The sequence below is a fragment of the Lepidochelys olivacea genome, assembly GCF_965140295.1.
Source record: "Lepidochelys olivacea isolate rLepOli2 genome assembly, chromosome: 20".
Classification (NCBI taxonomy): domain Eukaryota; kingdom Metazoa; phylum Chordata; order Testudines; family Cheloniidae; genus Lepidochelys; species Lepidochelys olivacea.
The window spans coordinates 2,222,849-2,276,502 of NC_140430.1; the positions used below are offsets into that span (position 1 = coordinate 2,222,849).

A 53,654-nucleotide genomic window follows, 5' to 3' on the forward strand; every position below is an offset into this window, starting at 1 on the left:
TTGGCCTGAGTTGGGGTGCATGGTTGGGGCATGCATTGTTTGTGGACAATGATCAGACACACAGATAAACACCATTTGCTGGGGAAGAGTCAACATGGCTTTTGTGAAGGGAAATCATGCCTCACTAATCTATTAGAATTCTTCCAGGGGGCCAACAAACGTGGACAAAAGTGATCCAGTGGATCTAGTGAACTTGGGCTTTCAGAAGGCCTTTACCAAGGTCCCTCACCAAAGACTCTCAAGCAAAGTGAGCAGTCATGGGATAAGAGGGAAGGTCCTCTCACAGGTCAGTAACAGGGTAAAAGATAGGAAACTAAGGGTAGGAATAAATGGTCAGTTTTCACAGTGAAGAGTAGATAGCAGGGTCCCCCAAGGATTAGTTCCGGGGCCAGTGCTGTTAGACACATTCATGTATGATCTGGAAAAAGAAATAAAGAGTGAGGTGGCAAAGTTAGCAAAGGATACAAGATAGTTAGGTCCAAAGCAGACTGTGAAGAGTTACGAAGGGATCTCACAGAACCGGGTGACTGGGCAACACAATGACAGATGAAATTCAGCATTGATCAGTGCAAAGTAATACACCTTGGAAAACAGAATTCCCACTCTACATATACGCTCATGGGGTCTAAATTAGCTGTTACCACTCAGAACAAAGAGATCTTGGAGTCATCGTGGATCGTTCTCTGAAAACATCCACTCAATGGGCAGCAGCCGTCAAAAAAGCAAACAGAATGTTAGGAACCATTAGGACAGGGATAGATAATAAGACAGGAAACATCATAATGTTGCTATATAAATCCAAAGTACACTTTAATATTACATGCAGTTCTGGTCGCCCCATCTCAAAGAAGATATTTTAGAAGAATTGGAAAAAGTACAGAGAAGGGCAACGAAAATGATGAGGGGTCTGGAACAGCTTCTGTCTGAGGTGAGATTAACAGGCCGGGGACTGTTCATCTTAGAAAAGCAATGACCGTGGAGGGATCTGACAGAGGGCTATAAAGGCATGACTGGTGTGGAGAAAGGAAATAAGGACGTGTTATTTACCCCTTCGCATAACACAAGAACCAAGGTCACCCAATGAAATTAACAGGCAGCAGGTTTAAAACAAGCAAAAGGAAGTATTTCTTCACACAACACACAGTTAACCTGTGGAACTCCTTGCCGGGGGATGTTGTAAAGGCCAAAATTATAATGGGGTTCAAAAAAGATTGAGATCAGTTCACGGAGGATGGGTCCATCACTGGCTATTAGCCAAGATGGTCAGGGATGCAACCGTGGGTGTCCCTAAGCCTCTGATTGCCAGAAGCTGGGACTCGATGACAGGGGATGGATCACTGGATAATTGCCCCATTCTGTTTATTCCCTCTGAAGCACTTGGCACCGGCTGCTGTCAAAGAGAGGAAACTGGGCTAGATGGACCATTGGGCTGACCCAGTCTGGCTGTTCTTATGTTTGACAAATGGCGGAGCTTTTAACAATACGTAGCTTCTAGTGGCCTGGTTCATGTCTATGTTCAACACTGCCCTCTACTGGATGGCAATTGTGTACCATAGCACCCGACTGCTTTCAGCTATTGGGGATTCTCCTTTAAGGGGTAGCAGCAAGCAGACCTGGGTTCTAGCCTTGCGGTCGCGGTGAAGTCGTGAGTGTGAGTCATGGTGTGTGTATACACACATACACCCCGTTCACGGTATATCCCAACCCTCACCTCTTCTCCAAACTGAGGCTGTCATGCACTACACAGCGTGGCTAGGAACCCCCTGGGCACCCCTATTTTTCAGATCCCCCCAACCTGAATCATTCCCCTCCCCCATTCCCGTTGGGGTCCACAGTATGGTAAATATGCTCCTCCCCCACCCTGGCTGTCGTTTGAAAGCCTGACGAACCGGCTGCCTTCCAAGAATTCATCAGCCGGAGCAGGGTCGGCCCATGGCAGCCCATGGCAGCCCTTGTCCCCGCCGCAGCTGTGTGATTCATCCGAGCTGGGATTTAGACTCGACAGCCCTATCAGCAGCACAGTCCTCTGAGTGAACGCCGGGCTGGGGACGCTGCCCGCTTCATTCTGAGAGCCAGGGCCACAGCACAGTGCCATTCCCCCGCCCGCCGCCATGGGGGCCTAAGCCCCAGCCTGGAGGGACCCCTCCTGCCCCACGAGCTCCATCACCGTGGCTCCTTGGATCCTGGGCCTTCCCACTGACCGAGGGGCCCGTTCAGCCAGCTGGGGCAGCCACGGGGACACGGTCTCCAGGCACAGGGCAGCCCACGCAGGCTGCCAGGCAGCAACGGCTTTCCCAGGTGGCTTCTGCACTGGGTGTCCCAGGAGCGAAATCCCCCCTCGCCACATGCTCGGTCGTGGGGCCTTCCCTCCATCCTCCCGACGTGACCCGTGTGTACAGGCCTGGGCACACGTGCTCACACGCACAGCCATTGACTTCGTTCCCTCCAAGGCCCGGGACGTGGGACGCTGTCTGCCGCTCCGCTGCGCCCCACGCTCGCCACCCTGTGGGGGGAGGATTCCGGGGGCTGGCTGCAGCACCGGTCTGCATGGTCCTAGGGGCGAGCCGGAGCGCTGGGGGCTGCTTGAGCTGCTCCCGGCGTGAGCAGCTGGTTGGGTGCGGCTGCTGGAGGCTCTCCCAGGCTCTGTAGTAAAAGGGGGGGATGTATGACTAGAGAGGGGGGCAGAGCACACTGCTCCAGAGTCCGGCCCCCCGGCTCCAGGCTGGTGTGCTGCATTGAGGGCAGTGTGCAATCCGTGGAGGGAAGCACCGCCCGGGTCTCCATGCAGTGGGCCAGGAACTGCCAAGCAACTCTGCCACTAACTCACTGCGGGGCCTTGAGCAAGTCCCTTCTCCTCTCTCGGCCCCGCTGTCCCCAGCTGCAAAGCCAGGCCGCGGAGCAGGCCCCGGGCGGATTCGCGAAGGAGGGTAGCAGGGGAACGTGAGATGGAAACAGGTGCAGAGGCGGCATCAACTCCCCGCAGCACTCGCACCTCCCGCCCACACACCCGCTCAGCCGGCAGAGAAATGCTCGGCAGCCCGCGAAGGGGAAATTCCAGCTGACGGGTTTGTGCCTCGCCGTGGGGTTCTGGGGCCTTCCGCCCTCCAGACTGGGCTCCTCTGTCTGCAGACAGCCCCAGCAGGGGTGCCAGGAGTCGAGTGTCCCAGGCCCGTTCAGTCCTTGGCCTCTTCTCCGAGCCTGGCTGGGAGGGGGTCCGTTGGTGCCGTCACATGGCCGCATCTTTTGACCACTGAACTGGTAGCCCAGGGGGCAAGGCTCTGGGCACCTGAGCCAACTGCTCCGGGCAGCACCGCTCACCTGACCAGACTGCAAGGGCTTTCTGGTGTAGTGAGTTTGCTGGGTCTCAGTCCAGTTCTCAGGTGGGACCCTTAAGCCCCCGGCACCAAGGCCAAGGGCTGGCTGGGGCCAGACTGAACTTGGGGGGGGTACCTTTGCAGCACGCGTGTGCACACAGATCACGCCTGGGGGAGAAGGATGAGGGCGTAGAAAGGGCCGAACGGCTCAGAGGTGACTGGGGGAGGAGTTCCCCTCCTGCTGCCCACTGTTCCTAGCGAACGTCTCCAGACCAGTGCTGCCCCCTCGCACCTGGCAGCCTGGCCTCAGTCCCAGAGAGCACCCGGCACCCACACGCCCGGAGATCGCGGGCCTGGGCAGGCTCATGTGCGCAGAGCTGCCCGGGCAGGCTCCGGCGCACCCACAGATCGGCGCTGAGGGATGAGCAAGCAACGCGTACACACAGGGGCACCCGCCCGCAGAGATCCACGCTGAGTCCCCCTCCGCTGACGCCCAGGTGTGCACCTTGGCACCCCTTTGACACGCACTGAGATGGATTCCTCGCACGCGGGCTCACCCAGGAACCCCCCCACCAGCGCACAGACGGGGCCGGGCCCAGGACTCAGCTGCCCCCACGGCCCCCTCGAGTCAGGCCTGCCCACAGCCAGAGACCACCGCGTGCTGCCAGGCAGCCTGTGGGCGTGTGAGCACGAGCACACCCGGCGTGACTTGTGTGCACAAATCGAGACCCCCCCTCCCCCGCACACACACTCAGGGGCACAAGCAGGCCTGGCCAAGTCGGCAGCCGGGCTCACACCCCTGAATAACCTGCCCAGGGCGGGGGTGAAATCTCCGTCCCTGGAGGTTTTTAAGGGCAGGTTGGACAAACACCTGCCAGGGACAGTCTGGATAATCCTTCATCCATGAGCACCGGGGCTGGACTCAGCCCCTCGGGGGCCGTCCAGGCCCACGACCTGGGGACTCTGATGTGACCTCGCGCCCACCCAAAGGTGGCCGGGGCAGCGCTGAAGTCAGAGCTGCTTGCACCACCCCTGAATTTGGCCCCTAAGCCCCCCCCTGCGGTTCAAGGCCAAGGCGATCCCTTCCCAGAGGGTGGCTCCCAGAAAAGCCCTGCTGGCAGCTGGCCAGCCCCAGCCCCCCAGCGCAGGGGCCGGATTCTTGCTTTAATTAACCCCTGGCAGGAAATGGGGGGGGCTCTGGGGGCCCAGGTGACTCTCCGGGGTTTGTTCTCACTGCAGATTGGTGCAGCCCGCCGCTGTCCCTTTAAGTGTGTCCCCCCCCCCCCCGGGGCTCGCTCAAATTGGCGGGGGCAGGAGGCTGCGGGCGGGGGGCAACTGGGTTCTGCGGAGGCTCTGGGCAGGGGCGTCGCAAACCGGCTGCAGCGCGGGGCCGGGAGCACGGCACGGCACGGCACCCTGCGGGGTCTGTGCGCCCCGGAGCCCGTCGGGGCGCCCCGCTTCGCTGCCGGCGCCGGGAGGGGAGCGGCCGCAGGAGGAAGGTGCGGGGGCCCGGGAGGGGAGGCGCCGGGGCGGGCTGTGATGTCAGCGGGGCTGGGCTCGGGCGGGCGGCGCCCCAGGCTCGCCCCGCGCTGCCGAGCTCCGGACAAGGTAGGGCGCGCCCCGGGGGAAGGAGCTGCCGGGCGCCCGGGACCCCCGCGACCCCCGCCCGGCTCCGCGGCCCCCGGCGCTGGGGAGGGGCAAAGAAACTGCGGCGTCCCGGGGGATCCCGGCGCTTCCGCGGCTTCCTCGTCCCGCAGCGCCGGGGGAGGAGGAGCCGGGGTCTGGCCGCGTCCCGGGCCGCTTTGCCCCGGGTCCGGCCGCTCCCCGCCCGGGCGATTGACCTGGGTGCCCGGGGGGTCTCTGGGGCGTGACCCCGCGCCCTGCAGTGCCAGGCGCTGGGCACAGGAACAGGAGCTGCCCCGGGGGCCGGGCGCTGGGCAGGGGAAGGGGCTTCTCTGGGCCCCTGGTTGGCCCCAATGTGACCCTCTGGGCTGAGCTGCTTCAAGCCATCCTGGCCCCGGTGGGGCTGCCGGGATGGGGAGGGCCGCGTGTCTGGGCTTTTGCACCCATTCAGAGAGTGTGTGGCCAGTAGGGATCCTGCACTCGGGCTCTGGCCTGGCCAGGGCCAGAGGGTTCCCCCATTCCCCCTGGACTGTAGGTTTATAACCCGCGGGATGGCCCCTGCCCCAAGGAATCTGCAATCCCGAGCCCCCGCCTGGCGGGCAGCGCCATGCCCAGGTTTGCAGAGTGCTCGCCACATCTGCCATGGCTTCTCCTGCCCGGTAGAAAGGGGCCAGGGCCGTGCCAGCTTTCCCCACCCACCCCCCTAAGCCGCCACGAAGGAGCCATTGCCATGCAGGGGGGGCTGCAGGGACAGGAAGGGGCCGAGCAGGAGGAGGCTTTGGGGTGTTTGGCTGAGGGCGGCACAGTGGGCCAGGCAGGGGGCAGTGTAGCGAGGGGCAGAGGTTTGACCAGGGGGAACAGCGAGGCAGGGCAGAGGGGGAGACCCCTGCCTGAGCTGATGGGCCAGACTTTCCAGCCAGCAAAGCACCCCCAACCCAAATCCGGTGCCTACTGGCTGCTCCGCTCTGGCTCCAGGCGCAGCTGGTGAATCTGACCCCCAAGGGCTAATCCAGCTGGGATCAAACCTCCATCCTGGGCCCTCTGGCTCTGCTAAATCAAGAAGCCAAGCCAGCTGATTGGCCCTTGCAGGGGGAGCCAGCGGGACTGGGCCTGGTGCTCGGTGGCATGGGGGAGCACTGAAGGTGGGGGAACACTAATGGATCGGCTCCCTGTGGCCTGGATTTTTTTAGGGGTTCAGCCTCCCATGGGATTTCGGAGGCAGGTTTCTGTGTGTGATGCACTGGCCCAGGCGAAAACCACCCCCCAGGCCTCAAGTAACAAAGGCAATGCCAGCTTGTTTAACTTTTATATATGTAAAAAAAACCCAACCCTTCCTGGGCCAGGCTGGGGCTTCGTCCGGTCCGGCTCCCTCGCCGCCAGGGCAGAAATCATCCCGAGTGCGTCATGACTGGACCGCCAGTGTGGGCGCCTTCCTTCAGTGCTGGGAAGGCTGAGTCAGTCCATGGGAAATGGAACCCAGGAGTCCTGGCGCCCAGTCCTACCCGCCCCTCGGTTGGCTGACCCTCGGGGCGAGTTTCATGTTCTCTTTGGATTTGACGCTGTCTTTCCTGGAGCCTGGAACAATCCACTGGGAGAAACCAGCACTGCAGGTGTGCGGGCTGGCTGGGCCCGGTTTGTCCTGCCCCCAGCAATTCTCCTTAGACGGGAGAGGCCCCGTGCAGCTGTGCTCACCCAGCTCCAGCCATGTGCCAAAGGACACGTTTGCCCAAGAGCTCGAGCGGGCACTCCTGGTAAATAATGCGCGGCGGGGGGTTACAATCTGCCGCCAGAGTGATTGTTAATTAAGGAGAACAAACTAACTTCCTGCCAAGGTCTGAGCGGTGGCCAAACAATAACGTGCGATTTCCTAGCGCCTTTCCTCCCCCAGCACTGGCTATAGACAGGTTGTCTTCTGCCATGGAGATGCAGCCACCTCTGGGGTGGGGCGCAGCAGCTGTTTGGACAGTGCCCAGCAGAGAGGTGGTTTGCGGTCTGAGGGCAACGCCAGCACCATGCAGAGGGAAGAGTGCCCCCATTGGGCCGCCAGCCCCACTTCCGGCAGCTCCTGGCTGTTTCTTGGCCCTCCCTCGTCCAAGCACTGACCCAGCTCGGGAGGCCAAACGGGGGGGGGACCCAAGGCTGGGTGGAAACTCCCCCCCCGCCCCCACATGCTCATCCCTTCTATGGGTCAGGTGGGGGGACAGGGCAGCAGGGGGTCAGGCTTGTTGGATCCCTCTGACTGTGGCGAGGCAGGCGGGAGGGGGTGCAGGGTCCAGCTGACTTAACCCCTTCATGGGGGTTGCAGCCTAGAGTGGCCCATTGCTCTGGGGGTGGGGGAGGCCGATCAGGCTTCGCTGTGAAGTGAGGCGGGAGGCACGTTTGCAGAGGGACCAGGATGAAACAAGAGCCTACCTTAGTCAAGGGGCCTTGGCGGCGCCCTGCCGGGTGTCATGAGTTTGGTGGGGGCTTGGGCCAGGGAGCCACGTCCCCTGCACTGGCAGCCTGAGGAGAGAGGCCGAGGGCCGAGTGGGCCGCGGAGACCCTGGACTAGCCTCCCTGTGAGGCTGGTCCCGGGGTGGGGGAGAGCCATATTCACCGCTGGCAGTGGGGGCGTCTTGGTGGCGCTCAGCTTGTGGCTGCGTGAAAGGGCCTCCCCACACCCTTCCCCAGCCAGCGTGGAGCTGGGATCAGGGCTCTTGACCCCACCCTGGAAACTCTGCGAGTCACTTAGAGCTGCCTTGGGGCTGCTGTAACCCCTGCGGGAGGCAGGCCAGGCCCTAGGCTTTGGGGAGTGCAGTGAGTGAGGGCTTTGCCCTGCCCCTGCCTAGGAACAAGGTCCCCCAGAGTCAGACACCAGGGTGATGGGCCCAGCACCAGCAGAAGCTCCGAAGGCTCTGGCCCCGGGTGCTGGCCCTGCAGGTGCCAGGGCAGGAGCATTTCCTTCATTCAAGCCTGCTGGTTCTACAGGCCTGAACTCCATGGGAACGCAGGGTGTTGGCCTGACAAGGGCAGGGAGTAACCGGCTCCTGGTTCCTTTGCTCTGCGGCGTTTGGATCTGGCTGGGGCTGCGTCCGAGCCGATGGCTGGGCTGGTGGAGAAGCCGGGGAGATCAGACCCTCTTTCGCTTGGCTCAGCTGTTCCAGGAGGGGTTGGGGCAGCTGCCTTGTGTCCAGTGAGAGTGAGTTAAGATGGAGAGTTCCTGCCCTGGAGTCCTGGCACCGAGCCCCCTCCCCAGGCATTGGCCCCCACTCACCTCCCAGAGCTGGGGATAGGACCCAGGAGCCCTGGCTCCCAGCCGCCCTCGAGCTCAACCGCCTTCTCTGAAGCTTCTCCTTGTGCTGTCCCTTTAAGACTAGCCTGAGGGGGGACAACCTGACCTGACCCCCACCCCTCCCATCAGTCAGGTGGGGGCTGGCAGCTCAGCTGGAGCATGGGTGGGACCAGCCAACCCTCAGGCTCCTGGCAGTGGGGCCAGGCTGCCCCTGCCTGCCTGGGAAGTCCCATGCCTGTCTGGGACAAGTAGGGCTAAGCAGAGTGGGGGAGACAGCTGGATGTGAGGGGGGTTGTTCTGTGGGCCTGGGGCTAGTCCCAGAGCAGGACACTGAGCCATTCTCTTGAAATTCCCACCCCTTCTGCACGGTTGGTCGGCCCCCTGCTGAGTCCTGGACCATCCCCCCAGCCCAGTGCAGGCTTCACCCCCCCAGCATTCCCCCCCCAGCTCGGCTTCCCCAGCGCACCAATAGTCAGTAAGTCAGGGAGGTTGGATCCCATTAGGGGTTTAGCCATGAATCCCAGAGGGGGTGGGCGGGGAGCCTGCCAGCCTGGGCCAGCACCCCAGCGTTCCCACCCCCTGCCTCTGGCCAGCACTGGCTGGCAGGGAGCGCGGGCTGCTCCATGTGTTGGCACTGAACCAGGGAGCGTGGGCTCAGCTGGGCCAGGGGTGGGGGTTGGGGGGCAGGATGTGATGCTTTGAAGAGGGGCAGGCCCAGAGTGGGAGTCGAGACATCTGGGTTCTGTTCCGGGTGCTTATAGGCAAGTCCCTGCCCCTCTCTGCCTCAGTTTCCCCATCTGGAAAGCAGGGACGATTCTGGGGAGGCTGTGAGGCTAAACTAACGACTCATGTTTACCAAGCACTTTGGGACCAGGACTAGGGGGCACCAACAGAGCTGACGGGGAAAGCCCAGGGCTGGCCTAGTAGGGGGCTGCCAGTCAGGGTTGCTAAGAAAGGTCATTTCTCCCCCCGAACACCCTTGGCCGTGCACTCGCTTGCCTTGTGCAGCTCCCAGGTGCCGTGGCGCTTGCTGGGGGTGGGCAGCTAGAAGCACGTGGCAAGGGTGAGATGTGGTAGCGGGGGGAGCTGCCCCCTCCCAGGTTGGGGAGCTGCCGCCCCATGCGAAGGGGGGACGGGGGGGGCTGTTGGCACGCCAGCCACCTTGCCAGAAATCGGCTGGTTGGTGTCTGTCGGCAACACGAGTGTGAAATCTCCTCCATCCCGCTGGGATAAACTGTGCCCCCCCATGAGGAGTGATGGGGCTGGGCCTGGCATGGGCTGGCGAGGGGGGGGCCCCTGGTGTCCCAGGGAAGGAAGCAGCTATTTGAGCCCCCCCCCCTCCCCAGCCGCTGCCCCACCCATGACAAAGGATCGTGGGGAGGGGCTTTTCCCGGGATCGCCTGGTCCCCGGCTTGTGGCTAGGGTGCCGAGGGGTGTCTGCCACCCGGGGTCGCTGGGAGCCAAGGGCTGAGGGGGACTGGCTGGACCATTAGTTGGGGGGCTGCTGGCGCAGCAGCGTGGGTCCCTGGTGTCCCCTCTCTTCTCCCTGGCCTGAGCCCGCGCGTGTGGCCAATTGCTGTCCCAGGAGTGGAGTCAGTCCTGCCGGGGGCCAGGCAGAGCCAGGCTGGGTCAGAGCCGAGGATTCTCCGCGTCGTGTGCTGGGCACGGCCAGATGATGGGGGCAGCAGGGCCAGGGCCCCTGCTCGGCCGTCCCCTGGGGATCACGGTGTTAAGCTTTGGCCTCCAACCCCGAACGGCGTCTCCTGGCATCTGGTTTCCATTTGCCGTGCTCGGCTGGTGGAGCCAGGGGCAGGCGGGGCTGAGCTAAATTTAGCGCTGCTGATGGAGTTAGCAGGACTCAGTAACCTCAGGATCACTGGGATGTGTCCAGGGCGGAGTCGGTGCCCTTCCCCCTGGCCTGGGGTGCCAGCCCTCCTCCGAACGGCTCAGGGAGAGCAGCGGGGATGGGAGCCAAGACTCCCAGGTCCTGTTCCTAGTTCTGGGATGGGAGTGGGGTCTAGTGGTTAGAGCAGGGGAGCTGGGAGCCAGGACTCCTGGGTTCTTTTCTCAGTAGTGCTGCTGGCTCACAGTGTGTTGTGACCACTATGTGCCTCAGTTTCCCTTCTATAAAGGGCAGGGGAGCAGGATCCTATCAGGGGCTGTAAGCACATCTGACAGGTGCTAGAGAAGGTTCATGGCGCCATTAACAACAGGGTTTTATTAGCTTTGCCGCTAAGTTTGTTCAATCAGATGCAGCGCCCGGCCCCTCCCCGGCACTGGGTGCACCCCTCAGCCTGGCTGTGGCTGCATCTGCCTTCCCTGCTCTGATTGATGCTGGGCTCAAAGCCCACAGTTTCCTCCCCACCCCTGTGTGATTACCCTGTGGAAGTCACTGCTGCAGGATCTTCTGGGAGCAAAGGGGGAAGTGAGTTGACAGAAAGGCCAGGCCCACTGTAGGAGCGAGGCTGGAATTCTCCCAGGGAGCTAGCAATCCTCATGCTCCAGGGCCCAGCCTGGTCCCCAGCTGGGGTCAGGCAGGAATTTCCCTCTGGTCACAAGTGGCTGCATTGCACAGCTCAGCTGCACCATCCCTTGACTGGGCTCCGTCTTTGAGGCCTGATCGGGCTGGGGGGTGTCAGCTGCTGCCAGTCAGAGGTGAGGGTGAAGCTGAGGACCCGCTAAACTCACCCCCTGGGGGTGGCATCGACAGCAACCTCCTTGAGAGGCATAGGGAAGCCCCATCATATCCCATAGCCCCCACCCCTCGGTGTGCAGCGGGGCCAACTCAGTGCCCCACTTCCCTGCAGGGCTGGGAGCTGCCAGGGGGTCGGTCCCGTGGGGTGGGGTGGAACGGCCCCCGAGCCAGAGCAGGGATGCAGGGGGCTGGCAGGGATGCAGGGAGCTGTTAAATTGATCCCCCGGGGGTTGTGGGGAGCGGGCTCCCAGCAAGACTCCCATTCAGCCGGGGGTGGGCGGGTAGCTAGCCAGGCCCCTGGGATCTCTGCAGCCATGTCGCGGGTGCCAGGAGCCGTTTGCCTGAACCACATTTCATGCCAGCACTCTCTGTTTCTTGCCTCCCCCTTTCCTTCCTGCCCCCCCCCTCACCGGGGGGGTGTCCCTGGGGGCGGGCGCTGAGCAAAGCTGTGTTCGAATCCCAACCCCCTGCATGAAAGTGGGGGGTGCTGAGCAGCTGCCTGCTCCCCATGGCTGGGCATGTACCTAGGCGGTGGGGGGCTGTGTGCAGGGCATGTGCATGGCTGGGCAGACCACGGGGGGGGTGAGGTTTGTGTAGGGTGAGGGTGGTGTGCATGGGTGTCGGGGCGGGGGGTATGTTGGGGGATGTGGCACCAGTGCCCTGCCCCCACCCCTGGAGCCCCGGCTCGCCCTGTCCCAGCGATTTGTTCCTCGCCCCGGGACAGCCCCATGTTTACCCTGAGAGGGAGTCATTTCTTGATGGGGGGATCCCTGTGGGCACCCCCCCTGCCCGCAATGCTCTAAAAATGGATCCACCGAAAGCAGAAGTCGTTCGTTAAGGGGCTTGGACTGGCTTTGTCATCTCCTCCGGCACTGGCCGCACCCGGAGCCAGCACAACAGGGTGGGAGGAGGGGGGCTCCTGGCCCTGCTGCCAGGCAGGGGCTGAACTGGGGGTTGGTTGGTCACATGTCTGGGATGAAAGGGGGCGGCTGGGAATTAGGCAAAATCAGAGCCCCCTCCCCGCCCCCCGATTCAGGGCCTTGTTGCTAACAGAACAGGGGTGGTGCCAGTCGGGGTACAAGAAGGTTGGCAGAGCTAACCACTGGCCCCCACTCCCCTCCCAGAGCTGGGGATAGAACCCAGGAGTCCTGCCCCTCGCCCTCCTTCATTTTCATTGTTCTGCGCGTTAGCCCCTCTGCTCATATTAGCTCAGCCTGGGGTCCCCCTCTCCCTAGCCAGTGCCCCCAGTTTTGCACCTTTCTCCAGCAGCTCGGCCGGTGCCCCTCACTCCCGACTCACAGCCCCTTGCTAGCCCGGCCCTGGGCTCCCCTCCAGCCATGCTAGTAGCCCCCGGCCCAACCTGGCTAAGGGGGTGAGTTACCGCCCCAGCTTCTCCTTGTGATGTCTTCACAAATGGTTGTATTGAGGGACTGATTTACTCTTGTTCTATAGCCCCTGTCATCCTGAAGGGCCACTTTTGGGGCAGGCCAGGGCTGGGAGAGCAGGGGCTGTGGGTCAGGATTGAGGGACACCGACAGAGCTTGGGGGGACCCAGGGCTGGGAGAGCAGGGGCTGCGGGTTGGGATTGAGGGGCACCATCCAAGCCGCTCTCTGGTCTCAGACTTGCTGTCCGGGCTGCGAGGGGGCTGGCGTCCAGGGGGGCCGTGCTTGGTATTAGCCCCATTAGAGTTAATGGGAGCAGCACGTCCTGTCCTCTCCCTGCCCCACAGAGACCTTGGAGCACTTCGTGCAGCCCGGCAGCTCCCAGGTGTGCGCCGAGATCTGGATTAATGTGAATAAATCATCGTAGTAATGGAGTGAGCCGAGGGCTTTGGCGGGCAGCGGATACTGGGAAAATACTGCTGCCGGGGAAGGAAACAGGGAGGCAGACATGCGATTCCAGCCCGGGAGCAGGGGGCCCCTGGCGTGAACAACCCCTCGCTCCCACTGGGCGGGCGGATCTCAAAGCACTCAGTGCTTTATTATCCCCTGGTGGGGAAACTGAGGCACAGAGTGGGGAAGTCAGTGGAGAGTCTACGACATGGCTAGGAATGGGACCCAGGCATCCTGCACTAACCATTAGACCGCACGTCCCAGAGCTGGATGCAGTGGGGGCACAATACTAGTCAAGATCTGGGGGGTGGGGCTGGCGCAGCGGCCCCTCCCCCATGCTGCTCCCCCCCCCCCCCCCGGCATTGCTGTTGCTCTTGGACCCCAGCCGGTCCATACGCAGTTTGCAGCCCGCTCTGCCTAGCGCCCCAAGCCCCAGCCTATGCTGAGAGGAGCTTTGCCTGTTGCCAAGACCCACCTCTTTCCTGCCCCCCCCAGTTCATGTCTCTGAATCAGCCGATCTCCCCCCCATCCCCAATTCACAGCGGCAATTGGAGAAACAGGAACCTCCCCCTCCCCGCCCTCCAGCCATGACTTGGCACCATTAAATATTTAGCAGTGCCGGCAAAGTGGCCGCCTGCGGAGAGGTATAAAGCACTGGAACCAGCTGCCCATCGCTACCAGCTCCGTGCCAGGCTGCTGGGGCACGGGCCAGCCCATGCGCCTCCCAAGTGTCCCGCTCTAGACCCCCGCAGCGCTGGCAGGGGTGTCTGCACTGGCAATGGGGCTGTTCTGGGGCAAATGGTGCCCCTGTCTGTTGGCCGGCGGCCAGCCCACCCCAGTCGGTAATTGGGTAATATCCCTTTAAGAGCCCCTGCCGCTGGGGGTCTCAGCGGTGGGTCCAGAAGAGGCACATAAGGACATCGAGTGGTGGTGGCCCCACTCCCACCCCCGACTGCCGTGGGTGCCAGCCCGGCCTCCTCCGCTGGGCTCCAGCCGCCCCAGAGCAGGGCCCCCCCGGGTTGGGATACCAGGGGAGGTTTGGGGGGCGCCGGGGGCTTGGCTGGCATTGCCTGGGGGCAGCGGTTGGTGCTTGGCTCCGCCGGGGAATGTGCTGGCTCAGCTAATCCGGGAGGGGCGCTGCCCGGGGACACCCCCCCTCGGTCGCTCTCGCCGGCACCTCGCCCGGGTCCGTCGCGCTCTGCATCCTCACTCCCCTGTTGGCTCCTTTTGTCTCTTCCCCCCCCCAGTCACCCCCCGGGAGTCTGTTTCTAACTGCCCCCCCCCGGCAGCCGCGGCCCAGAGGCCCCAGAACATCATGTCGGAGAGCAAGGATTGGGCCACCCTGAGCCCCGAGGAGTTCGCCCACCTGCAGAAGTACATTGACTGTGAGTGACCAGCTCCCCCCCCAGCCCTGCCCCCCCCCAGCCCCACTGGGGCAGGTGCCCAGCGCCGTGGGGACAACCCTGCCCTCAGAATGGTCCCACTGCCCCGGGGGTGGGGGGCTGCGGTAGGGAATCCCTGTGGGAACAGCCTGTGGCCCCCAGGGCATCGGGGCCCCAAGGAAAAGGGCCCCCCTGCCCCGTAACCAGTGAGCGCCACCCCCACAGACCGGGCTCCGCCTAGGGTGCGGGGCCGGTGGGGAGAGTTGCCACGGCTCTGGCAGGAGCAGGATCGGGCCCCAGGCGGGGGGGATGCAGCTGAGCTGGGCAGCTCCCTTCACCCAGCCATGCCAGCGTTAACCCCACCCACACCCCGCTGCGCGCTGGGGGGTTGGCCCCACTGGGACCCCCCGTCAGGTTCCGCAGTGGGGGGTGGGGTCCCCTCTTTTGGGGATTTGCCCTGATACCAACGCTCCAGGCCTGCAGGGGGGGCCCATTTTCTGCCGGGGGGGAGGGCTGACCTGGCCCCCCGTCACAGCCTCACAGGTCGTGCCCCATAAGGCTAGGAAGCTTGGGGTGGCGGGGAGGGCGGTAGAGTGGCTGGATCTGCCCCCAGAGCAGGGCGGGGGCCACGGTGGCAGAACTGCAGCTCTCGCCCCCCCAGCAGGGGAGGGGGAGGGCTTGGCCCCGGGTCTGGGCAGTGTCTGCCCCAGGCCAGGGCTGCTCCCCACTCCCGGCTGGGGGGGACCCTGGGATCGTGACTCTCCCCATCTCCCCCCCCCCCCCCCAGACAGCAGCAAGAAGGTCCAGGACGTTCTCCAGGAGTTCTACGGAGATGGCACCTTGGTGCAGCACCTGCAGGGAGACGTGAGTCCGCCCTGATGCCCCCCGTGCCCCACGGGGGTGGCCCAGTCTGTCCCTGGAGCCCCTCTGCTCTGAGCCGGGCCGGCCCCCTCCCTCCAGCTTGGAAGCGCCGAGCAGAAGCCCCCCCAGGCCCAGGATGCCCCCTAACTGCCCCCCCCTCTGCTGCCTCCCCCCAGTCCATCGACTTCGAAGGTTTCAAGCTGTTCATGAGGAGCTACCTGGAGGCCGAGGAGATCTCGGACGCGCTCTGCCAACACCTCTTCCTGTCCTTCCAGACCTCGCCTGGGAGGGCCCCGGGGGAGCAGCCGGGCCTCGGGGAGCAGCCAGGTAAGGGCACGCACCGGCCCCGCCTGCTCCGTCAGCCTGGCAGAGCCGGAGGACAGTCCCCATCAGATGCCGACTGTACGGGGTATATGACACACAGCGGAGCAGTTCTGATCCCAGGCAGTGGGGGGCAGTCACTAGCTAGCTTGCTGCAGTGGCCAGAGCTGGACTGATGGGGGGGGGGCAACATGGGGCACAGGCTGCCTGGGGCTAGGGGACTGCAGCTCATACTGGGCGGGGGGCTGCAGAGGGTCCCCCATTTCCCGTTGCTGCTTACCACTTCCCGCCCCCTCCCACCCCTGCTGGCAGCTGAAGCCGAGGAGTGAATGGGCCTTGGGGCCTGATCTCCTGGGTCCCTGCTGTGTGGGGCAGGGGGGCTGCAGGATCCAGTGCGGGCTCTGTCTCTTTGCAGCCAGCGGCCTGGTCTGTGTCAACGACGTCTCCTGCTACTTCTCGCTGCTGGAGGGGGGGCGCCCTGAGGACAAGCTGGAGTGTGAGTCTGGGGGTGGGAACGCTGCGGGGGGGGCTGTCCCACCCACCCCAGCCCCATGGAGAGGTGACAAGGACAGGGCAGCTCTCGGGCTCAGACCTGAGTTGGGTTCCTAATGGGGCAAGGGCTGGGGGGGGAGCCACAGCGGGGGGTGTCAGGGTCCCCGGGCGATGCTCTGGGACTGCTCCCCAGGAAGCCAGGCAGGACTCTGGGGGGTCTCCTCTCGGGGAGTAGCCTGTCTGCAGGACACACAGCTCCCCCGGCTCCACCTTCCTGGGTCTGACCTCGGAGCATTCAGCCTCCTCTGCCCCTCCGTGTGCTTCCCCCAGCCAGTCCGCCCAGGCGGGGTCCTGGGGGGAGCAGAGGGTCCTGCCCCCCAACTCCGCAGTCAGACGTGACTCTCAGCCAGCCAGGAAAACAGAAGGTTTATTAGACGACAGGAACATGGTCTAACACAGAGCTTGCAGGAGCAGAGAACAGGACCCCTCAGCTGGGTCCATTTTGGGGGGCCGTGAGCCAGACAACCACGTCTGCCCTTCACTCCTCGTCCCCGCCAGCCCCAAACCTGAAACTCCCTCCAGCCCCTCCTCCTCTGGGCTTTGTCCCTGTCCCGGGCCAGGAGGTCACCAGATTCCTTTGTTCTCCAACCCTTTAGCTCTCACCTGGCAGGGGGGAAGGGCCCAGGCCATCAGTTGCCAGGAAACAGGGTGTCGGCCATTCTCTGTGTCCAGACCCCTGCACACACCTGCCCTCTAGGGCTCTGCAGTGATCATACACCCTTATCCCACCCGCTAGAGACTTAAGAACTGCCTAGGGGAAACTGAGGCACCCCCACACCATTCAGAGGAAACATTAAGAACAGTCCCACTTCGTCACAGGAGGCTCGTGGGAGACCTTTGGGGTTAGAGGTCTTTCCCCAGAGGGGTGGAGGCTGACAGGCTGTGCTAGGATGTGGGTTGGATGGGGGCTGGCATAGGGTGGGGGTGGGGGGGCCATGGAGGTCTGGGCCTGGCTGGGGTCCCCCCACTGACTCCGCTTTCTCCCCCCCCCCAGTCACCTTTAAGCTCTATGATAAGGATGGGAACGGCCTGCTGGACAGCTCGGTGAGTGCCGTGGGGGGACCACAGCCCCCCATTACTGTCCCCTTCACCCTAATGCCCCCCACTGCCCGCTCTGAGCACCTGGGTCCTGCAGAACCCGCCACACTGTGCCTGGCAGAGGCTGGGAGCAGCCCCCCCCATCTCTATGCCCCCGCTGGGTCCGGCCCTGCAACAAAGGGAGGCCTTTGTGCCCCCCCCCCAGGGATCCACAGGTGCTTCCAGCCTCAGGGCTGAGCAAGGGGTCCATCCCTGGGGGGCTGTCTCCCTCCCTCCCATGGGCCAGTACTGACCCACTCTGCCCCCCCCCGGGCCGATTACTGACCCGTTCTGCCAGCCCTGCCACCCCCCATGGGCCGGTACTGACCCACTCTGCCCCCCCCCCGGGCCGATTACTGACCCGTTCTGCCAGCCCTGCCACCCCCCATGGGCCGGTACTGACCCACTGTGCCCCCTCCGGGCTGGTTACTGACCCATTCTGCCAGCCCTGCCCCCCCCCATGGGCCGGTACTGACCCGCTCTCTTCTCCCCGCTCCGGGCCCCCCAGGAGGTGGATCGGATCATCACCCAGATGATGCGAGTGGCCGAGTACCTGGACTGGGACGTCACGGAGCTCAAACCTGTGAGTACCGTGCTGGGGCCGTGGGGTGCGTGGGGCTGCCCTGGCCCTGCCCCCTCTTGCCTGGAGGGGCACCAGCCCACGGGCACTGCAGGGGACAGTGTGTGCTGGGGGGGCTGCCCTGAGCCCGTGGGGAGGGAGGGGGTGCAGGGCTGGGGGTGAAGTGGCTGCAGATGGGGAGTCCCGTGCCCCTGCCGTGGAGAGTGGGGGGGAGATGGGGCCCTTGGAGGGGGTGCTGTTGGGTGGGGGCTCACCCAGCCCCTCTGGAGCCCCTGAGCCATGTCCCTGCCCCCCCCCCCCCAGATCCTGCAGGAGATGATGAGGGAGATCGACTACGATGACAGCGGGACGGTGTCGCTGGCCGAGTGGCTGCGTGGGGGGGTCACCACCATCCCCCTCCTGGTGCTGCTGGGCCTGGAAGTGGTGAGTCCCGGGGGGCGGGGGGGGACACAGAGAGGGGCGACCCCAGGGGGGTCCCAGGGGGGCGAGGGGGGCAATCCCTGGGGGTGGCAGAAATGCTCTGAGCCGTGTGGGAATTCGACCCCCTCCAACGATGGGGATCCCCGTTGGGCAAGGTGGAAAGCAGCCAGGGGCATGACGGGCGGGGCCGGGGCGGGAAGCTCCCTACCCCCACCCCGATCCTTCCTGTGGGCCTGGGACCCCCCACGAGCCCTGATTTCCCCCCCCGCCCCCTGGCCCAACCAGTGGTAACCGCGAGTGGGTAACGGCCCACAGGTGAGCCCCACGCCCCTCGGGGAGAAGCTCTGTGTAGCCCAGCCCCACCCCGCCCCGCCGACTCCCGCCCCAGCCCCCCCAGGGACCCCCCCGGACTCTCTCTCGTCTCTCCCCGCAGAACATGAAGGACGACGGGCAGCACATGTGGTGTCTGAAGCACTTTAACCGGCCCGTCTACTGCACCGTCTGCGAGACCCTGCTGCTCGGCCTGCGCAAGCAGGGCCTGGCCTGCACCTGTGAGTGCCCCGGCCCCCCCCCCGCCGGCCCCCTCCCTCTGCCCCCCCCGACACGGGCCCGGGCCCCCCCCCGCCGGCCCCCTCCCTCTGCCCCCCCCGACACGGGCCCGGGCCCCCCCCCGCCGGCCCCCTCCCTCTGCCCCCCCCCCGACACGGGCACGGGCCTGCCCCCCCCCGCCGGCCCCCTCCCTCTGCCCCCCCCCCGACACGGGCACGGGCCTGCCCCCCCCCCCGCCGGCCCCCTCCCTCTGCCCCCCCCGACACGGGCACGGGCCTGCCCCCCCCCGCCGGCCCCCTCCCTCTGCCCCCCCCCCCGACACGGGCACGGGCCTGCCCCCCCCCCGCCGGCCCCCTCCCTCTGCCCCCCCCGACACGGGCACGGGCCTGCCCCCCCCCCGCCGGCCCCCTCCCTCTGCCCCCCCCGACACGGGCACGGGCCTGCCCCCCCCCGCCGGCCCCCTCCCTCTGCCCCCCCCCCGACACGGGCACGGGCCCTCCCCCCGCCGGCCCCCTCCCTCTGCCGCCCCCCCCCCCCGACACGGGCACGGGCCTGCCCCCCCCGCCGGCCCCCTCCCTCTGCCCCCCCCCCGACACGGGCACACACCCCCCCCGACACGGGCCCGGGCCCCCCCCCGACATGGGCATGGCCCCACCTCTGTGCCCCTCCCCCAACACGGGCCTGGCTAGGGGAGGGGGATCCCCCCCACCTCCGCCCCCCTGGAGAAATGGGCACCAGCCAGGGAAGGGCACCCAGGGGGCGCTGTGAGTTGTGTGGGGCTGGTGGGGCCCAGCCTGGGGTGACCCCACCCACCTCTCATTCAGCCAATGACACACCAGCAAATCAGCATTGTGTCATCAGCTCAAACTGCCATTGGCTGGCCTAACCCCCGCCCTTTTCCCTCCGTTCAGATGTGATTGGCTGGCCCACTCGAAGCCCCGCCAATCATTGAGGGGGGATTGGGGCGGGGCTAGAGGAGGAGCTAAGCCCCGCCCCTGCCCAGCTTGTGCCCCGCCTCCCTGGTCACTAACCTGCTGGCGTGTCTTTTCTCCCTCCAGTCTGCAAGTTCACGGCCCACGAGCGCTGTGCCCGCCGGGCGCCCCTCAGCTGCATCAGCACCTACGCCAAGTCCCGCAAGGACACCAGCGTGAGTGGGGGGCAGGGGACCCCCCGTGTCTGTCTGGCCACGTCCCAGCGCGACGGCCCCCGGTCCCCAGAACCATCCTCCCCCCCCAAGTACCTCCCACGTGCTCGCTAGCCCCATTGTACAGACGGGGAAACTGAGGCACAGAGTGCGGCAGGGACTTGCCGCTGATGGGCTGACAGACTCTGGGATTAGAACCCAGGAGTCCTGACTCACAGCCCTCCCCTCACCACCCTCCCAGCGCTGAGGAGAGAACCCAGGCATCCTGGCTCCCAGCCCCCCATAGCCCCTGGCTCTAACTCACTCAACCCCACTCCCCTCCCAGAGCCGGGAGAGAACCCAGGCATCCTGGCTCCCAGCCCCTGCTGGGCGATGGGAGCGCTCACTGCCCCCCCCGCCCCCCCGCAGGCGCAGAGCCACGTGTGGGTGAAGGGCGGCTGCGAGGCCAGCAAGTGCGACAAGTGTCAGAAGAAGATCAAGAGTTTCCAGAGCCTGACGGGGCTGCATTGCGTCTGGTGCCACCTCAAGGTGGGTGCAGGCCCCCCCCTCCCGCCCCCCCCCGGTGCTCCTGCCAGGCACTGGAGGCTGGGGGGCAGCTTCAGGGGAGGTGGGGCCAGGAGCGTGTGCTGGGCTAACCCCCCGTCCCCCCCAGATCCACGAGGAGTGCCAGCCCAGCGTGCCCCCGACCTGCGACTGTGGGGCCCTGCGGGACCACATCCTGCCCCCTTCGGCCATCTACCCCGTTGTGCTGGTGAGTGAGCCTGTCACGGGGTCCCCGGGCGATGCTCTGGAACTGCTCCCCATGAAGCCGGTCAGGACTCGGGGCAGTCGCCTTCCTGGGAGCAGCCTGTCTGCAGGACACACAGCTCACCCGGCTTCCACCTCCCTGGGTCTGACCTCGGAGCATTCAGCCTCCTCTGCCCCTCCGTGCGCTTCCCCCAGCGAGTCCGCCCAGGCAGGGTCCTGGGGGGGCCAGAGGGTCCTGCCCCCCAACTCCGCAGTCAGACGGGACTCTCAGCCAGCCAGTAAAACAGAAGGTTTATTAGACGACAGGAACATGGTCTAACACAGAGCTTGTAGGTGCAGAGAACAGGACCCCTCAGTCAGGTCCATTTTGGGGGGGCAGTGAGCCAGACAACCACGTCTGCACTTCACTCCTCGTCCCCAGCCAGCCCCAAACTGAAACTCCCTCCAGCCCCTCCTCCCCTGGGCTTTGTTCCTGTCCCGGGCCAGGAGATCACCGGATTCCTTTGTTCTCCAACCCTTCAGCTCTCACCTTGGGGGGGGGGGGGAAGGGCCCAGGCCATCAGTTGCCAGGAAACAGGGTGTCGGCCATTCTCTGTGTCCAGACTCCTGCACACACCTGCCCTCTAGGGCTCTGCAATGATCATACACGCTTATCGCACCCCCTAGATACTTAAGAACTTCATAGGGGAAACTGAGGCACCCCCACACTACTCAGAGGAAACATTAAGAACAGTCCCACTTCGTCACAGAGCCCCCGCCGGGCTTATGGACCAGCCCGGATCCCCTGGCTAGGGCTTTATGGACCAGTCCAGGTGCCTTTGGGAGGCCTGCCAGGCTGGGGAGTTCCCTGGCCCCACACTGGGGAGAGACCAGAGGCCACCAGCAAGGGGCTCTGTGCCCCATTGGGCTTTGAACCCAAAGGAGCAGCTCCGCCCCTTGAGCCCCACGGAGCCCTGGGGGCTGTTGGTTCCTCTCCCAGGGCTCTGGGCCCCTGCCCCCAGGTGACGCCCTGGCTCTGGGTTCCAGGAGAGGCAGAACAGCCAGAAGAGCGACGGCGGGACCCCGGTGGAGGAGACGCCGCAGCCCTGCACCACGCCCGAGGGCCAGGCGCTGCGGGTGAGTGGGGGGCGACGCCCCAACGGCGCTGCTCTTCGACTGGCACCTGCGGGACGCGGCCACTGGGGGGCAACGAGAGCCCAGTGACCCGAGCAGCCAGGTCGCTTGGCCCAGTAGGGGGCAGCAGCATGTCGGGGGGGCTGGGAGGGTGGGAGCTGGCTGGGGGCCCTTGGGACGCTGCGGGGGGAGGCCGTGCCCCAGCCCGGAATAGACCCTGCCTAACGGGGCGAGGCCCCCCAGCAGGGCCCCGGGCGGGGGTGGGGCCGGGATTTTGAAAAATGAGGGCGTTTATCCCTGCCCAGAATGAGGTAACAACCCCCCCCCTCTCCCCAGGGCTCCCCCCCCCTTCACCCTGGTCCATACACACAGAGGGCTCTCGCTATTGGCTCATACAGGGCCAGTGGCTCCCTCTGGTGGCAGACGGTGACCATGCAACTTGGCCACAGCAGCCGCCTCCCCTGAGCAGGTGCTGCTGGACAGAGGGTTTGGTGAACCGTCTGCAGGTGCAGACGCCAAGACGTGCACTTCTTCCCACGCCCGCTGTGGCCCCAGCAGGCCCAGGCTTTGCCTTGCCCAGCCCCTCGGCACGAGCCGCGGAGCCGCGCTCCGGCCCTGCAGCGGCCGCCGTGGGCGGTCATTTCCTGGAACCCGTCTGCGGTTTGCTGCGCCCGTGACTCTCCCGTGTCTCACCCTCTCGTTTCCCCTTTCCCGTGCTCTGTAGATCGTCCCCATCCCCGACACCCACCCCCTGCTGGTCTTCGTCAACCCCAAGAGCGGCGGGAAACAGGGGGAGAGGTAAGGGGGGGGGTCAAGCCGAGCGGGCTCTTGGGAGCCAGAACTCCTGGGTTCTATTTCTGGCAGGGCGAGATGTGTGGGGTCTAATGGTTAGACATGGGGCGGGGCCGGGGGAGGCAGGGCTCCTGGGTTCTGTTCCTGACTCTGGAAGGGGAGTAGGGTCTACTGGGTCTGTGCAGAGAACAGGGAGCCAGGACTCCTGGGTTCTCTTCCCAGTTCTCTGTGTGACCTTGGGCAAGTCTCTGTCTGTGCCTCAGTTTCCCCACCTAATATGACGGGTGGAGGGGTTTGGGAGGGTTGTTCCAAGGTTGCCAGGCAACAGTCTCATTATCGTGATGTCATTGCTCCACCCTGGTCTAAGGGATATGCCCCTGGACAGCCCCCCCCCACCTCCCTCCCCATGATCTAGACTGTGTCGGGGGGGGGGGGTGTCCATGGCGATGCCTGGTGTGGGTTCTCGCTCCTGACGCCCCCCCCTCGTCTCCACGACCAGGGTGCTCCGGAAGCTCCAGTATCTCCTCAACCCGCGGCAGGTTTACAACCTGATGAAGGGAGGCCCGGCCCCCGGGTGAGTGAGAATTCAGGGGCCCCGGGGCCCTTCACTGGGGGTCTCGGCCCTGCCCCCTAGTGGACTCTTGCCCACATTGCAACACCACGGGGCAGCTCCACGGCATGAATGGGAGGGGGGTCAAAGGGCATCGGCCGAGGGAGGGGAGTCGGGGAGCCCAGGGCTGGGGTAACAGGGGGCTGCGGGTCGGGAGTGAGGGGCACCGGCAGGGCTGTCGGGGAGCCCAGGGCTGGGGTACCAGGGGGCTGTGGGTCGGGAGTGAGGGGCACCGGCAGGGAGCCCAGGGCAGGTCAGGGGGTAACTAACCCTTGGGGAGGATCTGGCAGGGAATGGGGTGCGGGAATCTGGGCCCCGGCGCTGACCCAGCTCCGTGTCTCTGTTCGCAGGCTGAACTTTTTCCGGGACGTGCCGGATTTCCGGATCCTGGTGTGCGGCGGGGACGGCACCGTGGGGTGGATCCTGGACGCCATCGGTAGGTGGAAGCTGGAGGGGGGGAGGGGCAGGAAACGGGGCCCGATTCTTGGCCCGGGCTGGGGCAGGAGCCACTTGGACCCTGCCCTTGGAGGGCCAAGGAGCCCGCCCCCCCGCCGACCGTCCCTCTGTCCTTGCAGATAAAGCCAACCTGCCCGGGCGCCCCGCGGTGGCCGTGCTCCCGCTGGGCACCGGCAACGACCTGGCACGATGCCTGCGCTGGGGAGGAGGTGAGTGACGCCCGGGGGAGAGCTGGGCCCGGGGGTCTCCCTAGCCTGGCACCCGCCCCCCAGGAGACTAACGGGCGCGGCCTGCCTAGCTACCCCCCACCCCCCGCTCAGGCCTATGGCCCCATCCAGCCAGGTGCCCCCCTGCCCATCTCTGCCCCCAGCCCCGCTTAGGGAGAGGCGGGGGGGGTGCCTGGCACTGTCCCCTCCCGCTGAGGCCGTGCCCCTGCCCCCAGGCTACGACGGGGAGAACCTGCGAAAGATCCTGAAGGACATCGAGAGCAGCAGCATCCTGCCCATGGACCGGTGGCTGGTGCAGGTGACCCCCGAGAACCCCGTGGAGAAGGGGGACCCCGTCCCCTACGAGATCATCAACAACTACTTCTCCATCGGCGTGGTACGGCCGGGGGTGGCTGTGGGGTCTGAGCCCTGGCACTGAGGGGGGGGAGGAGGGTGGCTAGAGCCCAGTATGGGGGGTGTGGTTGTGGGGGGCAGGATGGAGCCCCCAGGATGCGATGGGACTTCTCCCTGTCCCATGCTCCACATGCAGGAGCCTGGCTCGGTGTCACTCCCGTCTGGCCAGCATAGGAACCGCGGGGGGGGGGGGGGGCTGCTACCCCCCCCCCCGTTATCCGCGCTGGGCTCTGACTGCGTCTGTCTCGTCTCCAGGATGCCTCCATCGCTCACCGCTTCCACCTCATGAGGGAGAAGTACCCTGAGAAATTCAACAGCAGGTGTGTGGGGCCGGGGGGGAGACGACGAGGGCAGGCTGGCGGGTAGGGGGTGGGCGAGGCAGGTGGGCATGGCAGGGGCTGGGCTGCCAGCCACGCTGTGACCTCGGGGGTTCCCGGAGGCACGGGGGCCCTGGCCTCCCGTGTGGATCCCGGCTGGGGCGCAGGGAAGCTCGGAGCGGCTGATCCAGCCCTTGGGGAGCCCGTGGGAGGCGGCGACTCTGGGTCCATGGCCTGGGCCTCGCCCATCGCACTGGTGACTCCCTGAGACGCCCCCACCACCCAGCGGAGATGGGCCGGGAGCCAAAGCCAGCACCCTGCCCCCATGGCACCCCCTGCTGGGACGGCAACAGCCGGGCGCTCCCCCTGCCCCCCCCGCCAGTGCCCTGCCTGCCCCCACGACACCCCCTTCTGGGACGGCAACAGCCGGGCGCTCCCCCCCGCCAGTGCCCTGCCCGCCCCCCTCCCGGTGCCCCCTGGTGTGGTGTGGTTTGTTCAGTTTTCCACCCGTGGGTTGTGGGGCTGTTTCCTCTCCAGGATGAAGAACAAACTCTGGTATTTAGAATTCGCCACGTCCGAGACCATCTTCGCCACCTGCAAAAAGCTCAAGGAATATCTGACCATTGAGGTGAGGGACGGAGCCCAGCGCTGCCCCCCGCCCCCTGCCCCACGCATGCCCAGGGCCCCCAGCCATCGCCCCCTGCTGGCAGAGCCCAGGGCTGGAGCATGAATTCTCTGCCTGGCCTGCAGGGCGAGCACCGGGTGGCCTCTCTGGGGTGGGAGCTGGTTTACGCAGGTCTCCAGTTGGTAACGAGGGCTCTGCCCCCCCAGTGCTGCGGGCAACCCCTGGACCTGAGTGGAGCCCTCTCGGGGGTCGCTGTCCTCAACATTCCCAGCATGCACGGCGGCTCCAACCTCTGGGGCGAGACCAAGAAGCCGCTGGGCGAGGCCCGGAACAGGGCCACGGGGAGCCAGCCCGAGGCCGTCACCGACCCGGAGACGCTCAAGACCTGCGTGCAAGGTGTGGCGCTGGGGGGGCGGGGCCTGCATGCAATGGGCGGGGCCAGGAGTGCCGTGGGGGGCAGGTAGTCATCCCGTGGGTGGAATTGGGGGCGGGGCCTCGGGTGGAGCAGAGGTGGGGCCTTTTCTGCCTTGGCCCCTCCCACTAAGTGGAGCTATTAGAGCCCCGCCTCCTTAAAGGCACAGCACCCTATTGGGGGGCTGGGTCCATGAGGCGCTCCCCAGAGCAGGGGCCCACCTGCCACCCCCTGGCCCACGGAGCTGGTTGGGAGGGGGGGAGCCGGGTGTGGGGGCTGGGCTCACTCATCCCCTGGCCCTGGCCCCCCGGCAGCATGGGGGGGCCAGCACTGACGGCCCCTCCCTCCCCCCAGACCTGAGCGACAAGCGGCTGGAAGTGGTGGGGCTGGAGGGCGTGATCGAGATGGGGCAGATCTACACCGGCCTGAAGAGCGCAGGCAAGCGGCTGGCCAAGTGCTCGGAGATCACGCTGCGGTGAGAGCCGGGGGGGCACCGGGGGCAGAGGGGGTGAGGTTCCCTGGGGGCAGTCAGCCCCCATGATCTTACGGGAGGCAGGCTTGGCCCTGGGACCCGCCACGCGGTGGGGAAGGTCCCAGCCCCCTGCGGTGGGCAGGCTTGGCCCTGGGACCCGCCGCGCGGTGGGGAAGGTCCCAGCCCCCTGCGGTGGGCAGGCTTGGCCCTGGGACCCGCCGCGCGGTGGGCAGGCTTGGCCCTGGGACCCGCCGCGCGGTGGGCAGGCTTGGCGGGGGGGGGGGGGCTCTGTGGGGCTGTCTCACACCGGGGTCTCCGCAGGACCCTGAAGTGCCTGCCCATGCAGATCGACGGGGAGCCCTGGATGCAGCCGCCCTGCACGGTAAGGAGCCGTATGGGGGTCCCCCCCCCCGCACTCCCCTGAGCCAGCAGTGGAGATCCAAGCCCCCTGCAGCTTTCCCAGCCCCCGCGAGAGGCCTCAATAGACCCCCCCCCGCCCCCCCCTGCCCATCCGTCTTGGGGCGCGGAGGAAGCCGGGGCCGCCTGGTGTTGGGAGGGGGGCTGGGGGCCAGGGCAGTCGGCTCCGCTACCTACCCCGGGCAGAAAGGGGCCCATTTGGAGTGGGGGCGGCACCCGGGTGCCCCTCGCCTGCTGGTCGCATGGGGCCAGGGCTAGCAGGTGTTGGGGCGGTTCGGAGCCATGGGGCTGGGGTGCTGGCAGCCACGCGCCCCCCCCCATAGGCAGGAGGTGCCGTGGAGGGGTAGGTGCATTACTAGGGAACCTGCAGGGTGGGGGTTGTGTGGCTGGAGCTGGGGGAGGGGACGCTTCCCTGCCCACACCAGAAACCCCCCCCCTCCCCCCCACGTGTCCTTCCTCCCCCCAGCGTGTCCTTCCTCCCCCCACTCTCTCTCTCTCTTTTAGATCAGGATCACGCACAAGAACCAGGCGCCCATGCTCTTGGGCCCGCCCCCCCGCTCCTCCAGCTTCTTCGGCATCAAGAAGGGACCCCATGAGTCCTAGGGGGCATAGCTGGGGGCCAAGGATGCCCCCCCCGGCCCGGCCACCTTGGCTCTGAGCGGGGAACAGCCCAACTCCAGGGGCGCTGGTGGGTTTGGTTCCTGCCCCGCCCCCCCCGGTGCAGCCTGGATGTCCCGTGTAGACCATCGCGTCATTTGGGGGGTGGGTGTCACGCCTGTGGGCCCCTTCCCTGCCCAGGCCCCCCTGCCTGCTGGCCGCCGTAGCGAGCGGGGGGCGGGCGGGAGGCCTTGGTCTAATCCCCCCCACCCCCGCTGCTGAGAGTCCTGGCCCCCACTGCCCACCCCCTCTTGGGTGTTTCTGCCCCATGGTGGGGAGGAAGGGGGCATCTGTATCTGCCCCTCCTGTGCATCTCTGGCCCCGGCGGGTGGGGTGGGAAGCAGCGTGCTGGGCCCCTGCGTACCCTACATTCCAGCCCCCCTATTTATTGCCCCCACAGTCCAAACTCCCACCCCCCCTTGAGATTTCAAGTGCCTCGTCTTACTAATAAAGGTTGGAGGCTTTTGTTCTCCCCCCCGCCCCATCGTGGTTGCTGTTCTGGGCACAGACACCCGGCCCGGGCCTCAGGCGATGGGCCATGGTTTGGACCCACCCGTCCTGCTGCCCATCCCCTGGGGTCAGAGGCAGCGCCATTCAGGGGCAGGGCGAAGGGGGAGGGGGCTGGGCTCTAGGGCTCAGAGCACAGTGTCACAGGACACCTGGGTTCCTACTCCCAGTTCTGGGGGGAGGCGAGGTCTGCACAAGGTTCCAGGACGCCTGGGTTCTATTCTAGTGATTAGGCACATCCCTGCCCCCTGCTGGAGGTGAGTGCGGAGCTAGACCTATAAGGCGGGGTGGGGGGGAGCTGACTCCTGACTGTCCCATGCCCCCTCCCCCCCCCCCTGCACAGCCAGCCCTGCCCCCCCAGGATTCACCCAGCACCTTCCCTGGCAGGGACAGAACCAAGCAGACGCGGGCAGGAGTCTGAGTGTTTAATAGCTGATAAGGACGAGGGCACCTGAACCCCCCCCCCCCCGCAGGGTGCCAGCTGGAGCAAGGAGGGCTCCCTCCTTCCCCCCGTGCTGGGGGGGGCAGGGAGCACTGCAGCTCTGGGGCTGGGTGGGTCGGGCATCCCCAGCCCCCACCCCGAATGGCAGGAGCGGGGGCAGGGTCCTTTCGGGGGGGCGTCACTGGCTCTAGACCACGTTGCCTCTGAGCAGGGGGCTGCTTTCGCCGGTGGGCACGGTGCTGAAGGCCTGGCGCAGGAAGAGACGCAGGGCGGCACGGTCAGGTAGCCAGGCCCGGGGCAGAGGGCTGCGGGCGGGGCCTGCGGGCAGGGGTCTGTACTTCACACGCCTGCCAAGGGGCAAAAAGAGAGGGGGGGTGTCATACCTGGCCAGCTGGGGCCCAGGGCTGCCCCCCCTCCCCAAAAAAAACCCACCAGCTGGGGCCTGGCTCCCCAGAGGGCAGCCCACAAAGCAGGAAACTGGGTTAGCCCCAATTCTGCCACTGATGCACTGTGCCTCAGTTTCCCCCCCATAACTGGGAGCTCATAACTCTCCCTTTGAGCAGCGGGGAAGCTCTTTGGGGCTGCGCCTGGTGCAATGGGGCCCTGATCTCGGCCCGGGGATGCTGGGCAGCCCGGGGATGCTGGCCTGTAAAGCTGGGCTGGGCTCTGGGGTGGCTCCGTTTGGCACCCCGGCTCTGGGAGCAGTGGGGCCTGGCGCAGCCCCGGCGTCTGAAGCGGGTGGGGGCTGGTCTCACCTGTAGGCGTAGGACACGGTGCCCAGGGCCACGGCCACCAGCATGAGCCCCACGATGAGTGTGATCCTGGGCGCGGCGGGCTCGGCACCTGCAGGGCACAGACACGGGCAGCGGTGAGGTGGGGCTGGGGCCGCACCCAGCAGGACGGGGCCAGCCAGCCTCTCCGTTACCCCTCTCCGGGCTGGGGTGTCTTGGAGACGGCTGGGCCCCAAACTCCCCAGAGCTCGGGGGGGCTGGCTCAGGCCCCGCGAACAGCTCCGTGTGCAGCCGTGAGGGGGTTGCCCCGCCCTGCACAGCCCCCCAGCCCTGCAAACCCAGCCCCTACCTCGGATGCTGACTTGGGTGCTGGCGACGGCCAGGCTGGCGGGGTTGGCCAGCGAGATGTTGAGGCAGTAGAGGCCGCTCTGGTTGAAGGCCTGGCGCAGCACCAGCTGGCAGGCGGGCGCCGGGGGCACGGGGGTGCAGACGCTCTGCTGGGGCGTGAGGCACGTGGGGTCCAAGACGGTGGTGCAGACCTCTTCTGGCAGGCTGGGGGGTGGGGGGAGAGGGCAGGTAAAGCGTGGCCACGGGGGCAGGTGGGTGGGGGGCACCCGCAGGAGGTGGGATGGGCCAAGTGCCCCTGGGAGCCAGGCTCGGCAGGCGTGGGGGACGGGACGATGCTGGGGGTGGCTTGGCCCAGGGGATCTCCCCCAGCACGTGGCGGAGCAGAGCCCGGCTCCGAGGTTCTGCTGCAGGCCCCGGGGTGGGGGTGGGGGGATTGGGGCATGAAGCCACCCCGCCAGCAGGAGCCATGCCCGTCCCGATGCCGCCCCCCGGTGCCCCCTACCTCCCCTGGCAGGTCACGGTGAGCTCCACGGCGCTCTCGCCCACCGCCGGGGCCACCTGGACGATCTCCATGCTCTCGATCCCCTCTGCAACGGGCAGGCGTTAGGGGGGCATGCGCAGCCGGGCCCTGCCCCGAGACTGTCCCCCACCCAGCCATGGCCACCCCGGGAACCAGCCTGCCCCCTCCAACCTGCTCCCATGGAAATGGCCAGCAGAGGGGCCGGGGGCTGGCCCAGAGCCTAGTGTCCATCGCTCTGGTCCAGATACAGGGGCTGGAATGGGAACGGCTGGGGGGCTCCCTGCACTGTGCCCCATTCCCAACCACATGGGGGGGCAGGGCAGCCCCCCCAGTCAGGGTGAATCTCAGGCCAGGCCTTAGTGCAGACTAACCCCCAGGGACCAGGGAGCCCCCGGATTTCACCAGCCGGCCCCTGCCCCGAGCCCAGCCAGGCTGGGATGGCCCCTCCCAGGCCCGGAGCTTTGCAGCTTGACACTGCCCTGCGGCTGGACTGAGCCGGCTGCGGTGGAGGAAGCCCCCCATTGCTCGGGGCCAGGGGCTCGCTGGGACCCCGGGCTGGGGGCAGCCCCCCGCGCGCAGGCCGCGCCACGCCCCCAACTCACGGACGATCTCCAGCTCTGTCGAGAAGGTGCCGTATCGGTACAGGACGCAGCCGGCGGGCGCCTGCCGCTTGGCCAGGACAAGAACCTCGGGGGTGGCAGGATCCGCGGTGCCGACAGCCACGTCTGCAGGGAGATAAGGGGCTGAGAGAAGGGAGACCCCCCCGGGACCGGCCCTGCCCACCCGGTGCGACCCCTGGGTCACGGCCACCCCGCCCGGGGGACGCCCAACGTTGTCCAGCTCTCGCCCACGTTGACATGTTGGCAGCTGGGCCTGGGACCACGCTGCCCCCCCAGGCCAGGCACAGCCGCGACCTGCTGCCTTCCACCCCCTGGGCCCCTGTGGTGCTTGGAACCACAGCCAGGGCCCCATATCAGGCTGAGCCGAGCCTCCCTGGTCTGGGCCGGGCGCTGACCAGTGTCAATCCCCAGGCAGCCCGGGCAAGGACCCTGCCCCCCGCAAACTGAAATCGGGCCCAAGCTGGACCCCTGAAATCATTGGGGGGCAGGGGGGTCTTTTGGGTCAGCCCCGTGGGACCCCACCTATACAAGGCGAGCACCCACCTGCTGCTTCCAAGCTAGTGTTGGCCACGATTCCTGCCACGCTGGCCAGCGGGTTGGCCACGGAGGACGCAGTCGTAGGTGGCGAGGTGCCCGGCGGGTTGGCCACGGAGGACGCAGTCGTAGGTGGCGAGGTGCCCGGCGGGTTGGCCACGGAGGACGCAGATGCTGGTGGCGAGGTGCCCGGCGGGTCTCCAGCGGCAGAGACGGAGGCAGGGAGTGGCGGATCCGCAGAAGCCACAGCCAGGTCTGAGCCGGCGGCGCCAACAGTGACCACGGACCCAGGTGCCACGGCGGGCACGGTGCTGGTTTCCAAGGCGGGGGTGGGAGCCGGGGTACCGCCAGCAGCCGAGGTCACAGCACCGGGCAGGGTGGCACCCGTGCCGGGCACCACGGGGCTGGGAGGGATGGAGGCTGTGCCTGCCGTGGGCGTCACTGGCTCGGCCGTGGCGGTGGGCACTGTGGGCAGAGAGCACGAGAGCTGCAGCCGGTTCCGGACTGGCACCCGCAGCCCAGCCCAGCCCAGGGACACGTCCACCACTTACCGACGCTCAGCGGCTGGCCCGGTGTCTGCGTGGGGCTCCCGCTGGGCGCCAGGCTGGCTGGAGCCGAGGTGGAGGTGGGCTGCCCTGGGGGGACCGTGGTGGGGTCCACGACCGGTGCCAGTGAGGTGATGCTGCAGGCCACGGGGATGGCAGCCTGGAGCACCACGCGGGGCTGGAAGGTGCCAGGCTCCAGGTAGGTGTGGGTGACGGTGCGGACGCGGGAGAGGAGGGTGCCGCTCTGGTCCCCGAAGTCCCAGGAGTAGGAGACGTCGGCGGCCTGCAGGTAGTGGCTGGGGTCGTGCAGCCGGACGCTGAAGGCCACGGCCCGGTTCCGCACGAAGCGCCGGTCGCCCCCGTCCACGTCCAGCACCTGGGCGATGTCCACCGCGAAGGGCACCTGGTCTGGGGAGTGGGGGTCAGGGAGGCTCCAGGCCTTTATGGAAGGGCCCCCCTGCCCCTGCAGACCCGGGGGGCCCCTGCTCCCTGGAGCCCCACAGACCTGGTGCCTCCCTGCCCCCAAGGACCCTGGGGTCCCCCTGCCCCCACAGACCCTGCCCCCTGGAGCCCCACAGATCCCAGGGCCCACTGCCCCCACAGACCTGGAGCTCCACAGACCTGGTGCCTCGCTGCCCCCACCGGCCCAGGGCCCCCTGCCCTGGTTCAGGTGCACACAGGGCTCCTAGGACCTGCTCCGTGCCCCAGTAACGCCCCCCCGACCTGCCCGGGGAGCTGCTCTGGGGCAGGGGTGAGCAGAGCCAGCGGAGCGAGGCCGTGGCCACGGGATGGGGCAGGGAGGCGGAGGAGGAAGGGGGCCAAATGGAGCCTGCGGTGCCCAAGCCGCCTGGTGACGCATGTGAAACCCGTCCAGGCCCCCCGCCCCGCAGCCCCCGGCCGGTCGGTCGCCCCCCAGCCCTGCCTGGGCCTCACCCGTGATGCTGAACTGGGACGTGGCCCTGCCCATGGGGATGAACTTGCGGCGCCCCCGGTAGTGATAGACCTGGACGTCCATGGCGTAGGAGCCCAGGGCCACGCCGGCCGTCTCCACCGTCAGGAGCGAGGAGGGGCCGTCTACCACCTGCCAGTACTGCCCTGTGGGGGGCAGGGGGAAGGTCAGGGTGCAGCCCAGGGAGGGAGCAGGGGGTGCAGAGACTCCAGTTCTTACTGGAGAGGGTCCCGCAGCATGGCCAGGTCGGGGGGGCTAGTTGTTAGAGCAGGGGGCTGGGAGCCAGGACTCCTCGGTTGTATTCCCAGCTCTGCCAGTGAGTGTGACTGGGTCTCGCTCTGTGCCTCAGTTTCCCCACTGAGAGGAAATGCTGCGGGAAGTCATTGGATAACGTTTGTTTGGCGCTTTGAAGAGCGGAAGATGCCGAGGGCTATTGGGGGGCCTGGGGCCAAGCCTCAGGCTAGCGCTCCCCATGGGGCGCCGGGGGCCAGCTGTTCGTGTGGGACGGAGGCTTCTGCCATGGCCCTGCCTGTGCCAGGCGCTCTGAGGGGTGTGCAGGGGGTCCGGGGGGGTGGGTGGCAGGCGCAGGGGGCTGGCTCTCACCCCAGGTCTGCCAGACGTAGACGAACTTGCTGCGCTTGCCCCGGGCGCTGGGAGGGAAGAGCTGCCCGTCGGGGAAGACGCCACCAGGGCCCTCGCCTGGCTCCTCTGGGAAGACGGCGTCCCCCCGTCTCACCTGGGTACCTGCAGGAGCGAAGGGGGCAGTTAGTGCTATCCTGGCTTGGGGAGGGAAAGGGGGAGGGGTCTAGTGATTAGAAGGGGGGAGCTGGGAGCCAGGACTCCTGGGTTCTATCCTGGCTTGGGGAGGGAAAGGGGGAGGGGTCTAGTGATTAGAAGGGGGGAGCTGGGAGCCAGGACTCCTGGGTTCTATCCTGGCTTGGGGAGGGAAAGGGGGAGGGGTCTAGTGATTAGAAGGGGGGAGCTGGGAGCCAGGACTCCTGAGTTTTAGCCCTGGTTTTATCGGGGGGGCTGGGATCCCAGACTCCTGGGTTCTATCCTGACTCTGGGAGGGGGTGTCTCTGCTTCGCTCCCCCCCCCCTTTCTGGGGATGGACAACCAATCAAAGGTGCAGCCTGCAGGGCTCTCTCCCTTCCCCCACCCTTCAGCTACCAAAGCCCTTTACACAGGAGGGGAGGGGGCTGGTCTGATGAGGGGTGGGATGGGGTGCAGCTTGATCTGGAGATTGGGGGCAGAGCTAATTGCCAGATCGGGCTGACGTGGGGCATGAACTCCTGCAGCAGGGCCCAGAATCCCCTGCCCCCAGACGCCTGGCAGCGCCATGTGCCCCCCCACACATGCTGGGCATGGCCCAGGGGCCGCCCACCCACTGCCCGGCCTGGGAGCAGGCTGGAAAGGGGGCAGATCACTGCTGGGCAGGCAGATCCTAGGGGGCTGAGGGCAGCTGCCGTTGGGCGGATGGAGCAGGGAAATGGGGGGCATCAGCACATCGGGGAACCTCCTGGCACCGGCAGCACCTGGGGGTGGGTGTCCAGCCCCACAAGAGGGTCCTTTCAAATCCAGGGGACGAATGCGGGCGGCTTTCAAGGCTGCTCCCTATGGAAATACCAGATTCCACCCCCCCACCCTATAGAAATCCTAGACCCACTGCCACCCCCATATAGAAATATTGTGCGTACAGCTCCCCCATGGAAATATAAGGTATCCCCCCAAGCAACAGTCTCTGCCCCACGTCCTGCTGAAATACACCATACTCCCCTGCCCGCCCTCAGAAATACCGGGGGGCTGGGGGGGGTTAGAGCCACGGCCCCTCCCCAGCTCCGGACGGGCTCGTTGCTCTGGGTGCGAGTCGCCATCGGGGAACACGGCCCCCAGACGGGCGCTGTGCTGGGGGGGGGCCGTCGCGGGGGGGCTCACCGTCCACGGTGCAGTCCTGGCTCCACACGACCCGGCCGTCGGGCAGCACCGTCTGGTTGCCGGGAAAGCGCAGGGCGATGGCGAAGGTGGCCCGGGCGCCCGTCATGGTGGGGGCGTCGTTGCTGATGTCAAAGGTCACGGGGCCGCCTGGGAGGGACAGGGGAAGGCAGCCAGCTGGTGGGGTGCAGATTGGGGGAGGGGTGCAGCCCCCCCCCCGGTGTTTCCAGCTTCTCACAGGGTGAATCCTTCATCCCTAAACCCGCATCTCTGCCGGTGCCCCTCACTCCCGACCCGCAGCCCCTGCTAGTCCAGCCCTGGGCGCCCCCCCTTCCCCAGCTTTGCCGGTGCCCCTCACTCCCGACCCGCAGCCCCTGCTAGCCCAGCCCTGGGCGCCCCCCAACCCAGCTCTGCCGGTGCCCCTCACTCCCGACCCGCAGCCCCTGCTAGCCCAGCCCTGGGCGCCCCCCCTTCCCCAGCTCTGCCGGTGCCCCTCACTCCCGACCCGCAGCCCCTGCTAGCCCAGCCCATGGCGCCCCCCAACCCAGCTCTGCCGGTGCCCCTCACTCCCGACCCGCAGCCCCTGCTAGCCCAGCCCTGGGCTCCCCCCAACCCAGCTCTGCCGGTGCCCCTCACTCCCGACCCGCAGCCCCTGCTAGCCCAGCCCTGGGCGCCCCCCCTTCCCCAGCTCTGCCGGTGCCCCTCACTCCCGACCCGCAGCCCCTGCTAGCCCAGCCCATGGCGCCCCCCAACCCAGCTCTGCCGGTGCCCCTCACTCCCGACCCGCAGCCCCTGCTAGCCCAGCCCTGGGCTCCCCCACAGCTCTACCATTGCCCCTCAGGCCCTACCCGCAGCCCCCAGTGGCACAGCGTTGGGCTCAGAGGGGCCAGCCCCTACCTTTCCAGCAGTTCTGCTGCCGGGGGTCGCCCTCCTGCCAGCGGGGGTACAGCTGGGAGTTCCACGACCCCTCAGCCAAGGGCTGTCGGTTCCGTCGGTCACTCCCCTGGCCTCTGCTGCCGGCCCCTGGAGAGAGACGGGATCCGAGATCCAGAGCTGGGATCGCGGGGGGGATGACCCAGTTCCTGAGCCCAGCCGGCAGGATCAGACCCTGGCCCGAATCCCTCCAGGGCGTGCAAAGACCCGTCCCTGGCCAGGGTGGATCAGGCTAGAACAGAGCTCGAGTGTTCCCCAGAGGCTGGCGTGGAGGGCTTGGGGGGTGGGGGCTAGAACCCAGGACTCCTGGGTTCTGTGTGGAGATCTGGGTAGGGAGAGGTGTCTCGTGGGTTAGAGCGGGGAGGGGAAGGGGCAGGACTCCTGGGTTCTGGCCCCAGCTCTTGTGTGGAATATGAACGAGGTGCTTTGCGATCCACGGTGGGAAGGCTGCAGGGGGGCAGGGCGGATAATTCCCCACAAGGAGGATGGTGGGAGATTCGCTGCCCCAAAGCCCTGGGCATGGCCCCTGCGCCCTGGGCACCACCTGCCATCCCGGCAGCGCGGGCAAGGGGATTCCACCCGAGGCATCTCCAGGCCCCAGCAGACAGGCTCAGCCCCGCAGGCCCCCAGGCTCCTCCAGGCCCTGCTCCATGGGGCTCCATCGCCGCACCAGCTGGGGGGTGGCTCCGCCCTGCACCCAGCCTGCCCACAGCCCTCCCACGGCCTGCAACCCGGCTGGCTGCAGGGAGCATGTGACGGATCTTCCACTCGGCACTTGGGGCTCCAGGCAAAACCCCTCACATGGGCCTCTAAATCCTCCGCCGAGCCCTTGCATGTGACTCTCAGCTGAGTCCCTGGTGCAGGATGCTCCAGCCAGCGCAGGGTTAATGCACCCCCCCGCACCTCCACTCAGTGGGGAGGGGGAGAGTCCCAATCACCCCTGGACCAGGCAGCCTCTCTGGGTGGGAGGGGGGATGGAGCATGCCCCTCTGTATCACTTCTGGATAGTGTGACCCACTGGGGGTGAAGAGAGGGGGGTCCAGTGGCTGGAGAAGGACCGGGGCTGGGAGTCAGGACTCCTGGGTTCTCTGCCTGGCTCTGTGAGAGGAGTGAGGGTTAGAACAGGGGGACTGGACTCCTGGGGGCTAGTCCCAGCTCTGGGGCTGACTGATTGTATGACTTGCGTCATGTCCCCATCTCCCTTTGTGCCTCAGTTTCCCCAGCTGTAAGGTGCAGGGAATGCCAGTGACCCTATTGTGAGGCTCAGCACCTGGCAGTGAAGTGCTTTGGGATGCTCGGGCAGGGAGGGGAGATTTCCCAGGGAAATGGTCTGACTTGCAACCCCCCACACCCTGCGCCCCAACCAGACGTGGGGCCAGACAGGCAGACTCCCCACAGTGTTGCTCCACTGGGAAGTGAGGTTTCCAGGGGGGGGCTCCCTGCTGCAGACAGGCCCTAGGGGAGACCAGCAAGGGTGAAGGACAGAGGGACGGAGAGTCAGCTGCACCCTGAACCTGCCCCCTTAGGGGATCCCCCCTGCGAGCCCCTTGGCCAGGTGTCCAGATCTCGATGGCCCAGTGGAGACCCCCCCCCCGCGGCGGGTGCAGTGTTAATTCTCAGCACAGGGCAGGGGGTCTGGGAGGAGGCAGCAGGGTCAGCTACGGGGGGATTGCAGGAGGGCAAACAGCAGGGGGCAGATGCCTGGCTGCAGGGGTCAGTAGGTAGGTGAGGGGAAGGGTCCTTGCAGCAGTAGGTTGGGGCTGGGGGAGAGGGGACATCCCTGTGCCTGGCACAGCGCAAGGAGCTGTACGAATATTACTCGGCAGCTGCTGCCCCGTCTCCTCCCCATCAGCCCCAGGAGCAGCAGAGCAACCCGCAGCCACAAAGAGTGACCAGGCCCCCAGGCTCCCTCCTCAGTGTGGGGATGGGTGTGAGCATGGTGGGTTCCCCCTCTGGGTACCCCTCCCCGATTTAGCCCCCCACATGCAGGGAGCAGGGTGCGGCCTCATTCCCATCCTTCCCAGATGCTGGGCCTAGCGTGGGGGATTAGCAGGAGCTATGAGCCAGCTCCCCACGCGGTTCGGCTTTACCGCTACCCCCCGCCCCCGGCCCTCATTAATCTGGCAAGACAATTCCCAGCGGGGTGGGGACGCATCCCTGCTCCAGCCCGGCCTGGGGGAGACACTGGGGCGAGGCGGGTTAAACCCACCGCAGCACCTGGCAGCACCAGCTCAGAACCGGGCCGGAGGGAGCCCAGCCCATCTCCCTACGCAGCCGCTCGGGGGCAGCCGACGGACGGTGGGAGGCTGGTGCTGCCCCGCGCAGTCCCCGGCCCGGCTCTGCAGGCTGGCCTGGCGCAGACAAGCTTTGAGGCAGGGGAGGTCGGGGGGTAGGCAGGCCGGGCAGTGGGTTTGGCCATCGTCTGGGTTGTGGAAATAATGGGGATGGGTGAGGGGCAAGGGGGAGGCCCCGGAATAGTCTTGGCCCGGGTCCCCAGTGGGCCAGCACCGTCTCTGTTCACTCTCAGCCCGCGGGAGCTGACCCAGCCATGGGAGTCTGTCTGTCCATCTGTCTGTCTCCTCTGCAGGGGAAAAAACCCTCTGGACGCCTAAAGGGGGCACATTAGATCTGGAATCGCTACGGGGGGGCTATAAGGGATATTCCCGTTCTTCCCCCACACACGCATGCTCCGTGGCAACTTTATAGCCATTTGGCTGACTCCCACCCACCCCTGAACGGGACTTTAAGGTCCCTTAACATTTTAGCATCACTGCATCCAAAAACACCTATCACCCCCCGCCATCCGGAGAAACGTGCTCCCTCCTGCAGGGGCGGATCTGGGGTCTGGGTCAGTTAATGAAGCCAATGAAACCCCAACAGGGCTCTTCACTGCCCCATTTGCATACCAGACACGCACCCCCCTGCCCCGACCCATCTCCCATTCAGCTGGGACCATCCTCCCCACACAGCAATCTGGGAAGGGGAGAGGGGGTGGCACTAAGTTTGATATGCCCAGTGTGACCCCCTGATCTAGGACATGGCAGGTAAATGCCCCCACTGACCCCCAAGGGTATCAGAGAATCCCCCCCCACACACACACTCCTTGAGGCAGATGGAGATTCTGGGGTTTTATGGGTACCAGCTCCAGCGTTTTGGAGTCGGGAACAACGCGTGACAGGGATTGATCCTGCCTTGGCTGGGGGTGGGTCAGATGGGGCCCTAGAGATCCCGCCTCCAGGCCCTTTGCTAACCCCAAGGACCGGGCCCCTACTCACTGCGTTGAGCTGCAGTCGCAGCCAGAAGGGCCCAGGCAGCCACCAAGTACCAGCTGGTCTGCATCTCCCAGCCCGTCCTTCGCACCCGCCCCCCGCGCTCCTGGACCCCCTTGACGGCAGAGAGGCGAAGCATCCTAGCCGCCCTGTATAAGAAGGTACCTCATTTGCATAGCCCCGCCCCCTTGCACAACCTCAGGAAAATTTCATTCCCCCCCAACCAGCAGTGGGGCGTGTGGGTGAGATCCAGTCAGAAGTTTGTGTTTCTAACACAATGGGGCCTCACTAGTTTTGCCTCCAGACAGAGCCTGGAATTTCACGGGGAGAAGAACAGACACGGGTTTCCGCTCTGACAAGAAAGCGTCTCTAATGATCACAGGAGGGACGAGTAACCCGTGATGCAACTTCACTACAGGGTCTTGGGGTGAAATTACAAGTCACTCCAACGCTGAGCAAGGCAGATTCCACTTAGCTCATGGCATCCAGCTGCTTCTATTCACCCTCTCCCCAATACAGGAGCGAGGAGACGGGCAGTGCATTGAAAACTGATCAACAGAAATATAACACACACACACACACACACAAAGAATTAGTGGGTGGAACTCACTGCTACAGGATAACAACAAAGGGTCCGGTGGCACCTTAAAGACTAACGGATTTATTTGAGCATAAGCTTTTGTGGGTAAAACCCCCACTTCTTCAGATGCATGGAGTGAAAATTACAGCTGCAGACATAACTATACTGGCATATGAATAGACGGGAGTTGGAGAACCCGGGTTGATGTAGGGACTGTCCGGTTTGGTCAATGTACATGGCAGAGGGGCAGGTACCCGTCTCGCTCTGTCTGAGGAAACAGATTGACAGAGCGAGACGGGTACCCAGAAATCTCCTACTACAGGACAGGCCCAACAAGGAAAATAACAGAACGCCACTGGCCATCACGTACAGCCCCCACTTAACGCCTCTCCAGCGCATCATCAATGATCTACAACCTATCCTGGAAAACGATCCCTCACCCTCCCAGACCTTGGTAGACAGGCCAGTCCTTGCTTACAGACAGCCCCCAACCTGAAGCAAATACTCACCACACCACAGAAACACTAACCCAGGAACCAATCCCTGTAACAAACCCCGTTGCCAACTCTGTCCCCATATCTACTCTAGCGACACCATCAGAGGAGCCAGCCACATCAGCCACACCCTCAGGGGCTTGTTCACCTGCACATCTGCCAATGTGATAGATGCCATCCTGTGCCAGCAATGCCCCTCTGCCATGGACATTGGCCAGACTGGACAGTCCTGACGTAAAAGAATAAATGGACACAAATTGGACATCAGGAATGGTAACTTACAAAAGCCAGAGGGAGAACACTTCAATCTCCCTGGCCATTCTATAACAGATTTGAAAGTAGCTAAACTTGAACAAAAAACCTTCAGAAACAGACTTCAAAGAGAAACAGCAGAACTAAAATACATTTGCAAATTTAACACCATTAATTTGGGCTTGAATAGGGACTGGGAGAGGCTGACTCATTACAAAAGCAGCTTTGCCTCTCCTGGAATTGACACCTATTATTGGGAGTGGACCTGATCGAATTGGCCCTGTCAACACGGGTTCTCCGCTTGGGAGGTCACTCCCGTCTCTTCATGTGCCAGTATATTTATGTCTGCAGCTGTAAGTTCCACTCCGTGCATCTGAAGAAGTGGGGTTTTTCCCATGAAAGCTTATGCCCAAATAAATCTGTTATTCTTTAAGGTGCCGCCGGACTCCTTGTTGTTTTTGTGGATACAGACTAATGCGGCTACCCCGCTGATACTTGCTACAGGATACTGAAGCCAGGCACTTGCGTTCCAGTGGTACGTCCTATAACACTAGTGACATAGATCTGGCCAACATACAGAGCTTCACCTGTTTAATTTAAGATGTGATTTAAAGCCTCTCTAATTAAAGTGATGCAAATTTTATCTGTGGACACTTAAAAATGGCTTTAAACCCGGCTTATAGCGGTTTAGTGTGTCTGTGCTTGTAGACGCAAACTAAACCGATAGATCCAGTCGTAAATTGCTAGATGAGGGTGCATACGGGGATGGGGGGTGTTTGGTGTCACTAATCCATTCTCAAATCAATTGCCATTAAACCAGCGCGACTCCAGAGTGCTCAGTTAGCTTGTGAACATAAAGGAAAGACACGTCTGATCACCCCGGTCCTAGGCCAAGCAAGGGAAACCGGAACTGCCAGTTAGTAGAACAAGGGCAGGTAATTTGAGGGACCCCAATTTACTAATTTGGTTGAGAACCGACCCCGAATAGAACTATTGCTGGGACTCTTTACATTGCAGTTATCATGTCACTTTGCCTGGCCATAAACCTTCCCCTGGCCCTGTTTGCACCCAACCATCACAGCCTGGGGCGAGCCGGAAACTGACCAACATGAAACTGACTAGCCTGTGTTCCTCCCATACACAGCATCAGCATCAGAGCTGCCAGCCCTGCAGGGAGCTGGGGGTGTCGAATGGACCCACAGGAGGAGTTTGGGACTAGGGAGTGGAATCAAGCTGCTGTGGGATTTTTGGTGGGTCCCTGAAGTGAGGCACAGGACAGAGCTGCATCTGGGGAACTGGGCAGCGGTGCTGTAGCCCAGATGTCTGGATAGGAAGCCTTGGTCTGCTCCGACCTCCATTCAAGGGAACAGGAACTTTGTACCTGTTGTAAGCAAACAAGTCACACTAAGGAAATACCTGATGGTATCACCGATTTCTGCTCGAGACAGGAAACTGACCCGGCAGGCCCCAAAATCTGCTACTGCTCAGCAAAAAGGGCAGCAGAATACATATCAAATCCTGTTCTGAACCCTGGTAAGCTCTCGGCCTTGGCAAGACATTGTAGCAGTGAATTCCACACGTTAATTGTGTGCTGTGCAAAAGGTATTGGTAACACGGGGAGGGAATTTGTTTTTGAAATGTATTGTTTTGAATCCATGTGTGTCCCTTTAATAAAAGGAACAAATTGGGAGGGATAATTCACAATGGTTATTGAATACGACCTAGATCATTAGAGGTACTTAGAAGCCGAGCTCCCATTGATTTTAATGGGAATTATGGGCCTAAATACCTTTGCAGATCTGAGCCTATGTGTTCAGGATATTATCCTGCTAAGAAAATGATTTCTGGGTAACTCCTCCCCCAAACACCAGACATATCAGCAAAATCCTGTTTAATAAACCCATGGCCCAAGTTTCCCCTGTGACAGACTGTGTTCCTGTGTTCACCACTTTTACAAGACTGTGATAAATTTTGTACAAAGTATGCCTTGTGAGGTGGCATTTGAAAACTCATAATTCACTGATCATTATTGTCCTGGTAAAATTGGTGTGGCAACATTGTATGTAAAGTTATACACTTCCACTGTATGATGTTACTAAAGCATATTTCAAATCTGGGGAAGCAGCCCAAACAAGTTCCTTAGAGACAAAAAGGCAAATTGATGCCTGAGCCAGGTGTCAACAAAATCAACTGGACTATCACCTGATTAAGCAGCCGTTCTTTGGCAGGAAGAAGGATGTCAGTGAGAAATTTACATCTTGGCAAAGACCAGATTTGCTGTTGGCTGAACCCCAGTTGGAAATGATTCTCAAAGAGGAGGAAAAGATATAAAAATGAGGAACAGAGCCCCCAAAGCACGTCTCTCCCCTCATCTCTACTCACGGTTTCAACAACGTTTGAAAGACAAAGGAAGCATCGGTGGACTGGGGAGGGGTCCTGGCCAAAGGAATCCAGCCAGACTGCTGTGAGCATGTGGTGAGAGAAATCCATTTACTTTTAAGTTCACGTGGCTCGTTAAGTTGGGTATTAGTTTGCGTTTTACCTTTTATTTCTTTGTAACCAATTCTGGCTTTTATGCCTCATTCCTTGTAATCACTTAAAATCTCTCTCTCTGTGGTTAATAGATGTGCTTTCTTGTTTATCTAAGTCAGTGTGTTTGGACTGAAGTGTTTCGGAACCTCCCTTTAAGCTAACAGGGGGTGTGCATAGCATTTGCTATTAATGTAATGATGGACTTTCTACGAGCTTGTGCTTCACACAAGGAGAGAGCTGGGCAGAACAAGACGCACATTTCTGGGGACAAGTCTGGGACTGGCAATTTGCTGGCGTCACGCTGCAATGTAAGCACTGATATATTCAGCTGGCAGTGATCTGGCACGCTAGAGGCTTTGTGAACAGACCAGGAGTGGTTGTTCTCACTGCGATGCAGTGTAAAAGGCACTCCAGATTCAAAAGTTGAGGGGACACAGCTGTCCATCAGTCCAGATTGTACCGTGGGGAATGTCACAGCCCCCTTCGCAGAACTACATAAAGTTTAATATTTGGAAGAACTCAGGTCACATTCCATTAGCTCATTGGTCACTTATTCTTGTAGCAGAGATTTGGTTTGACCAGATTCAAAGTGAATGGATTTTATTTATTCTAAGCATCAGCCAGATTGTGGGTTCATCAGCCAGATTGTGGGTGGAGTATGGTCTAGTGGTTAGAGCACAGGCTTGTGCATCAGGACTCCTGGGTTCTATTCCCACCTCTGAAAGTGAGGTCTCATGGTTAGAGCAGATGATGGCGTGTCAGCCTAAGCCCAGTTTTACTACTGTAAGACAGGGGGCAAATCACTTACCGCTTCTGCACCTCAGTCTTTCCACCTTAAAATGGGTCTTTTTATTATGTGCATTGCAGTAGTGCCTGGGGTGCAGTCATGAACCCTTGCGCTAGGTGTGGTATATACCCACTGCAAAATACCAGCCTGTCCCTGGAGAGCTTACATCTACCTCTTAGGAAGATTGTGAAGCTCAAGTCATTAATATTGGGTGAAGTATTTTGAGATCTTCAGAGACAAGCCTCAGGGAAGCCCAAAGCAGAGTGAGTTTTTATCTTGTGTGGTTCTAGCCTTTTAATTTGCACAAATTTAACGGCGCACAGCAAGGAAGGGACTGGCCCACATCACCCAGAGGAGCGGTCCTCTCCCACCTCCTACCGATTTGCAGCTCCAAAATGAGACCTCGCTTACAGTCGATGGTACAGATCCCCCAGTATGATCCTCCCGCTCCCTTCCTGCAGGCTTTGGCTAGCAATGAAATCGTTACCAATGGCCATCTGTGACGTGACTCTGACACACAAGTGCTGTGGAGACTTTGTCCCCTGGCAGTGGAAGGATGCCCCAAAGCACGTCCCCAGGGGATGTCAGACTCTGTATGGACCTGGGCTTTCAGAACAGACCAGCCAACGCTATCCAAGACACGCACAACTGTTAGAGCTGGATCCCTTTGGGGAGGAGACCCCGGGCTCCGGGAAATGAGAGAGAGCGGAAAGGAAGGAGCCGATTCAAACAATAAACCTGCAGCACAAAAGCAGCCCCCCTGGCTCCGCGTTCCCAAGCTGAGCCCCGATGGGCAGCAAGCAAAGCGCATGGCCGCACTCCCTCCCAGCCACACCGCACGCGAGCTCGCCACCCGAAATGGCAACGCGCAGAACAAAACCAGTTCAGCAGGAACTTGGCTGCCTTCCACTGCCAGCTCTTTTGTCTGCCGGATTAAAGAGCCCCGAGCAGGTGCTTCCAGGCCGTGCTCAAGTCGCCGGCTGGCCCTTCTCGTTGATCAGCTGCACAGTTTGCTTGTGCCGCCCCTGCTCGGAATGGCCAGGGCTGGGCGCAGCTCAGGGTGCATGAATCCCCTGGGGGCGAGGGGGGCGCGCGTTTGGCTGGCTGCTTTCGGCTGCTAGGTCTGACATCCCCCGAGCGGAGGAGGCCTTAGGCCCAGATCCTCAAAGGAAGTTTGGAGCCTCCGTACTTTTCAGGAGCTGGGCCTCGGGTGTGGTTTAATTTTTGGAATGGAAGCTGGAAGCCCAGTTTGAGTCCTGGTTCTGAGCGAGGTCCTCAGGGCCTCCGAGGCTTGGTACAAACAGGGTCCCGAGCGGGGGGGGACACATGTCATGAGAAATAAAAACGGAACTGATCACAATCTTAACACTGGGAATCCCCCTTCATCTTCTGCCAGGTGGAGCCTAGGCGGGAGGGGGGGGGAAAGGAGGGGGAGCAGCTCCCTGGGATAGGGGGAGCACCTGGAGTTAAACCACGGGGGAGGGGAGTCTCCTTAGGGAGGGGGACCCTGGGTCACCCCCCCTCAGTCACAGCTCAGGAGGGGGCTCAAGGAATCCTGGGGGGGGCTGGGGAAATCACCCCACGAATAAACATAGCTGGGGAGCAGCCATTGGACTGGCGTGGGGTCACCCGGGGGGGGGTGTCACCTAGGATTTAACCGCAGCTCCGGGTCTGGCCCACCCCGCCACCCTACGGCGGGCGGGAGGGGACAGCCGCTTTCTCGGCGCCTGCCCCTTTAAGAAGCCTCCCGCGTCGCTCCCAGCGTCCCCCGCCCAGGCGCCAGCCAATGGCGCGGCGCGGTGGGCGGGGCGAGTGGAACGCGGGAAGCGGCCGGGCGGGGGGCGGCGCTACATTGTTGCCAGTTGGGGGGGTTTGTAACCGCCGGGGGGTGCGGAACGTTCTGTCCGGGCCGCCGCCGCCGCCCCAGGGGCCGCGATCCCCGAGCCCGAGCCCCGGCTCCCACCCCTGGAGCCCTCCCCGGGGCGCGCGGGCGCCGGGCCCGGCCCCGGCCGCCGGGCCCCATGGAGAACTTCCAGAAGGTGGAGAAGATCGGCGAGGGCACCTACGGGGTGGTCTACAAGGCCAAGAACAAAGTCACCGGCGAGGTGGTGGCGCTGAAGAAAATCCGCCTGGATACGTGAGTCCCCCCCCGGGAGCCCCCCTGTCTCCGGCTGTGGGGCCCCTCCTGTCGCTCGAGGTTTGGGGGGGCAGCGGGGGCTGTGTCTCTTTTGGGGGGCACGAGGAGACTGGGCCGGGCGGACTCCTCGCCTCGAGGGCTCGCGGGGGGGGGCTTCTGCAGGAGCCCACCCCCGGGGGCGGGCGTGTTGCACCTTGGGGCTGCAGCTCCGGCAGAGAAGGGGTCCGAGGCTGGGCTGGCCCCCGGGGGGCTGCGCCAGGTTCCTCCCTCCCTCTGGGGCTGGGGTGCCCGGGGGGCGGAAGGCGGGGGGGGGGGCTGGCACTTGGCATGAATGCCGGGGGCGAGGTGCATCCTAGGTGGGCTGGGTCCGTTCAGCTGGTGGAGAAGCCAGGAGAGCCCTGGGGTTCGGGGTGCGGGGAGGGGGCTGCATGTCCATGGTGGTGCATCCATGCAAAGGGTTTTAGGCTTGCTGCTGCTGCCCTAGGCTGCAGCCTGTGTGGGGGGCGCTGGGCTGGGGGGGCTGGGGCTGGAGTTCTTAGGCCACCTGGCAGAAGTGATATTGGTGACACCAAAGCACTGTTGTTGGGTTGGGGTTGAATGGAGCCCCAGACCTCCTGCGTGTCTCCAGGCTCCCCATGGCGTCCCTCCCCCTGCAGAGAGACGGAGGGCGTCCCCAGCACCGCCATCCGGGAGATCTCCCTGCTCAAGGAGCTGAACCACTCCAACATCGTCAAGTAAGTGTGTGGGGTGGGGCTGGCGGAGTGAGTTAATGAAGTCCCTGCCAGGTGGCACTGCAGGGTCGCCGAGCTACTGGGATCCAGAGCCCCTGGTCCCCTGGGGCCGGTGGGGACCCAGAGCTGTGGCCCCCATCGTGGTTGGTCTGGGCCCGGCTCCCCAGCGGGATGTGTGCCCCACAAGCTCGTCACGCCGGGTGCTGCCCGCTGCCATCGCTGGCAGCCTCGGTAGAGGCCAAGCCGGGCCTGGGACATGGTGAGCGAACGCCCCCACCCCTCCTGCAAGGGCCTCTCCGGGGCAGGAGCGGTGACGTCTCCTCGTTCCTCTCTCTGCGCTCCCAGGCTGCTGGACGTGATCCACACGGAGAACAAGCTCTACCTGGTCTTCGAGTTCCTGCACCAGGACCTGAAGAAGTTCATGGACTCATCCTCAATCAGCGGCATCCCTCTGCCCCTCATCAAGGTAACCGGCCCGGCCGGTGTGCTGCTCAGCCCCTTCCCTGGCGTCCTCTCCTCCCCTGACCTGACCTGCCAGCTGAGGTCCCCTCTGACCCCAGGCCTGTCTGCCCCCACTGCAGAGTTACCTGTTCCAGCTGCTGCAGGGCCTGGCCTTCTGCCATTCCCACCGGGTGCTGCACCGCGACCTCAAGCCCCAGAACCTGCTCATCAATGCCGAGGGAGCCATCAAGCTGGCGGACTTCGGGCTGGCACGGGCATTCGGCGTGCCGGTGCGAACCTACACCCACGAGGTGCGTCCGGGCCGGGCTCCCACCTCCTCCAGCTGTCTGGCTCCTGCTGGGACTTTGCTGGGAGGTGGGATCCAGGGGCTAGGCAGTGAGATGGGGGCCACCTCACCCGGGTAGGTGCCCGCTGACGGGCTGAGTATCCCTGTCCTCCCTGCACCAGGACCTCCGGCTCCAGCTGAGCATGGCCACCTGATCCCGCCCCCTGCAGTGCGGAAGTGACAGGACTGGCCCATGTAGGCTCCCCCATTGCTTAACCTCCTTGCAAGGGCTGAACCTGGCACCCATCCTCCTGTGGACTCCTCCAAGGCTGTCATGCCACCACCAGCCCCTAGCGGGTGGGAGAGATCCGGCTGCGTCCCCTGTGCCTACTCCAGGCTACCAGATCCAGGGCGTCACACCGCCCTACTGCTCGATCCCTGGGCCAGAGCCCTACTAGGGAGAGGAGCGTGTAACGGTCACCCCCACAAGGCCGGGAGGTCAGACTCATGGGTTCTATTCTCAGCTCCCCCCAAAATTTGCGGTCTCCCCTTGGGTGAGTTTCCCTTTCTGTGCCTCAGTTTCCCCTCTTCAAAATGGGGATTACGACGTTTCCCAGGGGGCCTGTGGTGCGTAAAGCTCTTTGGGGTCCTTGGAGCGGAAAGGGTGAGAGACGTCCCGGTCATGATTAACAAGGATCCCCCCCCACACACCCCACTTCGCTAGGTGGTGACTCTCTGGTACCGGGCCCCTGAAATCTTGCTTGGCTGCAAATACTACTCAACGGCTGTGGACATCTGGAGCCTGGGCTGCATCTTTGCTGAGATGGTACGTGCCCCCCGTCCCCGGCACGTGGTTTTTCTCGTCCTGGAGTCAGGGAAGGGCCACGTCTGCCCCCTGCAGTGGGGGGAGCAAAACAAGCACAACCCCCATGCTGGGGGCCTGATCCTGCCCCTGCGGAAAGTCGTGTGTGTCTGTGAGGTGGGGGGGGGCTTCACCCTGCTCCTCTCTGTTCCTAGCTCGTCCTGTCGCATGCTGGGGGAAGAAGCATGAGTTAGTTGCACTGTCCTGCCGCTTGCCAGCGGGGGCAGCAGGTTTCGCTGCCTGGCCTGATGTTAGTTTCCCCCCAGGCGTGAGAGGCTGCATTGAGAGTGCTGTGGGGCAGATCCCAGCCTGGCCGGCTCTGATCAAGGCCCCCCCACCCCACGCACGCTGCCAGAGCTGCTGATGGTGTCAGATGAGCAGCCTCTGCCTTTCTTCCTCTGCCCGGGGGCAGCTCTCGGATGCGCTCAGTGACATCGCCCCGTCCCCGGAGAGGGGTGCTGACCTGCTGAGCGGGAAGCAGGAAATAAAAGGGCTCTGTTGCGTTCTCGGGGGGTGCCCTGCCAGGCATTTCCCCTGCCCTGGGGGAAGGGGTTGTGCTGGCAGCGGGGGTACAAAGAGGTGTGTCATGTGGAACACGTGGGCTGGCGTCTGCATCACGGGGTGGGCGAGTGGGGAGCCGACCACAGAGCGGGCTGTTTCCCATGGGAGCCAGCTGGCCATAAACCTTCGTGCCCAGGTCACCCCCACCCCCGCTGGGTAGAGGCTTTGCTGCAGTGGGGGGGTCAGTCACGAGGCTGTAGAGCGAGGGGACGATTCATAGGGTTTAAGGCCAGAGGGGAGCATGAAATGATCCACGCAGGCCATTAACTTCCCCCTGTGCTGAACTCAGTAATTGGTGTGTGGCCAAAGCATCCCTGGCTCTCAGATCCCTCTCTTGGGGAGAGAGGAGGGTGGGAAAGCCCCTCTCGTAGCTTTGAGCCACTGGGAGGTGGGGCTGTGCTGGGACCTCGCTTGACCCCTCTCCTGCTGTCCAGATCACCAGGCGAGCCCTGTTCCCTGGAGACTCGGAAATTGACCAGCTCTTCCGCATCTTCCGGACGCTGGGCACTCCGGACGAGGCCGTGTGGCCAGGGGTCACTTCCATGCCCGATTACAAGCCCAGCTTCCCCAAATGGGCCAGACAGGACTTCAGCAAGGTGGTGCCCCCTCTGGACGAGGAGGGGAGGAAGCTCTTGGCTGTGAGTAGCTGGGGCGGCTCCAGGATTGACCCGGTACCTTGAGGGCAGGCGGGGGGAGAGGAACAAGGTTTCTTGGGAGAGTGCAGGGCTGGATCTGGGGACTAGAAGCCACTTGCCATGCAGCCGTAGCCAAGCTTCTTAGCCCTCCACTGGTGCTACATGGGCAGCAAGCAGCCTCCCCCACTGTGTCGTGTGTGTCCCCCCCCCCCACCATGGGGCAGCCTGAGACACGGGGGGAAGTGACTTATCCTGGCCATGCAATCAGTGGCAGAACCAGGAATAGACCCCAGGTCCCCATGCTGTAGCTGCTCCTATCCCAGAGCTGGAACTAGAATCCAGGAGCCCTCTGCTGTAACCGCTAAGCCCTCCTGCGGCGAGAGGTGTTAGCCCTGGCATCCGGACCAGAGTCCATCACATCGTCTCCCTAAATTCCCCCTGGAGATGTGGCCGGGCTTGAGATTCCATCTCATTCCCTGTCCGTGGTGGTGGTGATGGAACAGCGACCACGTTCCACCCCGAGACAGCTGCGCGACAGCCTTGGGTGTGACCCGCCTTGGTGCTTCATGGTGAAAGTTGCCCTGGGAATGACTGGGTTACCACCAGACCCATCCCCCTCTCAGTTCCCCCCACCCACAATAACCACCCACCCCTCTCCTACCCAGCAAATGCTGCACTACGACCCCAACAAGCGGATTTCGGCCAAGTCAGCGCTGAACCACCCCTTCTTCCGGGACGTCACCAAGGCCGTCCCTCACCTGCGCTTGTGAAGTGGTTTCGGGGAGGGGGCCGGCCCAGCCAGGACTCTGCTGCCCCCACTCTGGCTCTGTCTGGCCTATGCCTGTATCTGGATCTGTCTCCTGGGGCTGGACCTGCCCCGGGGGTCCTGAGACTCATCCCGCCCCAGCGGACTTGCACTTAGCCTCCCGAACGGAGAGGGTGGCAGCCCAGCCCCCATTGCCCTGGCTGGAGCTCCTAGTCTGTGGCTCTGACCCTCCCTGGAGGGCTTGGATTCCAGCACCAGCAATGGGACCTTGCTCGCTGCAGCTGGGAGCATCCCTCACCAGCCGCCCTGGTTGAGCCCCTTCTCCTTTCACCTCCCTCGGCATGCCCCCATCTGAGACTCTTCAGTGATGTCTCACATCCTCCGCAGCCCCCCGAATTCCTGCTCCAACACAGGGTGAGCCCTCCTGGAGCCCCCATGCCTCCTTGATGGGTGGAAGGCAGGGAGGGTCTGGCTGGGGAACCTCCCCTCCTACCTTCGAGATTAGTTCAAACTGGATACGCTCAGCTGGCCCCGGTGAACTCACTCGCCCGCCTGCTTCTCGTCCAGCACCCTGGAGTCTGCTGCACTCGAGACTCGAACTGCAGCTGGTGCTCCTGGCGACTCCTGTTCCTGCTGCAAATTGGACCCTGCAGATTGGCTGCCCGAATCCCCAGCAGCTCTTTGCATTGGGGGGGGCCCACAGGAGTGGCACACGTCCCCAACCGCTCAGGCAACAAGAGTTGTAAGGGCTGATCCTGCAGCGTGTTGGGCCCACTCGACTCCCCTCCTCCCCTGGCAGGATCTGACCCTAATCAGGGACTCTGCTCACTTATCATCCCCCCCACCTTAGTGTCCCATGGGCAGAAGCGTTTTGACCGACAGGGCCCAAGACCCTCACATGTCCTACGCTGGCATCCTGCCCCCCCATCTCACCAGGTGCGACCTGATGCATGTAGCTTCTGCAGGGAAGCAGGTTCCTCATCCGCTCCGGGGAGAATCTGCACCCACAGGAGGGGGTTTGCTCTAAAGGCTTCACCCTGCACAGCATGGTGGAACGGGAACCTAGCAGCTGAAAGCGATTGTTGCGGCCGGCTCTTCTCGTGGCCCCCCTGCAAGACGCCCCCCTATTCTCTGCTCCCTGAAGGGCTTTGAAAGCAAAGGGCTTTGTCCCCAAAAGGAGCCCCTGGCCTGACAGTGCTGCAGTCTCCTCCGACAGATTCTCCCCCCACCGCATCATTGGCCGCTCATTCTGTGGTACTGCCTATGGCCAAGTGCGATGCAAGGGGACAGATCCTCGGTGGGTGCCGATCAGGGTGGTTCCACTGATTTGTCAATGGTGCTATGGCAGTTTATGCCAGCTACAGATCTGATCCCAGAATCTGACATACACCTCACTAGAGCTGGTGCCCTCCACCAGCTGGGCTGTTTCCCAGCAGGGGTGGGACTCCTTGTCACTTTTCTTTTGGCTTAGATCTTCCCATGCCAGACACACTTCAGCTCGTGGAAAGGTTGGCTCTGGCACCTGGGGCCAGATCCCCAGCTGGTGTGGACAGCATATCTCCACTGCCTTCAGCAGAGCGATGCGTATTTACACTAGCTGAGAGTCTGGCCTGTGAAACGGGCATGTGCACCTGTTTTAATTCTCCCTCCTTTCCTGTGGGCTTCCCCAGCCGCGTTCTCTAGGGGAGCAGGGGCAGCTCAAGGCGTTAGGGGGTGCTACTGAGTCTCAGTTGGAGTAGTTGTCCACTTAGATTGTCCTGGAGGGTGGGGAAGGGTGACACCCTGTTCGAAAGTATCCCCCATCACCTAGCCCTCAGCAGCTGCTTCCTTTTAAGGGCCGTGCAGATGGGGTGTTTGGATAGATTGGAAGGCTACGATTGAGATCACTGAGGTAGCAGCTGTTGCTAGGGGCAGCTCTCCACCAGAATAACATGATCAGTTTCAGATGAGCTGGTACTGTTTCCCTACGAACAGCTCCATTTGTAAAAGTCTGGGACATCCCATGGTGTGGATGGTGCGCTGCTGTCACCTGCCCACCTCCAGGCTCTTGGGGCCTGCTTAAAGAAGGGATGCAGGGGGGGGAAATCCACATCTAAACCAAAATTGAACAGTTGACAATAGATGAATAGAATATTTAAACACAGACTTAGTGTATTTTATAGTAAAGCATTTTATATTTAAGGATTGTTTACAGAAGTATTTGAGGTACAAATTAATATTCAAGGAGAGGAATGATCATTAAGGGAAGCTGTGGATTTAGCGCATAAGCCACATAGGCCTTTTCCAGATGAGGGTTAAAAGTCAGAATGGTTCTGTTCCTATCACAGCTATTTTGATCTCTTGTATCTTGAGTTTCTTTAGAGCAGAAGGGTTGGGTCTCGTGTCCTTCCACAGTGGACTAGCTTTTTTTCTCAACTCAGTTGCCTAAAGAAAAATGTAGGGTTAGGACAGCAACATAAAGTGCCTGATGGAAACCAGTTTGAGGAGGGAGGGGAAGCTGAGCCGCAGAGATTTCCCCAAAACAATGCTGCTGCCAATTTGTGATGAAAACAGAGGGAAGGAGAGATGCAGATGGGATTAATAGCTATAGTGACACAATATCTGCGAGCATGAATATATATATTTTTTGGACTGGAACAAATAGGGAAATATTTATAAGGCCATGTTAGTTTTAAAGCAGAGCTCTGGATTTGTATAAAGTTTGTTAGACAAGCACCGTGGAGTTTTTGTAAGTGAATATTTTTAAAAATCAAACCCTAGAATATATTTGTCGTCCTTGATTCTTTGTAGACTGTTGTTTCTTACCAAATGTTAAAAATATTATGGGGTTGGTTTATAAATCATTAAAAATATTCTTAGTTTTAACTTGAGTCATGAATGTGCTTTGTTTTGTTTTTTTCCTCCAAAGGGGGTAGCTACAGAGGAAAATATCTTCTATTAGATGAGAGAGGAAGTCCTGTCCAGTGGGTAGGTCACTTAGAAACAGGTTCTATTCTCAGCTCTGCTACAGACCTTGGGCCAGTCACCCAGGCCCACATCCACAAAGGTATTTAAGTGGGCATTAGGCACCAATTTCAATGGGAGTCACCCATTCCAATACCTTTGAGGCTCTGTGCTTAAGAGCTCGTCATGGGCCAGGCCCCCATTGTGCTCGGTGCTGCAGACAGCCCCTGCCCCAAAGAGTTTACAATGTAAGATGAGAGATAACAGCTGACAGAGCATAAGCAGAATAGTACCAGTGATATGCACAGCTGAGCTAGGGTCCATTAAGTTTATCTGTGAAGGTTCTTCCCTGCAGCCTTGTCAATTGTTTTTCCTTTTTAAAAAGTGGAGTGATTTTAGTGATGAGGGCAATAGTCTAACAACTCTGCCTTACAGTAGGTGTACGGATGTTGGACGAAGCTCCCATTAGCTCTGGCAATGTTACAAGGGGCAGGCCCCCTGCTATGCCAGCCCTGGGCTCCCTACCCACCCCCATGGATGCCCCTCAGTCCCCACCTACGACCCTCCCTCCTTTTGCAACCTTTCTGGAATAGCAGCTGCCATTTTTGCCAAAGGGTTGTGAGCTCCTGGAGGCAGGGGCCAGCTTTTTGGTGTTTATGCAGCTGCTGACCCAGGCCTGCAACTCTGGTAATATCCATAAGCAGGGGGCTGGCAAGACAGGCTCAGGCCCTTTCCTGGGTCACAGCAACACCCTGTTAGCCTCGGGTCTGGACAGGGCCCGGTGCCCCACAGGGGCAACGTGCCCCCTCGGGCCTGGCTGGCTGCTGGCAACTTGGCCCCTGCCCTATCCCAGCCCTTGGTGCCTGAACCTAGGCCCTGCCCTGGGTCATCGGACCCCTGGGCTCCTGGTGCCTAGACCCCGCGGTCCCTCACCCCGGGCTACCTGCCTGGGCTACCATGGCCTTAGGCCCCTCCCCTAATCTTAGGCCCCTCCCTTATCTGGGCCCCACACCTCAGGCCCCTCCCCTGTCCTGGGCCCAACTCCCTGGGCTCCACCCTCCCCGGCCCCCTTGGGCTCCTGGTGCCTGGCCCCGCCCCCTGCTCTCTGGGCCCCCCCCCACCGTCGTCTATTTTTAGCTCAATTAAGCTAATTGGGGAGAGGTTCATGACAAGGTCAAAGGTCAGATTCCCAGAGGCCTCCGTGCTCACACCTCCCTTCTCAGCCCCACCCTGCCAATTATTCCCCGGCCCGTCTCTGATTGGTCAGAGGGGAGGCGGGCCGTCCTTTAATTGGACAGAATAGGGAGGGTGAGACGCCTTCGGTCGCTTGTCAATCATCGCGTTCTGGTCTCAGATTGGTAAAGCTGGAGGCTGTCTGCCCTGTGATTGGAAAGAGGGGACGGAATTTCTGATTCTGATTGGACAGCGGAGCTCGAGGGTCCCGCCCCTTTAGGTCA

At 63.2% G+C, this 53,654-nt stretch overlaps 3 protein-coding genes across 4 annotated transcripts; 2 read left to right on the plus strand and 1 right to left on the minus strand.

Annotated features, from left to right (window-relative positions):
* Nucleotides 1-4,664: 4,664 nt before the first annotated feature.
* On the plus strand, nucleotides 4,665-27,321 carry DGKA (diacylglycerol kinase alpha). Of its 2 annotated transcripts, none has more exons than XM_084609781.1 (24): nucleotides 4,665-4,813; nucleotides 13,984-14,121; nucleotides 14,906-14,982; nucleotides 15,156-15,306; nucleotides 15,716-15,796; nucleotides 16,847-16,896; nucleotides 17,438-17,512; nucleotides 17,813-17,932; nucleotides 18,363-18,480; nucleotides 19,537-19,625; nucleotides 20,031-20,150; nucleotides 20,275-20,373; nucleotides 21,396-21,485; nucleotides 22,207-22,280; nucleotides 22,774-22,848; nucleotides 23,235-23,320; nucleotides 23,460-23,549; nucleotides 23,783-23,943; nucleotides 24,216-24,280; nucleotides 24,815-24,905; nucleotides 25,109-25,298; nucleotides 25,669-25,789; nucleotides 26,108-26,168; nucleotides 26,708-27,321. In XM_084609781.1, the coding sequence occupies exons 2-24, from the start codon at nucleotides 14,052-14,054 to the stop codon at nucleotides 26,804-26,806; spliced, it is 2,253 nt and encodes a 750-aa protein (XP_084465907.1). In that variant the 5' UTR covers nucleotides 4,665-4,813; nucleotides 13,984-14,051; the 3' UTR covers nucleotides 26,807-27,321. The 2 variants fall into 2 exon arrangements, with proteins under 2 accessions (XP_084465907.1, XP_084465906.1); XM_084609780.1 differs by lacking the exon at nucleotides 4,665-4,813 and adding an exon at nucleotides 4,855-4,922.
* A 464-nt stretch (nucleotides 27,322-27,785) lies between these two features.
* On the minus strand, nucleotides 27,786-38,329 carry PMEL (premelanosome protein; the record flags this gene model as incomplete). Its single annotated transcript, XM_084610148.1, has 12 exons — nucleotides 27,786-28,156; nucleotides 28,565-28,652; nucleotides 28,890-29,092; nucleotides 29,391-29,475; nucleotides 30,011-30,133; nucleotides 30,572-31,027; nucleotides 31,114-31,515; nucleotides 32,041-32,202; nucleotides 32,660-32,800; nucleotides 33,992-34,138; nucleotides 34,886-35,011; nucleotides 38,197-38,329. 12 exons carry the CDS (start codon nucleotides 38,327-38,329, stop codon nucleotides 27,997-27,999), a joined length of 2,226 nt encoding a protein of 741 aa, XP_084466274.1. The 3' UTR covers nucleotides 27,786-27,996.
* Nucleotides 38,330-44,688: 6,359 nt separating this feature from the next.
* Nucleotides 44,689-52,076, plus strand: CDK2 (cyclin dependent kinase 2). Its single transcript, XM_084610370.1, has 7 exons — nucleotides 44,689-44,972; nucleotides 45,629-45,706; nucleotides 46,049-46,169; nucleotides 46,285-46,455; nucleotides 47,155-47,256; nucleotides 48,288-48,491; nucleotides 49,154-52,076. The coding sequence occupies exons 1-7, from the start codon at nucleotides 44,857-44,859 to the stop codon at nucleotides 49,256-49,258; spliced, it is 897 nt and encodes a 298-aa protein (XP_084466496.1). The 5' UTR covers nucleotides 44,689-44,856; the 3' UTR covers nucleotides 49,259-52,076.
* Nucleotides 52,077-53,654: the final 1,578 nt, after the last annotated feature.

Bases quoted from the DNA above. Each gene is read 5' to 3' on its own strand.
- DGKA (XM_084609781.1), top strand. From the start codon at position 14,052: ATGTCGGAGAGCAAGGATTGGGCCACCCTGAGCCCCGAGGAGTTCGCC. The intron at 24,906-25,108 runs GTGAGGGACGGA...CTGCCCCCCCAG, and splicing joins AGGAATATCTGACCATTGAG to TGCTGCGGGCAACCCCTGGA. The intron at 26,169-26,707 runs GTAAGGAGCCGT...TCTCTCTTTTAG, and splicing joins GGATGCAGCCGCCCTGCACG to ATCAGGATCACGCACAAGAA.
- CDK2 (XM_084610370.1), top strand. From the start codon at position 44,857: ATGGAGAACTTCCAGAAGGTGGAGAAGATCGGCGAGGGCACCTACGGG. The intron at 44,973-45,628 runs GTGAGTCCCCCC...CTCCCCCTGCAG, and splicing joins AAGAAAATCCGCCTGGATAC to AGAGACGGAGGGCGTCCCCA. The intron at 45,707-46,048 runs GTAAGTGTGTGG...CTGCGCTCCCAG, and splicing joins AACCACTCCAACATCGTCAA to GCTGCTGGACGTGATCCACA.